We start from the raw sequence: 59,794 nt of genomic DNA on the forward strand, positions 1-59,794 counted from the left end.
CTCTCAGGGAGGAGTGATAGGGAATGGCAAAGGACACACTGACAAAGGAGATTAATCAGAACTGGCTTTGACAAGCACTGTGGCAATGGGACAATTAAAACAGACTTTCAAGGGGGGAAAAAAGAACGAACTGGGGGGGAGGGTAGAGAATAGTGCAACAATGAATGAATGAAAACCCAAAATCTCTGTAAATGTTCAGTAAAATTAATAAAATTTAATTAAAAAAGTAAGGCCTCAGGAATTGATGAAATATCAATTTATTTGTTTGAATTAACAGACGCAGCCTTGGATGTGCTCACCAGTCTATCTATGTCAGGAAATTTGAGGAGAGTTGTCTGACAGTAGATAGGCAACTGCCAAAAGTTCAAGCAGAATTTAGAAGAGCTGTGGCACCAGGGATATAATTGCTGATGTCAGATGGATCCTGACTGAGAGTTAAGAATACCAGAAGAATGTCTATTTGTGCTTTATTTACTATGCAGAGGAATTTGATTGTGTAAATAATAACAAATTATGGCTAACACTGAGAAGAATGTGAATCCCAGAACATTTAATTATACTCATGCGAAACCTATAGCTAGACCAGGAGGTGGTTGTGTGAACAGAGCAAGGGAACACTACATGGTTCAAAATTAAGAAGGGAGTTCTTCAGGATTGTATTCTCTCTCCATACCTATTCAATCTGTATGCTGAGCAAATTATTCGAGAGGTGGACTCTGTGGAGGAATGTGGTATCTGGATTGGAGGGAAAGTCATCAATAAGTTGCATTATGCAGATGACACAACCTTGCTTGCTAAAAGTGAGGAGGACTTGAAGCACCTATTGCACAAGATTAAGGAATACAGTCTTCAATATGGATTGCATCTCAATGTCAAGAAAACAAAGATTCTTACCACTGGACTGATAGGCAACATCATGATGGATGGAGAAAAGACTGAAACTGTCAACAACTTCACCAACTTGGATCATCAGTTAACACCTTTGGTTCCAGCAGTCAGGAAATCAGGAGATGTATTGCACTGGGAAAGTCTGCAGTTAGGGACATCTCTAAGTAATTGAGGAGTAACGATGTCACTTTGAGGATTAAGGTATGTATATCTCACTCAGGCCATGGTCTTTCTGATCACTTGTTATGTATCTGAGAGCTGGACAAAGAATAAGGATGACAGAAGAAGAATTGATGCCTTGAGCTGTGGTGTTGGAGATGAGTGTGAACATCCTATGGACTGCCATAAGAACAAAGAAATTTGTCAAATAAAGCTTTTTCATTTATATATTTTAGACTTTAATGAAAGTTTATAAAGAACTTGGATTTCCATTCATTCATTGTTGCACATTTTCCTTCCTGTCCCCCTTACCCCCCAGTTCACTTTTTTCTTTGGAAAAAATCTTTCATTGTTAATACAGTCTCCCCTCACCCCCCACCAACAACTTTACTATGCAACTCTTATTCTGGACTCTTGTAATGCCAATAATACCTAATCATATATTCCTTTTATTAACTTCTCTCCCTCATCTCTTTCAATGCTGTGCATATTATTTGTCCCCTCTTTTCTGTTTATCCCAAGCTCCTTATCAGTCCTGTTCTACAACAGTGGCATTATGCAGTATTTGTCTTTTTGTGACTGAGATATTTCACTCAGCATAATATCCTCCATGGTCACCCATTTTGTATAATATTTCATTAGTTCTTTGATTTTCAGTGCTGTATAATATTCCATCATGTGAATACACTAGAGCTTCTCTATCCATTCGTTTGCTGATGGGCATTTAGGTTGTTTCCAACTCTTTGCTATTGTGCACAAAGCGGCAATAAACATGGGTGTGCATATATCTGCTTGGGTGACTGTTATGGTTTATTTAGGGTATATTCCCAGTAGAGGAATTGCTGGGTTAAATGGTATTTCTATTTCCAACTTTTTGAGAAAGTGCCATATTGCTTTCCATAGTGGTTGCACCATTTTACACTCCTACCAACAGTGAATAAAGGTTCCATTTTCTCCACAACCTCACCAACATTTGTTGTTTGCTGTTCTGTTAAATTTTGGTATTCTTTCTGGGGTGAGATGGTATCTCATAGCTGTTTTCTTTGCATCTCTCTTAGAGTTAGGGATTTTTAACATTTCTTCCTGGGTCTGGTCGCCATCTGAATGTCTTTGGTGAAGTGTCTGTTCATATCCTGTGCTCATTTTGCAATTGGGTTGTTTACCTTCATCTTGTTGTGGAGCTCAAGTATTCTATAAATTCTAGATATAAGTCCCTTGTAGATTGTGTTTCTAGTGATTTGTCTATTTGATCAGTTATCCATTCTGTTGGAGACCAGTTGTTGCTATTATCATTATGGTCCTCTTTACTTCAACTAAGTCAGTTGTATTGTTTCTCTTTTCATCTCTTATTTTTGTTATTTGATTTTGTCAGATATTTTCAGTCTAGCAAGCATGTTACTAATCTTTTCAAAGAACAAACTTTTGTATTTTTAATTTTTTACATTCTGCTTCACTTCTCTGTGCACTGCTCTTTATATTTCTTCTAGTAGCTTTAGATTTAGTTTTCTCTTCTTCTAGTTCCTCAAGTTGTAGTTATTTATTTGAAAATTATTTTTTAAAATGTAAACCTCTATTGTTATAGAATTTCCTCAGGCCTGCCTTAACTCTATCCCATCAGTTTTGGTTTGATGTACTTTTATTTCACTCTAGGTATTTTTTTAAAATCACTCTTGATTTCTTCTTTGACCTTTTTGCTTCGGTTGGAACATGCATGTGAGTCGTTAATGGCATGTTCCACAATCAGTACATAGTCTAGCTTTTACAGCTGATACTGAGCTTTTCCAATGATTCTTCTCACAAATGTAGTCAATCTGATTCCTGTGAAGGCCAGCCGATGAGGTCTATGTGTTTTTAACAAAAGGTATTTGTAATGAATAATTCATTGATTGTACAAAATTCGATCATTCTATCTCCAGCCTCATTTCTGTCACCAATCCCATATTTTCTGACTGCTGATCTGATCCTTCTTTGTTCCCAACTTTGTTTCCCAGTCACCAGTTATTATTAATGAATCTTAGTTGCACGTTTGATTGATTTCAGACTGCAAAAGCTAGTAGAAATCTTCTACTTCCTCCTCTTTGGCTCTGGTTGTTGGTGCATATATTTGAATGATTAAAATCTTTCTTGTATGTGTATGGATATCTGTCACTCACTACATTTTATTTCAGGATGGATCTAGAAATGGTCTTTTTGACTATGAATGTGACTCTATTTTTCCTCACCTTTTCATTTCTAGTGCAGTAGATTATATGATTGTCTGATTCAGACAAGCGTATACATAATATAAACTATAAAGTAAGCAGCTCAATGCAAGTCCCTTCCCCAATACAGCAACCTAGTAGATAAATGTACTCTCGATTGTTGTTGTTGTTGTGTACCGTCAAGTCAGCAACCAATCTATAACTGACCCTCCAGCAAATATTTAGAGGCAGTTAATCACATGAGAGGAAACTGTGCATCCTTCTCCTGTGGAGTAGCTGGTGGATTCAAACCCTGTGCCTTCAGGATTGCAGCACAGCTTCTTACCACTGGGCACCAGAGCTGCCTTGTACCCCTAATGTTTGCTGTTGTTATGTGCCATCAAGTCGCTTGCAACTCATAGCAACCCTGTGTACAACAGCTCTGAACCCTGCTCTATCCTGAGCCATCTGTTTGTCTCTGACACACCTACCTCCCCTTATCCCAGTCATCCAAGGTCTTCCCTGTCTTTTTCTGTCCCTTTACCCTCCCAAACATGATGTTCAAAGACCGGTCCCTCCTTGCAAGATGACCAAAATATGTTAGACAAAGCTTCAAAATCCTTGCTTCCAGGGAGCTCTGGTGCAAAGAAGCTGCACTGCAATCCCGAAGGCTCACAGTTTAAATCCACCAGATACTCTGCTGGAGAAGGAGGGGCAGTCTTTTCCTGTGTCAGTCAGATCCAATTCTACAGTATGTGAAAATTAAATAAATTAATTAATTTTTTAAAAAAGTCCTTGCTTCCAAAGAGCAGCCTGGTTTCTCCCTTCCCAGGACAAACTTGTTTGTTCTAGCAGTCAATGGTATATGCAATGCTTTTTTCCAGCACCACAACTCAAAGGCATTCATTCTTTGTCTATCATCCTTAGTCATTGTCTAATTCTCTGACATAGTTACATAGCAAGTAATTGTGAAGACCATGGCCTGGATCAGGTGCACCTTCGTTTCTAGACTGACATCATTGTTCTTCAGTACGCTGGAGAGGTTCTTTTTTCCCCCCCTCAGATACAGTACAAATTTTACTCATCAAATATAACTTTCACTCATCAGAAATAGTACAAATTTTACTCATTAATACAACTTCTACTCATCAGATACAGCACAAATTTTACTCATTAAATATAAATTCTACTCATCAGATACAGCACAAATTTTACTCATTAAATACAACTTCAGGCGAGCTCTGGTGGCCTAGTGGCAAGAAGCTGCACTGCAATCCCAGAGGTGAGTGGTTAAAATCCACCAGATGCTCTGCTGGAGAAGGAGGGACAATCTCCTCCTGTACCAGTCAGATCTGATTTGACAGTATACACACACAAAATAATAAAATAAAAAAATACAACTTCTACTCATCAGATACATCTGGAGAGGTTCTTGACAGCAAATTTTCCAATACAATTAATCTTTTGATTTCCTGGCTGCTGGTACCAAGAGTGATGTCTGTAAAGCCAAGCAAGCTGAAGCTCTTAACAATCTCAATCTCTTCACCATTAACATGATGCTGTCAGTTGGCCCAGTAATGAGAATACCCTTAATAGCAAACCATAAAAACCATCAAACAAGCAGATATTAAGCAGGCTCTGGCCATGCCTAGTGGCTTTTCCCAGAAAGGATGGTTCAGACCTTGGTCAAACCTACTGCCTATTGGGCTGCTCCCAGTAAAGAGGGCACACAGGTGGCCTCAGCTGCCCTTGATGCAGCCCATCTGAACTGAAAAACAAATTCAAGCTTCAAAGTGCAATACTCAAGGATACCATAGGCAAACCCCTGAATGATCCAGGAAACGTCATAAGAAGATGAAATGAATACACGGAGTCATTGTAGCTAAGAGGAATTGGATAATATGGAATCATTTCCGGAACTAGCTTATGATCACAAACCAGTGGTGATGAAGGAAGAAGCCCAAGCTGCACTGAAGGAGTTGGTAAAAAATATGGCCCCAGGATTTGATGGAATAACAATTGACATGTTTCCACAAATGAATGCAGCCCTACATATGCTCAACCAGGCTTTGCCAAGAGATTTGTAAGACAGCTACTTGGCCAACAGCCTGGAAGAAGTCTGTGTTTGTTCCCATCCCCTCCCCCAAAAAAGATATCTAACAAAATGTGGAAATCACAAAAAAATGTCATTAATACCACATGCAAACAAAATCTTACTGAAGATTAAGTGGCTACAACAGTATATTAACAGAGAATTTCCAGAGATTCAGGCTGGATTTAGAAGCACCAAGGATGTTGGGCCATAACATCAGGGATATCATGGCTGATGCCAGATGGCGCTTAGCTGAAAACAGAGAGTACTCATAGATGTCTACTTGTGTTTTATCAGCCGTGCAAAGTAATTTAACTGTGGATCAAAACCACTTGTGACTACTTGTTGAGAATAATGAGAATCCCAGAACACTTGATTGTGTTCATGTGAAACCTATACTTGGACTAAGAAGCTGTTTAGTGGACAGAACAAGGGAGCATGGTATAGTTTAAAACCAACAAACGTGTGCATCAGGGCTGTATCCTTTCTCCATACCTCTTCAATCTCTATGACAAGAAAATAATTTGAGAAGTTGGACTTCATAAAGAAGAATATGGCATCAGGATTAGAGGAAGACTCATCAACAGCCTACATTATGTGGATGGCACAACCTTGCTTGTTGAAAGTGAGGAGGAATTGAAACACTTGCTGCAGAATATCAAGGACTACAGTCTTCAGTATGGATTACATCTCAACATCATGAAAACAAACAAAAAAATCCTCATCATTGGATCAATGGGGAACATCATGATAGATGGGGAAAAGATAGAAATTGTCAGTGATTTCATCTTACTTGGGTCCAGGATCAACAACCCAGCTGTCAGGAAATCAAAAAGCATGTTGCACTGAGAAAGTCTGCCGTCAGGGACCTCTCCAAAGTGCTGAAGAGCAGACATACTGGTTTTAAACTAAGCTGCACCTGATCCAAGCCATGGTTTTCAATTACTTCCTATATCTGAGAGTTGGACAGTGAATAAAGAGGACAGAAGAATCCAAGCCTTTGAGTTGTGGGCTGTTGCAGAGTACTAAATATTTCTTGGACTGCCAAGAGAACTACTATGCCTTAGAGACAGTGCAGCCAGGATGCTTTTTAGAGGGAAGAAGAGCTAACTTTTGTCGTGCATACTTTGGGCACATCACTAAGGTGGTTTCAGTCTTTAAGTGGACATCACACTAGAAAATGTAGAGGGTTGGCGAAGAGCCTCAACGAGATGGCTTGACACAGGGACCTTTGACAGTGAGGTCAAGTGTGGTAGAGAAGATGAGGATGGGACAGTACAGGACAAGGCTCGGCTATGTTGTTCATAGGGTCTCCATGAGTGGTAGTCTGCTCGATGGCACCTCACAACAAGATCAAGCGGGGGACGTCTTGCTCTAGGTACAAGGTGTTATACCTCCGGGTCCTCCCGCCCCGTAGTGCCTGCGCATGCGCCCGCTGCTTGGCCGGCACGTCACGTGCCCGCCGGGCGAGGCGGGGGGCGGGGCGTCACGGTAGTGGGGGCGGGGCATGGCGTGCGCGGCGCTGGGCAGCTGGCATAAACGGAGGAGCCGCGGCCGGAGGAAAAAGCCTGGTGAGGGGCCAGGGGTCGGGGCGGGTACTGGAAGGGGAGGGGCTGGAGCTCTGGAGCTGTTGGGAGGCGGCAGGGGTACGGGGGCGCGCCGTGGCGGACCTCCGGGACCTCGGGGAGGGGAGTGCGAGGGTGGGGCCTACGCTGGGTGCTGGCGGTTGAGGGAGCGGGGAGCCGAGAGACCGCAGCAGCGGAGGGCGAGCAGGGTCCGAGTGCCTCCCCAGCCCTGTCCCCGCTGTCCGCTGCCCCTTCTGGGCCTCCAGACCCCCGGGCAGCAGAGTTGGGAGCAGGGTGCCGGTTACCCCCTCTCCTGGCCCAGGGTGCGTGAATTCCCCCCGCCCCTCCCTCCGTCGCTATGCATCCTTCTCCCGAGGCCCCCTTCCGTTGGTCCGTCTGTCTCCGGACCTCCCTTCCGTCAGAGTCTCTGTCTGCCCGTACGGGCTTCCTCCTATTGGACTCGGGTCGACCCCTCCACCCCGTTCCGTCTGGCAAACTAAGCCCAGCCCCCAAGCTTCCCACTGGTCTGTTTTTCTGTCCCTCGGCCCCTGATGCCCTTTGTTTGAGTCGCGACACCCCTACTTCTCTCCCTCTCTGGACTTCCATACCCTCTGTTCCTCTCTGGGGACCCCCCCCCCCAGTCCTACCTGTGTCTAGATGGAACCGTCAGGTGGATCCTTCCTGTTTCCAGCCCGCCCACTCCTCACCCGCCCACCATTTCTCAGATCCCCTCCCTCTTCTGGGTCCCAGGATACTGCGCCAGGTCCCTGTACTGGGCCTCAGACTTGGGGTCACCTACTCAAACTCTCATCCAGCAGCCTTCCCAGACCTCCTCTTGTCTTGATTGTCAGCTATTCCCCTGTCCCCAAATTCTCAGAGCCCGGGACTCCTCATTTTTCACTCTCCCTACTGCTCCTTCCTCAGTAGGACTGCCTGTCTGTAGTCTCTAATGAACTTCCTTTTTCCCCCCCTCTTCCACCAGCCACTCTGATTGGTCCCCTCCCAAGCTTCTAGGGACAGCTGAGGATTGGGGACCAGCAAGCACCTGGAGGGCACCAGAAGAAGCCCTGTCACCTGCCTTGCCTCATCCTGACCCAGCCCAGCTGCCCTGGGCCTCCAGCTGCATCCGTGGAGGAGGAGGAGGTGGTGGAGGAGAGTGGCACCATGGGCCTGGGCCGTGTCTGCCATACCCGGGGGATGAAGACGCAGCTGCCATGGACAGGCCGTGCCCGTCGCAGCCCCTGAGTCAGGCTCGCTCTCAGTTGCCAGCATCTGCCTCAGAGTCCTCTGAGCTGGGCCGGGTTAGGATGGGGGTGGAGAGTTGCGTGCCCAGTCCTCTGCTGCCCTCGTGTCACTGTCCAGGAGCACCTGAGGAGGCGTCTGCAGGCAGTGGGAGTCCCAGTGCCACAGCCACCTTTACCACCACCAGCCCTGTGAAGGAGGGCTCGACTCGGCAGGGTGGTGGGGAGCTGCGTCCACTTCAGAGTGAGGGTGCGGCGGCACTGGTCACCAAGGGCTGTGAGCGACTGGAAGCGCAGGGTGCCCGGCCCGAAGTCCCCAAGCGGAAGTTGGCAGAGGACGGCGAGGATGCTGAGGATGCCCTGGAACCCAGCAAACGGCCCTGGGACAGGCAGGTGCACCAAGAGGCCCAGGAAGAGGGGGATGGGGCCAGCGGCAGTGACAGTGGCAGTGGCGAGGCGAGTGCTGGACTGAGAGAGGAGGAAGGGCCCATCCCGCCTGAGCGCCTGGCCCTGGACTACATCGTGCCCTGCTTGCGGTACTATGGCATCTGTGTCAAGGACCACTTCCTAGGGGATGCGATGTGTGGGCGCGTGCTGGCCGAGGTGGAAGCTCTGAACCGAGGTGGGCACCTGTGCGACGGACAGCTTGTGAGCCAGCGGGCCATTTCGCCAAAAAGCATCCGTGGGGACCAGATTACCTGGGTGGAAGGCCATGAGCCAGGCTGCGAGAACATTGGTGCCCTCATGGCACAAGTGGATGAGGTGATCCGGCACTGCGCCGGGCGGCTGGGTAGCTACTTCATCAATGGGCGCACCAAGGTGAGCCTCTGGAGGGGCTGCGGAGAGCCACGTGGGTGTGCTAGACACCGCTGTGCATGAGAGGTTTGGGATGGAGACTTCCGGGGTCACACAGGTTTGAGAAGCCCTTGGAAGGGACAGTAGGGGTAACTTGTGGGCTCTCTCCCCTGTGGGGATTCTCAGAGTCTATGTGTCTTCCTCCCAGCGGGCTTCAGTTTCCCCATCTTTAAACTGGGGCTTTGATCCAGAGCCCAAGTGGTTCTGGACATTGATGAGATCCCCTTGAAGAACCTGGTGAGAGTTATGGACGTTCAGAGTCCACCTGTGCACAGGCTTTCGTAGGATTCGTGGGCCCTAGAGTCAGAAGTCAGTAGTCAGCCATATGCTTCTGTCCCTGTCCTTTTGTCCCCTTCCCTTCCTCCCTTTGTGTGTCCCCCTGTCTGGCTCTACGTTGCCCATTCCTCTTCCACTTGGGCCTGAGCCCCAAAAGGGGGTAAGTGGTAGGGCTGTAGCTGCCTGAGTTAAGTGCTGGGCTGAGGGAGGAGCTGCTGCCCACCTGCCTGGCCCTGGGCTGCCTGAAGCCCTGCTTGGGACACTGTGGCCTCTGTCAAGGACACGTTTCTGTTTGTGGCCCTGGCAGCCATGTGCTTGCTGACGTGGAGGTCCTGTCCCCAACTCTTCTGCCTTTCCTTCCCAAATCTGCCTACCTTTTCCGCCCTGTTTATCATTTGGTTCTTAACCTTTCTGGTCTCAGATGCCCATGTCCTCATCCTTCCTGCCTTTTGTGTCTGTTCCTTTGACCCTCTGCCCCTGTGTAGCTCTTCTTGGCTCTTCTTTCTTTTCGTTTAGACCAGTGAATCTTAATCTCTGTTTTTGAACCCGGGTCCTTTGAGAATCTGCCAAAAGCCACAGACTTTTTCTTAAGAAAAAAAAAAAATTCTTGTTCGATTGAAGTTTGCAGGCAATAGCCAAGCCCTCACGGGCTCCAGCTGGGATCAGGAGACCCGTATAAGACACAGTGGTCTGTGGGCCTTCCGTCTTGCTGATGTGACCATTCTCTTTATGTGGAGGGGTGTGAGGGACCTGGCCTGTGTCCAGAGCTTGGTGGTGCTGGGAAGGCCCTGCAGGCAGGCCCACTGCACTTCCAGCGATGCCCGGCCTATATACCACGTTCCTCCTGCTTGGACCCCATCTTGGGTTCTGCCTCTACTCAGCTTCACTCTTGGGCTGGAGCTGGCTCTGGGACCAGGGCTCCCCTGGGGCCAAGGCCTGCTTCCTCCCCACCCCAGCTGGAACTTGTCCTACTTCCCTCTCCCTCCCGTTATATGATAGCTGCAGAACCTGCCCCTCCCTGGGCTTAGTTCCTGGGCAGGAGAGATCAGAGGGAGTGTCTCTGGCCAGCCAGTGCTCAGCATCTTCACCTTGGGGTCGCAGGCCCTTGGTTTGCTCATCTACAGAGTGACAGCAGGGGTAAGCCCCCAGCGAGTCCATAGAGTGTGAGGAAGGAGGCTCAGGAGGGCAGATGAAGTATGTCTCCTCTCCTTTGATGTTCTCACCTGCGATGTTAGGATGGAGGGTGCTGCAACATCTTAGCCTTTGGTGACACTGTCCTGGGGAGCCAAGAACTGATCACTGCAGTACTAAGGAATTGAGGGGAGGAGCCAGCCCAGGTCACTGAAACTCTTGACTGTCCTATGAGACAGTAAGGTGACTCCTACTGCTTTAGAGAGGTAAGAACAGGCCAGGCAGCACCAAGGTATTGAGGGGAGAAGCCCCTGCAGTCACTAGAGTTCTCTGACGGTCCCCTGTCCTATGAGACAACAGCTCCAGGCTGCCCTGCCTTCAAAAGGCAACATCTGGATTCACACCTCAGCCTCTCGGTGGTGGGAGCATGGGTCACTGGTTTGTGACAAGGACCAGCAGCAGCCTGCCTTGTGGTGGTCCTGAGTCCTGCTTTTCCCCAGAGCCCCTGTACATAAGAGAGAGGTGATTAGCATCAAGTAGCATAAAGGACTACCAGAGGGGACCCCAGGAATGGCCAGGCTAACCTAGTTTGCCTTTCCAAGAGCACCTTGGATGGAGGAGGGGCCTGCTCAGTCCTGGCTTTTGACTGGGGAGTTGTGTATATGTGTATGTTTGGGTGGAACTGTGATCAGACCTCCCCTTTTACACTTTTTTTGTGTGATTTGGGTGACATTTCATAGCCTTTTAACTCTTTCATCTCCTGGTTATGATGCTGCCACTCCCCTTGCCTTAGGCTAGGAACCATGCCAACACTACCTTTCAGCCCTCAGTTGTCCTTGTCCTGATGCCCCAGAGGGCTGAGACTTTCCCTTGTCTGGAGCAGGAAGTAGGTGTTTTCTTGGGGCCTGAGGTTGTTCTCCCTCCCCCCAGTATGTGAGGGAGTCGGGCAGGTTCTTGTTTCTGAGCCCAGCCTTCATGGCTGTGTCCATGTCCCTTGTGGGTGTTCCAGCCTGTATGGTGGTGTGAGGGTAACAGGGGTGGGCCTTGGCCCCCGGAATCCAGCAGAGAGCTGTCAGCCCACAGTCCTTCCAGGCCCTGGGGAGACATTCTCAGGTACTCCCCCAGGTCTGCCTGTCTGAGCAGGGCTTGGTAAACAAGTCCTCGCTGATTGCACAGTGGGGAGAACGCATTGAGAAATCAGGGTTCCTTCAGTGGGAACACTCCAAGAAGGCAAAGGGTGACCTTTGATCCAAGACCTGAAAAACAAGGAGGACTGGGGAAAACTGTTCCAGACAAAAGGACCAGCAGGTGCAAAGGCCTACTCCAGGGACAGTGGCGAGGCTGGTGCAGCTGGAACAGAGTAAGATGGGATTGCTGGTGCCAGTCTCTGGACCTGGATTGCCTATAGTCAGAATTTGCATTTTTCTGTGTTTGCATTTGGGGAGCTAGCGGTGGGACTCTGGCTGGCATGTAGGGTGCAGTGTGGCAGGGCTAAGTTGGCAACAGGGAAGGCAGTGTGACCATCCCATCCACATGCAGAGCCAAGTATGATTGCAGCTTGGAATCCCGCCGGGAAGACATGGCATCCCAGTGAGTGACTCACTGATTCCAGGTCTCCTCCCCCTCCCAGTCTATGCTCCCATCTGTGAAAAGTGAGCAGTGCAAAGAAGGCCCCCTGAGGGAGGGGTATGGGGCAGGGGGACCCTGCGTACTGGCAGATCTGAGATCCAGGAGCCTCACTGCCCTAGGATTGGGCCTCAGAGCAGGTGCCAGACAGGAGTAGGTGACAGGTAGAAGGCAGAGCAGTGCGGCTGGAACCCTGGTAATAGTGGCCTGCAAGGAGGTCTGGGGCAAGCTGGGTGGGGGTTGAGTCAACCTTGGCAAGCCTCCTGCTTTGGCAGCAAACACATCGGTTTGATTGTGGTTGTTCTTGGGCTGTTTTACTGGGCCAGGTCTTAAAGCTCAGATGTAGTTGGTATTGGGTGGGTAGGCAGCAGCCAGCAGAGTCCATCCTGAGCCTTTATACTGTCCCTCTTGCTTGCAGGCACCACTCACCCCCACCCCAGCCCCTCAGTGGCTTTATGTGGTGGGCAGAGTGGGGCTTGTCTTTAAAACACAAATGTCATCTCAGTCTTTTCGGCCCTCCCAGACATCTTATCCCAGACATTTGGCCTTCTCAGACACTGAACAGGCTTGTTCAGTTTACACAGCATGAGAAGTAGCTAGCTGCCAGATCTTTGTGTGGATAAGCAACTTTGAGACTGGAAAGTAAAGTCACCTTGCTGAAGCCACACAGCTCAGGCAGCTGGGAGTTTGTGGGAATGACCAGTGCCCTGTTGCCCACCACAGCCACCTCTCTGTCAGTGTCAAGGAAATGGACCTGCAGGGGCCGGGGTGTGGCACCTGTCAGGAGGGGAAACGAACCAAGGACCAGCATGAGTCAAACAGAGCTGCCCCCTGCTAGGGGCCCCCAACCCCACTTAGGGGTTAATGCCACTGCTGTAAACAGAGGAGGTGTTTGTTAGCCTCATTTTACAACACAGCAGAGGCCTACCCTGCGGATGAGCCTGCACAGGGTCACTGGATGTCAGCCTGTCCAGGGATTTCCCATTCACTTGCTGCTTGGAGGGAGAAAGACAAATCTCCTGTGTGACTTAACAGCTTCTGAAATCCTCTTGGACCATCAGCTTTAAGTTTGTCCATGGCACAAAATTAACACAGACACGTATGTATGAGGCAAATCAATCATTGATTTACCACAGATTCCTTGTGGTCAAAGGCAGCAGTTTTAATTCTGACATAGTCGGATGTTGGAATTATTGGTTGGTGGTAGGGCCTTAACATCAAAACCCCTTTTTTCCCCTTGAGGTGGATTTTTAAGAACTCTAGGTGGTTCCACTCTGTAGCCAAGAGCAAGACTCCTGGCCTTAGGGCTTTGTAGCCCTCCTGCTGAACATGTGAGACATTTGTTTTTACTCCACTGAAATGCTTAGCTCCAGTAACCCCCACCTCCCTCCCATCTCTGCCAGGCCATGGTGGCGTGTTACCCAGGCAATGGGCTGGGGTACGTGAGGCACGTTGACAATCCCCACGGCGACGGGCGTTGCATCACCTGTATCTATTACCTGAATCAGAACTGGGACGTCAAGGTAGGGCACAGAGCTGCGTATCGCATCTCCACCCCTTTCACCACTCGCAAGGGGAGTCTGGGTTCTCTCGCTCTCCTCTCAACGCACAGAGGGTGGTGCCATCTGCTGGCCCTTCCTGTGTTATGGCACCTCCTTCCCCGTGACTAGAGTTCACTCCCCCACCTTCAGGAAATGGTGCCGTCCACCCGGCTCCACCGGCCCTTGTCATGAACACTTCCCCCATTTCCTGTCTTCTTTAGTAGCTTCCTGCTTATCTCCATGGTGATGCAGACTCTGGGTTGTCATTCATTTTAAGAGCCACAGCCTGGGTGTTGGGAGGGAGTGATGCCTGCCCCCTGGTGGGCTCCTCCGGGCAGTGCAAGGCCAGGGCCTTCTGCAAGATCGGCGACCTGCCTCATCGTCTGGCCTGCCCCCAGGTGCATGGCGGCCTGCTGCAGATCTTCCCCGAGGGCCGGCCAGTGGTAGCCAACATTGAGCCACTCTTTGACCGGCTCCTGGTTTTCTGGTCTGACCGGCGGAATCCCCACCAGGTGAAGCCAGCCTATGCCACCAGGTAGGACTTTAATGTCAGGGTTTATGTTCCCCTGAGCCAGCACTGTTTTGTCAGCACCGTTCCTCACACCTCTACAAAAATAGGGAGTGAAGAGGGGCTGAGAGGGAACCTGGGTGGGAATGTGGGCTGTCTTGGCATTGTGGATATGGAGGCAGTAATGGTAGAAAAGTGACTTTAGCTGCCCCCACCCCCGGGGTTTTCTTTGGCCCCCAGGTACGCTATCACCGTCTGGTATTTTGATGCCAAGGAGCGGGCCGCAGCCAAAGACAAATATCAGCTAGGTATCTACTCCCAAACACCACCCTTTCCCCCTTGGCCTTTCTGCTCCACTCATTCCCCACCAGACCTCACTGTCTTCTCTGTCTTAATAAGTAAGTCTTCCTCTCATTTTCCTTCTCCTCTGACTCTATTTGTTAGTCTACTCTCCTGGTACCCCATTTCATCTGGTCCTCTGGTACCTTTCCCAGATTTTCCTTGGCCTTTAGCCTCTCCCCTGACCTCTATATCTCTTGCCCTTTTTCCCACCATCAGAACAGAGGGGTGTCCAAGTGCCACGTCACAGCCGGCCACTCCCGTGTAATGACTACCCTCGGAGCCGCATGGAGGGACAGCGTACCCCGACTTCAGGACAGCCTGGGGACCCCTGCTAGGCTGGCAGCTCACCAGTCTCCAGTGCCTGCTCCTGCCTGGCCACCATTGCTGCTTCCACCTTTGCCTCTATCCTGCCTGGTGTGGTGGGCTCTGCCCATCACTGAGGACCAAGGAGGGATCTCTGCGGCCCGTACTGGTGGTCGGATTTGAGGCTGGGACCTGGGTAGGGGCCATTTTTAGGGCTCAGGGGTAGGCCTGTGTCCTGCCCTTTCTACTTGAGCCCCTGCCTGCTGTGGAGAGCCGGAAGTGGGCACTCCTACCAGAATGCTGGACTCGAGGGTTGGGTGAGTCATGGCCTCTTGCTGGCAAAGGTTTGTGTGGGGTGTTTGCCCAAGCCCCTCACTCCTCCAGCCTGGAATGTGAAGTGACTCCCCAGCCCCCTTGGTCACAGCACCTTTTTGGCTGGGCGACACTGCCTGGCAGGGGAAGAGGTGCCTGCAGGAGCATGAGTATGGAAATTCAGCAAAGAAATAAAGTTTACCTCAGAGCTGCACACACCTTGTTTAGTGTTTCCCCTCACCCTCTTTGTAAGGAGTGCCTCAAATCTGCAGTTCAGGACCTTTATTGACCATGGGGACCGAGGAAGCCTGGGGGTTGATGAGCTGAGGTGGCTGGGGTTTTCTTTTACCGGGCCACAACGCGGAGCTGGAAGGCAGGGGGCACGTTGCCCAGCCCAGTGCACTGAGGGGTTAGGTCGATGTCTGCGGGGCTCCCTGTAGGGAGGAGACAGAACCGCTGGAGTATGGCGGTAAAGAAGAGGAAGATCTCGCTTCGGGCCAGGCTGGCACCCAGGCACATCCGCTTTCCTGAGAACATAGGGATGCACTGTGAGCACCTCACACACTTAAAGGCTGGACCAGACCGGCCCTCTTCCTCCCCAGTATGGACCTGGGGCAAAAGGCATGAAGGCATCGTTGCTTTTGAATTCGCCCTTGTCGTCCAGGAAGTTGCTGGGGTTGAAACTGTCCGGGTCCTTGAATTGAGTGGGATCGCGGTGCGCTGACGCAAGCAGAGGGATCACGAAGGTGCCCTAGTGGGAGGTTGATACTGAGTCAGCAAGTAGCCCAGCACGTGTGCCCCCCCCCCCTTCACTTTAGTGCCTGCGGCGTGTGAACAAGGTTGTGGTTTGCTCTGGCGTGGGTCTGTGGACCCAGCTTCCTTTTTCCTCCAGCCCCCCAGGGCCAAGGGCATCAATCAACGTAGTTCAAGTGGTTGCCCCTGGCTGCCTTTCTGATTGATGAGGGTTCGCATCCCCGCCCTCGCGCTGCCTCCCGGGGCTCTGTGGGCACCTTGGGCAGGAAGTGGCCGCGCAGGTGGGTGTCGCGGGTGAGGGCGCGCGGCAGCCCCAGTGGCAGCACGCTGATGAAACGCTGGATCTCGTGAAGCACCGCGTTGGTGTAGGGCAGGTGTGCGCGGTCGGCCTGAACCGGGGGGCGGGCTCGACCCACCACCTCATCCAGCTCCGCCTGCAACTTCGCTGGAGCCGGTGGAGGCCATGAGCCCCGCGCCTCAGGCTTCCCACCACCCTCGAGCCCCAGCCCTTCATCCCGCGCCACCCAAGCTCTCAGACCTGCCACCTCCGGGTACTTGAGCAGAATGAGAATCCCATAGCGCAGAGTGGTGCTTGTAGTCTCCGTTCCTCCGAAGAAAAGGTTGTGTGTGGTCATCACCAGGGTCTCCTCCTGAAAATGACCCTCTGCGTCCTGCGGTTCCTGCGGTGAAAGGAGACGGGTGCTGCGAGAGGCCCACACACCTATGGAAGGGCGGAGAGGAGAGTGCTTGGGGTACGCAGGGGCCCACACCTTATCAATCTGGTCAAGGAAGCAGTCGATAAAATCTCGGGGCTCCCCGGGCTGGCGTGTCTGTCTGTGCCGCTGGATCTGCTCAGAGATGAAGACCCGCAGCTCTGCAAAGTTTCGGAAGATTCGATGGTGCGGGCCCGGGAGCCAGTCCAGGAAAGAAGGGAAAATATTGTACATCTGGGGAGAAAGGATTTCAGTAGGACCTTTGAGAAGGTCGCTCAGCCTCTGTTTTCCTCTAAAGACTTGACTATTTCAGGTTCTAGAAATATCCATTCTGAGATTGCTGCCTCAATGATGCAAAGGTCTGTACTCTGGCACAAAACACGGGAGCTCTGTCACAGACGAGATCCTTCTCACCTCGCCCCATCTGGAACTCATGATGCGGAAGTTGTCATTGAAGAGATCCAGGAGCCTCAGGAACTCCGGGTCCCCGTAGCCGTAGCGACTCCCAAAGACCACCGAACAGATAACATTGGACACAGCATTGTCCAGTAGCCGCCTCGGGTCGAAAGGGACTCCTGAGGATGAGGACAGGATGGGGTTACAAAGCTGTAGCTCTGTCCTCAGCTCTGGATGTGGTGACTTTTCTTCCACTATCCACTGGCCATTCCCCCACCAGCCCCCTCCTCTTTCCCAGTTGGGACGCACCAACGGTGGCTTGAAATTCACCAAGTAGACAAGCTGCTTCCTCCAGGACACGCTCTTCGATGGTCCGCTTTCCTAGCCCGAACTCCTTCAGGGCTCCAAGTGCAAAATTGCGCAGGGTCAGCCAGCGCGCACCATTAGAAAAGACGATGCCTGCGTTGTAGAGAAGAGGGCTGGGCTTGCCAGTTGGCCACGCCCGTCCGTAGCCACACCCTTTCCCAGGACTCCAATTTGTGGATCCTCTTGGCAACTTTTCCCTCTCCTCCTTAACTGACCTCTTGGTTGTCTCTTTTTCCTCCTTGGCCCCTCCTTCTGCCCTCTCCATACCTCCCTATCCTCATTTTGTACGCACCTGCTTAAGCCTCCTCCTCTTTTTTGCCAGAGTTGGCTACAGTTCCCCAACAAGCTTCAGCCTGTCCAACCCTGCCCACAGTCCATGAGCTCTCGCTTCTCAGGCCTCACCGTTTCCGCGTGTGAAGCGTTCGAAGACAGCCATGGCCCCGCGGCCCGAGAAGGTGTCCGCCTGCAGCACTAATGCGTCCCGCAGCGCCGTGTAGCCGCACAGCACCACCGCAGGGCGTGGGCCTAACCGCACGGTGAACACCGGGCCCCAGCGGCCAGAGAGCTGCAGGAAGCTGGAGTTCAGCCGGTCGGGTTCTGGGCTCCTGCCCTCCCTCCACGAACCCAGAGGTGCACCCAAGCCCTTCAAACCTAGGAGGCCTGGGCCTGTTCCCCATTCCTCAGTCCAGGAGTTTAGGCCCCCAAGTCCAGGTCCAAGCCTCCTCCATCCTCAGAACTAGGCATCTAGGTTTCCAAACTTTCAGCCTGCTTTTCTCTAGACCAGGAATTCGACCTCGTTGTGCTGTCTTTATGATTCCTGGTGGCATCGTGTGTAACGTGTGAGGATGCTAAGGTGGCTGTTCAAATCCACCAGCAGCTCCGTGGGAAAAAGATGGGCATTCGCATCCGTAAAGATTTACAGCCCCAGAAACGTGATGGAGGGTTGCTATGAGTGGAATCAACTTGGTTACTGTGGGAGGTGGGTAAGTGTTCTCTTCAGGAGCCCTGATGGTGCAGGGGTTAAAGGACTCTGCTGCTAACCAAAGGGTTGGTGGTTCAAATCCAACAGCTGCTTCTGTAAAGATTTACAGCCTTGCAAACCCTATGGGGTGTTTTACTCTGTCCTACAAAGTAGCCATGATTTTTACTTTACTGGAAGGCAGTGAGTTTGGGTTTTTGATTTGACCTCTTTCCCCAAAAACCTGCCTTGGGTTCCTCTTTCAGGTTCCAAGAGTTCCAGCACCCCTACTTGATCCGGGAGCCCAGCCTGGGAGATTTTACTTTGTGGACTCAGTCTCCTTTTCTCTCAGGACCTCCCTCCCCGGCCCCTGCACTCAGGAGTTAGAGCCCCTCACCCTTCCTCAGGACCCACGGAGTCGGGGCCCTTAGCCCAGAAACTTGGACTTCCAGTCCTCTGCCCTACAAACTCAGAAGTCTGTTTTTGCCCGCGCTGTGGGTTACCTCCATCAGTGCACAGTCCAGGCGCTGAGAGCGCAGCTGCAGCAAGTTCCCCAGCAGCGGGAGCGGCGCGGGCCCGGGAGGCAGGGCACCTCGCCTCTTAGCGCCCCGCGCGCCCTGCCTGCGCCTCACCAGCGCCATCACCAGGAGCAACAGCAGCAGCAGGGCTACCAGGCCTGCGTTCATCCTGCCCACGGTCCTCGATGAGGACTATGTGCCTTCATCTTTATTTTTATTCACAGGGGTCTTGGGTGGAGCAGGGGCGGGAGTAAATGTGGGAGGGGTGGGCGTCTGTAGGAGCTTATTCCACGGATTCCCCAACTTCAGGTCTCCACCTCCACCCGCTAGTCCTTGGATTTGACTCCCCAAGGCTTCCCCCCCCCCAACCTTTTTGTACCTGCCTCAGCCTGCACTGTTGAAACTTCCACACACCAGCAATTTTCGTGTTAATACACCTGGCCAACAGGTGCACCTTCCTGAGTCATCTTGGAGACCTTTCTGTCACACCTGAGTCGTGCTATGACCTCTGAATATTATGCCCTGTTCCTTTGAAAATTAATTAATCTCTTGTGTAATTAAGTATTGCTCTAAATAGACCCCTAAAAGGACTCTCAGGCTTTTCCGTGCTCTGTGCCCATGATTATGAGAAACACACATCTGAGCCCCTGTTACCCCCATGATCGTGGTTCCTGGCACCCTGTGGGCTATCTGTCTGTGGACACTCAAGTTCTCTTAGCTACCTGGCCTGGCACTTCAGTGCCTATCCTATGGTTCTTCCCTTGTATTAATCACCTCTATGTCCCCTTTCTTATTTATGCCCTCACCTGAGTTGCTGGCATCTTTATTTCCAAGTCTCTGTTACAGTCAACACCAGCACAATTAAGTGTTCTGAAATCCCCATTCTTTTCAATGCTAGTCTTAACTCATTAGGATCCACACAATCAAATGCCTTTGCATAGTCAATAAAGCACAAATAGACATTCCTCTGATATCTTTTGCTTTTTAGCCAGAGTCTGTCTGATATTAGCAATGATAGCCCTTATGCCATGGGCTCTCCTAAATCTAACTTGAATGTCTGGCAATTCTCTATGTACTATTTTAACCATTTTTGGATGATCTTCATCAATGTTTTGATTGCATGAGATATTAATGATACTGTTTGATAATTTCCACATTCTCTTAGATCATTTGTCTTGGAAATGGGATTTCTTCCAGTCAGCTGGCCCAGCAACTGTTCTCCAAATTTATTGGCATAGAGGGGTGAGCATGTTCAGGGCTGCATCTATCATCTGAAACATTTAAATTAGTATCCCATCAATTCCTGGGGCCTTATTATTTGCCAATGCCTTCATGATAGATGGAGAAAAGATTGAAATTGTCAACTACTTTATCTTACTTGGATACACAATCAATACACTTGGCTTCAGTAGCCAGAAGATCAGGAGATGTATTGCACTGGAAAAGTCTATAGTCAAGGATCTCTCCAAATTGAGGATGTCAGAATCATCTGGTTCAGGCCATGGTCTGTTCAAAACTTGTGTGCACCTGAAAGCTGGACCATGACTAAGGTTGGCAGATGAGGAATTGATACCTTTGAATTGTGGTGCTGGAGAATAGTGCTGAAGATCCCATGGACTGCCAAAAGAAACAGATATGTCTTGGAGAAGGTGCAGCCAGAGTGTTCCTTGGAGACAAAAATAAAGCTTCATCTCATATACTTTGGGTATGTTGCTAGTAGAGTCTATTCCTTGGAAAGAGACATTATGCATGGGAAGGTGGAGAGACAGTTAAGGAGAGGAAGAATCTTAACTCAGTGGATTGATACAGTGACTGCAGCAATGGGCTCAAGTGTGTCAGAGACTGTGAGTGTGGCACAGGTAGGACAGGGCTTATACCTGTTGTTCATAGGATTGCTATGACTCAATGGCACTTAACAACATCACAATCAACACCCTTGGTATCAGTAGTCAAGAAACCCAAAGACATGTTGAATTGGAAACATCTGCTGTCAAGGACCTTCCAAAGTGCTCAAGAGTAATGACATCAGTTTAAAGACTAAAGTGCATCTGATCTAAGCCATGACATTTTCAGTTCATATACAACTTCATCTGAAAGTTGGAGTATAATTACAGTCTAGAACAAGGTATACATTACAGGCAAAGGGAGGGGGAAGAGGGAAGAAAATGTGCAACAGTGAAAAAAAGAAAACTGCAATACCAAAAAAGGAAAGTTGAACAATGAATAAGGATGGCAGAAGGAGAATCAATGCCTTTGAGTTGTGGTGTTGGAGAAGAGTACTGAATGTCCCGTTGTCTGCAAAAAAATCAAACAGGTAAGTCTTGGAGGAAGAGCAACCAGAGTGCTCCTTAAAGGCAGGGACAGTGAAGCTGCCTTGTAGGCTTTGGCACAGTGCAGGAGGGGCCAAGTCTTAGAAAAAGACATTATGCTAAGGAAGGTGGAGCGTCAGAGAAAGGGAGGAAGACCCTCAAGAGGACTGACACAGTGAGTAACAATGGGTGAGAGCCCAACCGAGATGAGGATGGTGTAGGGTAGGGCAGAATTCAGATCTGTTATTCATAGGTCGTTATGTGTTGTAGTCGACTCAATGGCACCTGATAACCACAACAAACCACACCAAACAAAAAACCCCAGCTCACTGCCCTCTCCTAGCTACCCTCCACCAGATTCCCAAGGCTGTAAATCTCTATGGAATGAAGCTACTCACCTTTCTCTGGTGTAGTCACATTACTGGCCTTCTGGTTGGCAGCCTGATACGTCACACAATATGCCCTTCAGAGTCCTTCTTTACTGGCCAGGTGACCCAAATGCCCTGTGCCCATGCGACTGCTCCTTCAGGCCTCCAAGCCTCCCTAGAGAGCACTCCATTTTTACCAGTCCATGACAAAGTTACCCCTTATTTCCCGGGCCCCTTAGGCATGGCTAGAGGAGACACTCCCAGCTGTAAAGGACCAGGATGAGGGAGAGAGGCTGAGTTGAGTAGTAAGTACGGATTGCTCAGTACTGTGGCCCAAATTGGGTTTTCCAAGGCTGTAAATCCCACGGGAGGATATTGCCCATCTTTCTCTCCCAGAGCTGCTGGTGGATTAAAATAGAGAAGTGCCACCTTGAGTTAGTAGTGCAACTCCCAATAAACGATGCCAACTGAGTTCCCTTTATATTTCTTAGGCCCATATCACTCAAATATCACTGCCCAACTGGTAGCATTATGATAGATGGTGAAGATATTGAGACTGTTAACAGATTTAGTTTGCTTGGCTCCACAATCAACACTCTTGGTACCAGCAGCCAGGAAATCAAGAGATTAATTGCACTGGGAAAATTGGCTGTTAGGGATCTCTCCAGAGTAGTGAAGAGCAACGACATCAGTCTGGAGATTAAGGTGCACCTAATCTAGGCCATAGTCTTCACAATTGCTTGCTATTCATCAGAGAACTGGACAATGACCATAGGGGATAGAAAGAGAATTGATGCCTTTGAGCTGGAGCAGAGTGTCGAATATACCATGGACTTCTAGGAGTACAAGCAGATTCATCCTAGAGAGGGTGAAGCCAGGATGCTCCTTGGAGGCAAGGATTCTTACGTTTTGTCTGACATATATGGTTATGTTGCAAGGAGGGACCAGTTCTTGCTTTGGAAGGGTGGAGGAAGGGAGAAAGAGAGGGAGACCATCGATTAAATAGATTGATTCAGTGACTGGAGTAATGAGGGTAGGTGTGTCAGAGACAGTGAGATTGGCACAGTATAGAGCAGGTTTCAGGGCTGTTGTACATTGGGTCACTATGAGTTGCAAGCAACTCAATGGTACATAACAACAACATATAAAAATTATTTCAATAGACTATAAATACAGTACTTAGTTAAAGTAAGTGATTATGTCTATCATTAAGTATACTTGATTATTGCTTTTATATAGCAAATCAGCAACATATTTCCTCTGCCTATCCTGCCTTGTCTGATCCTGCCTGGCAGGACGGGGGCCTGAGGAAGAGACACGGTTGACCTTGCCCCAGGAATGCTTCTTACTTTCTAGTCTATATTTGTTTCCTCTTCCAATGTCTTCCTTCTTCTCAGTTTCTGGGTCTGCCTGTCCATTTCCATCATCTCTCTGTTTTACTCTCCCTCTGTTTGAGTCCTTCTCTGCTTTTTTGTTCTCCTCTCGATCCCTTTGCTGTTTCTTTCTGTGTATCCTGCCCTTAGCCTATTTCTTTTTCAGCACTCCTGCCTCTCTTTCAACATCTGCATCTCTCCCTTCCTCTCTCCTCATCTCTGTCCTGCTTTCCAAGTCTGTCTCACTTAGTCTGATAGCCTCTCTATGCCTCTCCCATGGCTCTCCTTAACTGCAAGACCAGGAACTTAGTGAAGAGATTTTTTTTTGAACCCTGCTCTGAGGTGTTGGCCCCACAGATAGTGAGGGCATGGCAGGACAGCCTAGACGTTCCCTCTGCAACACAATAGTCAGCTCTCTGATGGGTCCTCTTTGATAGGGTCTCCAATTTTCTCTTCAACTCTGAGTTCTTTCCACTTCATTTTGCTCTGTGGGGTACTCTCTTGGTCCCTCTTCCATGGCAGGGGAATTGTCTACCTTGTTCACTTCTGTTTCCCCAATGCCTACAGCCGTTTTACATATGGTACATAAAACAGTTTGATGGAGTTGATTCTAACTCATGGCAACCCTATGTATGCCAGAGTAGAGCTGTGTGTTCCGGGGTTTCCAATGGGCATTTTTCAGAAGTAGATGACCTTTAGGGTGTCTCTAGGTGGTCTGGAACTACCAATTTTTCAATTGTCTTAACAGTTTATACTACCTGGGGATTCTTTAGCACACAGTTGTTGTTGTCAGGTGCTGTTGAGTCAACTACAACCTATTGCAATTCTATGAACAACATATCTGAACCTTTCCTTATCCTGTACAGTCCTCAACAACAGCACATAGTGGGTGCTCAAGAAATAGTTGTTGAGTTTATCAACAAACAAATGGATAGAAAACTATGGCACATTCATATAATGGAATATTATGCAGCACTGAAAAACAATGAAGTTGTAAAATGTTACACAACACAGGGGAGCCTGGAGGACATTATCCTGAATAAAATATCAATCACTAAAGGACAAACACTGCATAACACCTCTGTTATAAAATAGGACAGACATGGGGTGCATGTTGGGGAGAGAATGGGGATAAAATGGATAGATAATGAACACTGCATTAGAACAGAAGATGGGAAGAGCCGTCCAAAAGGAATATATGATTAGGCATTATATGCAGAACAACAGTCTGGAACGAGGGGTGCATTGCAGAGTGTGTGTGTGGGGCAGAAGAAAATGGCACAGTGAAAAAAATTATTATTAAAAAAGGGAAATATTTGTTGAATGCACAGCACTCTTTGTCCCTTTCTACCTCTGTGGCCCTGTCTCTTTAATTCATTTTATTTCCCTCTCAAATCTCTTTCTCTAAATGCCTGTGACTGTCTGTCTTCTCTTCTCATCTAGTGGGACCTCTGTCTCTCTAAGTTCCTTCTTCTTTGTTTCTCTAATTCCCCCTCATTTTTCTCTTGGCTCTGTCTCTCTCTGTGCATCTCAGTACATCTTTCAATTTCTGTCTCAGAATCTTTGCTTCCATTTTCCCAGGCATTTCTCTCTGTGTCTTCTCTCCAACCCTCCAGCATCTATTTCTCCTCCTTTCTCTCTTGGCCTGGCACCCAGTCCTGGCTTGTCAGGATTTCTCTCTGCTGTCTCTATCCATGTCTCTTTCCCCAGCATCTCTGTACATCCTCCTTGCCCTTACCACCTTCTGTTTTTCTTTCCCAGGACCTCTGTGTCCTCCCATCTCTCACTTTTCCCCTTCATCTCTGTGGCTGGGCCCTGGGGCAGACTCTGTGATCGGCCTGTGGTAGGAACAGCGTGGGGATTAAGGAGCCTACGCCTCAAGTGGAGACCGCCTAGAAGCCTCACCCCAGCTGGTTCCAGGCTGAGCAGAGCATGTCTCAGCTTCTGGCTGGCCTGGAGACCCTGTTTCAGGATAGGGTTTCCCAGACAGCCCCTGCCCAAGGCTGGGAGCATGCAACTCCATTCTGCCTAAACCCAGCAGGTTGCAGCTTGGGATGCTTGCACGCCCACAGAGAAAAGCTACCAGTAGGATGTCAAGGTGTCATGTCTGGTCTCAGACTGGGAGGCCCTCAACCCTAAAGGAGGAATTAGAGGGCAAAGAAACAATCCAGAGAGAGGATGAGGCGTGGAGGAGTCTTTCTCTGTTTCCTTCCCCTCGTTTCTTTCTGCTGCTTTTCTTCATTCCTCCCTTTGGTCATTTCTTGATATTTCCTTCTCATCTCTCTCATTCTCTGGCCTTTCATGGCTTAGTCTCTGTAGCTCTCTGCCTTTCTCTGGCCCCTAGGGTGTCTTAGCCCTTTCTCTGGGGCTCTGATTTGTGAGGACAGTGCTCACATTCACATCCCAGCTTTGCCCTTTTCTGATTGCTGCTCTCCTGTGAGTCACTTTGCCTCTCAGAGCCACAACTGACTCCTCTGCAGAAATGTGAGAGTATTTTTGCCTCACATCGTAGTTCTGGTGGGTTAGTGGTAAGGTGTGCTGCCAACTCAAAAGCAAGTGGCTCTGTGGGAGAAAGATGGGCGATCTCCTCCCTTGCGATTAACTGCTGGAGAGTCAGCTCTGAGCCATTTCTGACTCAACGGTGCATGACAATGACAACAACAATGTACCAGGTGGGGCTGACTCCTGGTGACTTCATCTATGTCATTGTAGAACTGTGTTCCATAGAGTTTTCAGCAGCTAATTTTTTGTTTGTTTGTTTGTGAGACTTTTTTCTGAGATCCTCCTGGGTGGAGTAGAACCTTCAGACTTCCAGTTAGCAGTGTGTATTTTGGTAGTCAGCATTTGCTTCCCCCAGGGACTACATTTACCTGGCAGGGAGAATAAAATGAAGCAGTGAGGAAAGCGATTAGAGTTGCCCGTGGCATAGTAAGCACTCCCACTGCCCAAGAGTAAGGTCCCTTCTGACTCTCTGGGACCTGCTATTGGGTTTTGGAGTCTGTCAATCTTTATGGTGGCAGACAGTCTCGTCTTTTTTGCCTGGCAGTCCTGTTGCATTTAAACCACTGACCTTTGTGTTAGCCGACCAACACGGAGGGTACTCTGTCCCACCAGTGCCCCTTTGTGTAATATATTACTTGACTGTATCTGAGTTCTGGATTCTCTTGCTTTCTGTCAGCGTGCCGCTTTGCCTTTGTACATGGCCCCGCATCTCCCCCAGTTTTGCTCTGTTCGCTATCTAGGTGTTGTCTTGGTTTCTCAATCTTCACACCCCTCACCTTCCAGCCTATCTCCAAAAAGCCCTTTCTCTTACCGCAACAGCCCGGATTGAGAGAGTGAACTCCTCAGACACTCCCCTCCTCCTATTCCTCAGTCCTTCTCCTCTTAATTGAGCTACGACAGGTTTAAGTCTATATAAAGGTAGTTTATTAGGAAACAATACCAAAAAGTCCGAGAAAGGGCATATCACTGGGAACGGTCTTTGAGAAAATAGGGGTCTGCTTCTCTGCCTGGGGCGGGGTGGGAGGCAGTTGCAGGTCCAGTGAAGATGGAAGGCAGCGGGTGCTGGGAAGACAGTATGACAAGAGGGATGAGGCCGACAGTGACCCAAGAAGAGGGGCGAGCTCCATAGTCTGCGTTGGGCACATCTGAAGGGGAGGAGGTCCTGGGCATCAGCGCGCGCGCAGGCACATCTCGAAGGGCCGTGGCAAATTGCCGAGGCCCGAGCTGAGCGGGGTCAGGTCGATGTCCTCGGGCGCCCCCAGCGGCTGCAGCGTAAAGCTCTGCAGGATGGCCGTGAGGTAGAGGAAGAGCTCCATGCGTGCCAGCGACTCGCCCAGGCACAGGCGGCGCCCTACGTGGGGAGGAAGAGTGCAGGGGAAGAGAGAGCGGTGTCGGAGACCTCCCACTGCCAATCTCCAAGGGCTGTCACTCCTCCGTGTAAAGGTCTGGGGAAAGGCCTCATGTAAATGCTGTAGTCAAATGACCTGACGATGCAAGTGTGACTGTCGCTTAGGGTTTGAACTCTTGACTCTACCACTACCAATTTTGTGCTCTTGGGCAAGCGATTTAACTCTTCTAGCCACAGTTCACGAAGCTCTGCTGCTAAGAATTTGTGCTTCTCACTTGAAGCCACGAGGTTGGACTCTATCAGCTGCTTTGATGGGAGAAAGATTTGTGTAATTTCCTCCAGTGTGATTTACTGTCTTTGAAAACTCGTTGGAGGGTCAGCTACGCAGGGTCAGTTCCCACTCGAAGACGCATAACAACAGTACAGTATTCTAGGCACTATTATCATTATTATTTCACGCACTCCTAGAACTGGCACAGAAAGGTGAAGTAATATTTCCGAGGTCACACAGCTAGGAAGTGGCACAGCTGGGATGCAAATTCCCAGGGTCTGCCTACAACCCAGCTTTTATGCACTAATCCTTATTACAGGTGTCCTAAGGGAAACAACATTTGTCCCACAATAGGCAGTTATGGTGGTGGTTGTGTGGTATCAAGTCAGCCCTGCCTCATAGCCACCCCTCAGCAAAGCAGAACTGCCCTTCAGAGTTATAAGCTTTATGGGAGCACATTGCCACATCATTTGTCCTGCGAAAGGACTGCTGGTTTAAACCAATAACCTTGGTAAGCAACCAAACGCTTAACCATTGAGTCACCAGGGCTTCTGCCATAAGGTTAACCCACTGCTTTTGAGTGGATTCTGACTCTTGGGGACCCTCTATTGAGGTTCTGCGTCTGTAAATCTTACCGAACCAGATAGCCTCACCTTTCTGAGGTAATTTTCAGTTACTATCCTAAACACACCCTACCATGCCACCGGGGTGAACTGCTCCTATTATTATGTCCTCCTTCCTCTCTCCCCCTCCCTCGCCTCTGCCCTTCCCCCCTGCCTCTGCGCCTGCCCGCTCCCTCCTCCGCACAACTACTGAGAAATGATGGAACTTTTGTTTTTTGCCAATGGACACATGAAGAAATGCTCAAAACCACTGGTGATAAGAGAGATGCAAATCAAAACCGCAATGAGATACCATCTCAGCCCAGGTAAGTGGCAAAGTTTAGCAGGGCAGCAAGCAATAGATAAATGTTGAAGAGGGTGTGGAGAGATAAGAATTCTCATACAGTATTAGTGGGATTGTGAAATGGTACATACAACTCCTCTGGAAGGCAGTTTGGCGTTTCTTCAGAAGGCTGAACCTAGAAACCGTTATGACCCAGCTATTCCACTACTAGGAATATAACCCAATGAAATGAGAATTGAGACGCTATGTTCGTGGTGGAAGTTTTTGAAAAAGCACAATCAAGTTCAAAGCCAAGAACTAAAACCGGCTCAGCTGCGCCACCTAGTGGAGAGATTGACAGTGACGGATTCCGAAGTTCACGGCTGTCCTATTTCTCCGCTGCCCTTCACAGAATTTAACCCACAATTTGCTAAAAAAAAACCAACCAAACAAAAAAACCCCAACACAACCAAAACACCCCCCCTTCGAGGAGTTAAACTGAGAGGGGTAGATGGGGTGGGATTATTTTTTTTCTCTTAGGGATTATTAAGTGCAGTTTGAGGAGTGAATGAAAATGGTGAAGGCAGGTAGAAATTAGACATTGACTCCCACTTCCACTGCCCTTACCTGCTGAGAAGGGCATGAAGGCAGGGCTCTTCTTGAAGGACCGATTTGCATCCAGAAAATGTTCGGGGTTGAACTTTTGGGGCGTCAGGAACTGGCTAGGGTCGTAGTGCACGGTGTTAAGGAGAGTGATTACATCTGTGCCCTGAGAGTGGGAAAGAGAGGGGTTATTTTATTTTAGGCTTGAGGGGCGGGGTGGTTTAGAACTAGGGTTCCCTTCCGCCAGGCTGGGGAATTTGGTGGGAGACATGAACAGGGAGCCAGAAAATGTGCGCAGAGGTCCAGGTTTCTGACTGTAGGGTGCTAGAAGTTGTGTTGCTTCATCTGATAACAGTTTTTGGGGACACACTCTTTTATGGGGGAAGATTTGGGGTTTTTTGGGAGGAATGGAGCAAAGTCTCTACAAACAATAACTGGACATGAGGAATAAAGTCTTAGGCTCGGAAATTTCGCTATCATGGGGAAGGAGTGTGAGATTTAGAATGGGGTCCGGCCCACTACAAAACGCGAAGGGGTCATGAGAAGGGGCTGAGGCTCAGAGTTTGAGGGCCTCAAATGCTGTGATTAGGGCTGAAAGTGACAGCTGCCAAAGTCCAGGCGCCCGGAATCCTCGCGTTTGTAAGTGACTAAGTCCTGGGATGGCTCTTCCTAAGGTGCCAGATGTCTCTCGCCAGGTGCCTCGCGCACCTTAGGTAGCAGAAAGCCGCGGAAGGCCGTGTCCCGGATGACGCGGTGCGGCAGGTTCATGGGGATGACGTCTGCGAAGCGCTGTACCTCGTGGATCACGGCGTCCGTGTAGGGCATGGCCGCACGGTCATCCAGCGACGGCAGCCTCGCGCGCCCCACCACGCGGTCAATCTCCTCCTGCACGCTGACTGAGGGTGAGGAAAAGCAGGGCTAGAAGCGGAGTGCAGCACCCACAGTGGGGCGCAGCTCGGCTGGGAAGAGGGAAAGGGGTGTGTGTGTGTGTGTGTGTGTGTGCGCGCGCGCGCATGTGTGTCTCTGGCGCTACCTGGAGGGGTACCAAAAAAAAAAAAATTCCTCATTGCTGTTGAGGGTTTTCAGAGGTGGTAAATAACATGGGAGGAGATTGCCCATTTTTCTTCCCCAGAGTAGCCGATGGATTCGAATTGCTTGTCTTGAGGTTGACAGAACAACTCCTTAACTACTAGGCCACTTATAGCCGCCTGGAGAGAGGGAGTGGGCGGTGTTTTCAAAAGAACAAGGTCAGAGCTGCGAGGCAGGAGGTTTGGGTTCAGTCGAACACGGGACGCTGTCCTAGAGGTCTGGGTTCAAATTAGCACTGGAGAGGTGGGACGTAGACAGCTCGGTGTGAGTCGGTCATATTGCATAAATGAGGTCGGGATTGGACTCCCTTGGCAGGGGCTTCCAGTGTAAGGAGGGTCAGAGGTGGGCCGGGTCAGATGTAGCCCGGGTCAGAGGTAATTCAGGCCAGATGTAACTCGGATCAAAGGCGGCCTGCGAAAGCAGACTGACTATGAGGCAGGAGAGATCTGGGTCCAGGCAGCAGGGTGGACCATGAAGGCCATGAGTGAGGATCAGCTTCTTCCGAGTGTCAAAGTAGATTGCCTGCAAAGCGGGGGACTGGAGGGGGCGGGCCAGGCGGTGACCTTGGCCCTGGTGTGTGGGCGGGGCTGGGAGGCGGGAGGCTAGGGCCTGTGGGCGGGGCCAGCCTGGGAGGCGGAGCTGAGTGGTGTTGAGGGGCGCCCCGGGCCTGCGCACCTTGCACTTCCGGGTACTTCATTAGCACAAGGAAGGCATGGCGCAGCGTGGTTCCGACCGTCTCTGTGCCTCCGAAGAGCAGGTTGTGTGTGGTCATTAGCAGAGTATCCATGTAGAAGTGGCTCAGCGGGTCCTGCTTCTCCTGCAGGGGTAGAGGGATGGGGCTGTGGGCCGGGGAACCCGCCACGGGAGGTTCCCTCGGGACATGCAGGTTCAATCTCGTCTGTTTAACTTCCTGCCCTTGGGGGAAGCTGGAGAGCGCGGAAGCACAGATTGGGGGAAAAAATCTCAGCCACAGGGCTCACAATTAGCATCTTGGACAGAATCTTAACGATTTCTGATTAAGCTGTTAATTGACGGTCCCTCCCTCCCTCCCAGGTTCTGGGCTTCAGCCCAGCGGGGCCGGGTGTTCTGTTTCACCTGGTTGTGGGAAAACCATCCCAGAGCCTGCCTAACCCGGCATTCCTGCTGCGTGGAGGCCACAGCAGCAGAAAGGCTTCAAGTCAGAGCGAGGTGGGACTTCTCGGCCTGGCGTACTTGTGCCATCTTGGTCAGGAAGCAATCGATGAAGTCCCGGGGAGAATTGGGGTCAAGAGTGGCCTGGTGTTCACGGACGCTGCAGGCAATGAGATCTTTCATACGACCATAATTCTGGAAGAGACGTCGATGGGGCCCGGGCACCCAGTCCAGGAGGCTTGGGAAGATATTGTACATCTACGAGACCAGACAATGTCGGGTGGTGGTTAGGAGGGGCAGGCAGGACACTGTAGTGGCAGTTGGGGGTCAGGGTAGGTCAGGTAAGTGGGTGAAGAGTCACGTAAGGAGGGGCAGCCACATGTTGGACAGACTAAGCAAGGTGGAAAGTGGGTTGTGTAGGAAAGGGCGTGGCTAGGAGATCGGTCAAGCAGGGCTAATTTCAGACCCTTCTCTGCCAGCTTTTCTTGACCCCTGCATCCCACCCCAGGACTTCCGCCCACGTCCCTCCCAGGTGATTTTGGCTCCAGACCTCTCCCCAGGGGCTGCTCATGATTTGAAAGTTGTCATTGATGAGTTTAATAATGGTGAGCAGACGCTCGTCCTCATAATCGAAGCGGCTCCCAAAGATCACCGAGCAGATGATGTTGGACACAGACCGGCTCAGCACGTACTTGGGGTCGAAAGGCTCACCTGAGGGTGAGGGTTGCCATGGGTCACTTGACAGAGCCCTGAGGGCAACAATCGGGCTTTGCACAACCTCCCCTTGGCCTGTGCCAATGTGATTACAATGTAGAACATACACAGCATTACAGCACCTCAAAATATTTACCAGCCAAGAGCCACGTTGTCCTCAAGCACATTGACAACAGTCCCCAGCAAGGGGACACTCTAGTCTTGTTGACAGTTTCCCATTCTGTGAAATGGGGTTGATAACATGCTCTATATCAAGGATATACACAATTATATTCCAAGGGTATACACAGTGATATTCCAAGGACATTGTTGTGTACCATCAACACAGAACTGACCTATAGCTGACCCTCCAGAGGGTTTTCATGGGCAGTTAACTGAATGAGAGATTAACTTTCTCCGTGGAGCAGTGGTGGATTTGAACCATGTACCTTGAGGAGTGCAGCACAGATTTTTACTACTAGGCCACTAGGGCTTCCTTTCTAAGGACATATACAGAGAAATTTAAGTGATATTCAAGGCTCTTATGATAGGATTAAGTTTTGGTTGTTCTCCCCACCCCTTCCTGATAGTGTGACTTTTAGGTCACCTGGCTTAATCCTTCTGGGCCTCAATTTCCTCACCTGTAACAGTAGCCACTTTCTATGGACTGGGATGGTGGATGTTTGTCCATCTTTCTTCCATTGAGCAGCTTGTGGATTTGAACTGCATGTCTTTGGGTGGTTGGCAGTGTGGTTCCTTATCACTAGTCCACAAAAGCTACCCATTTCTTACAGTAGCTGAGAGGGTGAAAGGAGTTAACAAAGGTGAAGAATTTAGCATTAAGCGCTCTCATTGCTTGAGAGTAGATTCTAACTGGTAGCGATTCTCCATGGGATTTCAAACGCTGTAAATATTCCTAAAGAAAATTGAGCATCTCCTAGTGAATTTGAACTACTTGTCTTTTGGTTACCAGCTCAGTATGTAAGGCACTGTGCCACAAGGACTTCTTTGACATAATACCCCTCCTTTAAAAAAAGCCAACCAAAACCAAGCCTGCTGTCGGGAAGTGAGGGAGTCAGTTTTGACAGCACTCTATTGGATTTCCAAGGGTTTAAATCTGTCCCATGGAGCAGCGGGTGGATCTGAATTGCCAGCCTTTGGTTATTGTTGGTTGTTATATGTTGTCAAGGCAGAACCAACTCATAGCTAACTCTCCAGCAGCTATTCAGAGGCTGTAAATCACATGGGAGGAGATAGCCTTTCTACTGTGAAACAGGTGGTGGATTCAAAACCTACTGCCTTTGAATTGGCAGCACAACTTCTTAGCATGTTAGTGTGCTGAGTGCAGACTTTGGTGTCAGTGGATCTGAATTTATGTTCTCCTCTGCTGTCCATCGGGTTTTCCAGGGCCTGCTGTTTGAGAAGTGGTGGCCAGGCTGGCCTCCTAGTTTATTTTAGCCTGGAAGCTTTGCTGAAACCCGTCCACAGTGAAGTACCTGAAGTACAGGAGGCCATGGCTCCTAGAGTCACAGCCACACTCAGGCCACCACAGTCTGCCATACTGACAGAGGGCAGTCAGACTGCTGATTAGAAACAAGGATGGTGAGACTTCACCTCACATAATTCAGACATGTTATTAGAAGGAGCCAAACTCTGGAGAAAGAGATCATGCTTGGGAAAGTAGGGGGTTGGTGAGGTGGAAGGCCCTCAGCAAAGTGGATCGACACAGTAGCAGCAACAATGGGCTTAATGAAGCAGCATCAGAGATATGAGGATGGAACAGAATCAAGCAGAGTTTTGTTCAGTTGTATATAGAGTCACTGAGTTAGCACTGACTCAATGAACCCAATAGTAACTATTTCCTAATGATGTGGGAGCTCTGGTGGCCTAGTGATAAGAAGCTGTGCTGCAATGCCGAAGGCACACGGTTCGAATCCACTAGCTGCTCCACAGGAAACAGAGAATCTCCTCCCATGTGATTAACTGCCTCTGAAAACCTGCTGGAGGGTCAGCTATGGGTTGCTTCCAACTCTACAGAACACAGCAACAATAACAATAACAACAGCTAGTGGTGTTATTTCAGGTCTGTTCTTTCACCTCTGTGCACCTCCATTTCCTAATCTGCAAAATGGGTTGGTCTGAGATTTAAAAGTCACATTGTGCGTGAGTGATTTCTCAAGAGCATCGCTATCATTAGCACATCACCATGCAATTTTACAAACTATTCTCAAACTGGGGAGCTCTGGTGGTAAAGAGTTGTGCTGCCAACTGGTTCGAATCCATCAGCTGCTCTGAGGGAGAAAGACTGTGCGAGTTACAGCTTCTGAAAACCTGCTTGTGGGTCATTCTCAGACTATCACACAGTCATCGGGATGGGGAGCCCACAGAGCCACACCACTTAATTTATCTCCTGCCACCAAGGAAACAACAGCGCGAGCCTATCTACCTCCAGAGGGCGCTGTTCCCCTCGTGAGCTCAGCGAAGGACCTTCTAAGGCTTGTGAGTGTACATCCAGCTATGAGCAGCCTTGATCCTTAAGTATGGTAGGCATGAGCTGGCCATAAGGTTGCACTGGACTCTGACCTTCAGTCTTCCGCAGCTCTGCCAGCAGAAAGCGGCCTTCCTCTATGATCCGCTCTTCAATGCTCCTCTTTCCCATCCCAAAGTTCCGCAGGATCTGAACAGAGAACCTCCTCAAGGCCTTCCACCGTTCTCCATTGGAGAAGGCGATGCCTGGGGAGGAGAAAAAAAGAAGAAGATCAATTGACAACCTATCCCTAACCATTATCCTCTGGGTCTTTTTTCTTGATTTCTTGCTGCGGGAGACACTGAAAGGAGGTAGAGAACTCTCCTCCCCTCCTTGACTTTCCAGGCTGGGTCAGGTGCCTCCTCTGGGTATTTCCCCATCACAGTCCTTGTCACTGAGGGCTGTCATTATATGTTAAAGGAGCCGCCTGCCTCAGGAGATTGGAGGCCCTGTGAGGGCAATGTCACTATCTCATTACCCAGTGCAAGGCTGGACATGCAAGACGTTGGCAATTGCTTATTGATTAAATAAATGATGTTGCGTAACTCTGAGTTGGAATCAATTCATAGCTGACCCTCCAGTGGACTTTCAGAGGCAGTACATGGGAGGAGAGTTCCTATTTTTCTTCCTCAGTGTAGCTGATAGATTCAAACTGCCTGCCTTTTGGTTGGCAGCACAGTTCCTTACTATTAGGCCACCAGAGCTCCCTAGAGAAATACATAATAAACAAAAAGACTGGGAACTCATCTAGGGACAGACCCTATTTTCTCTCCTTCGACTCAGGGTCTTTGCACACGTTGATCTTTCTGCCTGAAACACTCTCAACCAATACTCTGTGCTGTCTTCCTTCTAGTGATCTCATCTTTCAGATCCCCAGCTTCCCTCAGTCTTGGCCACAGCCCTTCTACCTCTGTCAACCTCCCGTGTCTTGGGCCTGACCATTCTGGGCTGGGTGAGGGAGCTGTGTTTTCCACTGGACTTGGAGCTATTGCTAGGATAACGCCTCAGAGGTATTTATATCTGATTCCTCTGGGCCTAGAAGAACACTAGATGTAGCCGAGGCTGTATGTCTATGGGAACACAGTGGCTGACCTCAGCTGTTACCCTCTCTGCTATATGAGAATAACTGGATAGAGGCTCTTTTTGGTAACAAATGATGCGTATGTCCAAATGTTTTGGAAAGATAGGACTCTTTAGAGAGGAGAGGAGAGGAGTGTAGGATGTAAGTCCTTCCTGGTTGAGCAGCTGTCTGTGTCTCTGTTTTGGTCATTTATTTGGCTTTCCAATATGACTTTGCTTTGACTCTTATCTGTGTATTGGGATTGAAGTTTGTGTTGGGGATGGAGTTGGGTAGAATGAGAGAGGCTGGTATATTGGAGTTAATAGTGAGGTTGGGGTTGAGTAGAGATGTTGGGTTTGGTCATGGTAGTAGGATTGAAGTTGAAAATGGGAACTGGCAACTTGACTAGGTGGTGGGGTGAAGATGAATTTAAGGGTGTGGAGAAAAATGGCAGTTCACTTTGACTAAGGGATTGAGATATGACTGATAATAACTTAAAATTTAAGTAGGACGACCCTACAAGAAAAAAAAGATAACCCAATCACAAAATGGGCACAAGATATGAAGACACTTCACCAAAGAACGTTCAGATGGCAAACAAACATATGAATAAATGTTCAAAATCCCTAGCTATCAGGGAGATGCAAATAAAAACACCTATGAGATATCATCCCTCTGGGAAATGGATTGATTCAGTGACTGGGGCAATCGGGATGAGTGTGTCGGAAGCAATGAGATTGGCACAGGACAGAGCAGAGTTTAGAGCTGTTGTACATAGGGTCGCTATGAGTCGCAAGCAACTCGACGGCACATAACAACAACAACAACGACATGAGATATCATCTCCAGCAATGATAGCAAAGTTCAACAAGGCAGCAAACAACAAATAGTGAGGCTGTGGAGAGATTAGAACTCTTATACACAGCTGGTGGGACTGTAAAATGGTACAGCCACTACAGAAAGTTGGAAATAGAAATATCATTTGACCCAGGAATTCCACTGCTGGGAATATACCCTAAAGAAACTAGAACCATGACTCAAACAGATGTATGCACACTCATGTTTATTGCTGCGTTATTCACAATAGCAAAGAGATGGAAGCAACGCAAATGCCCATCAACAAACAAATGGATAGAAAATGGGTATATTTACACGATGGAATATTCCACAGCAATGAAAAACAACTTGTAAAACATTACATAAATTGGAGAAGCCTTGAGGACATTATACTGAGAGAAACATGTCGGTCATAAAAGGACAAACACTGCATAACACTGCTATGATAAAATAGGACAGACATGGCGGGGGGGTTGGGGATAGAATGGGACAAGAGTAGAAAGATAATGAACAGTGCATTAGAATGGATGAGGGGAAGAACTGACTGAAAGGAATATATGATTAGGAATTACATGCATGACAACAGTCTGGAACAAGGGATGCATTGTGGGATGGCCTGGTGGTGGTGGTGGTGGGGAAATGTGCAACAGTACGGAAAAATGGAAGTGGGAGAGGGTTCATAATGGGAATGGAGGTTATGGTGAAATGTCGTTATGGCTGTGGAAAAGAAAAGAGTGAGGCTGAAATAAGCAATGTGGGGATTAGGTTGGTGGCAGATAGGGCTGATGTGAACAATGGGACCTGGAGCCAGATAAATTGACTGCTTGATTGAGCTGGAAAACTGGTGAGGAGATTGGGATGAAAATAGGATTGGAATGAGAATAAGAGTTGGAGTTGAATAGAGATGGGGACTGGCGTGGGTGTGTAATTGAAGGTGGTGTTGAGAAAGGTGGGATGGAGTAGGCTGTCAGAGGCCTCTCTGAAGAGCAATGATGTCAGCTTGAAGATTAAGGTGAATCTGATTAGGACATGGTCTTTCCAATCACTTGCTATGCATCTGAATGGTAGACAATGAATAAGGAAGACAGAAGAAGAACTGATGCCTTTGAGTTGTGGTGTTGGAGAAGAGTACTGAATGTCTCATGGACTGCCAAAAGAACAAACAGGTATGTATGTCTTGGAAAAGCTGCAGCCAGAGTGCTTCTTCGAGGCAAGGATAGCATAACTTTGTCTCACTTACTTTGGACATGTTGCTACAAGAGGCTATTCCTAGGTAAGAGGCTTCGTGCTTGGAAAGATGGAGGGTCAGCAGAGGAGAAGAAGACTCCCAAGGAGATGATTGACATCGTGACTGTAGCAGTGAACTCAAGTATATCAGAGGTGGTGAGGATGGCACAGGATAGACAGAATTTAGATCTGCTTATATTTAGGGTCGCTGTGAGCCATACTCTGCTTTATGGCACTTAACAATAATAACAAGAAGGATTTCCTGGCTCCATTCCATTTCATATCTTCAGTGAGAATTGTGACCTTAAGTGGCCCCATGGTGGGAAAGAGTTTCTCACCCCCAGCTCTCCCTCACTGTGGAGAAGGCTGTGGGTGGGGAGATAGGGAGTGGGCTTACCATTGCCTTTTGTGAAGTTGAAAAAGACGGGATAGTCGCCACGGCCACTAAACTCATCCCCCTGGTCCACCAGTGCCTCCTTCACGGCTTGGTATCCACTCAGGACCACCACCTGCTTGGGTCCCAGGTGCACTGTGTACACCGCGCCATACTCCTTGCTCAGCTAGGGGCGATAAAACAGGTCACGGGGAGGCTGGGACCTTGGCACCTCACCTTGCCCCTCACTTTATCACCCAAGCCCGGGCCCCTGCACCTTGGTGAGGGAGGTCAGCATGTCTTGGGAGCGAAGCTGTAGCAGGTTTCCCAGGAGCGGGAGGGGTTTGGGTCCTGGGGGCAGCCGGCCCTTGCGCCTTGAACTGAAGGTCAGGAGCAGGCAGACAAGAGCTAGGAATAGGAACAAGATGGCTGTCGTTGCAGTGTCCATGGCGAAGGCAGTTGCTGGCGTCTGAAAGGCAAAGTGGAAGAGAGCTGGGCTGGGGTGCAGCAGGGATTCCCCACTCCTCATCACCACAGGCACCTGGATTCTCCAGGTGAATGGGGAGAAGGAAAGACTGACTCATAGTTGAATCTCCAGTGGGTATTCAGAGGCTGTAAATTGCATGGAAGATTGCTCGCCCCTTTCTCCTGCCGAGCAGCTGGCAGATTCGAACCGCATGTCTTTGGGCTGGCAGTGTAGCTCCTTACCACTAATCCACCAGAGCTCCCTGAGACAGAGTCAGCTCAGGGAATTAGGGAGGAGGGAGGCAAAGAAGGAAAAAAAGAAAAGAGAGAAGAATGAACACAAGTCAGGAATCTGAGAGCCAAAATACAAAAATGCATGCAAAAATGGAGGGAGGGACAGATTAGAGAGACAGAAAAAAAGGGAGAGGGAAATTGATAGATTGGAGAGAAAGAAATAGAACTGGAGAGAAAGAGATTAAGAGGAACACACCTAGAGAGATAATACAGGAAAAGACTGAGGTATCTGTAGATGTCTTTAACTGTCTATCTAGTAAGGGAGCTGTGGTGGCTTAGCCCATAGAGAGTAGTGCTGCTAATCCAAAGGCTGTGCTGCTCTGATGGTTTGAATCCACCAGTGGCAATCTTCTTTTAAAGGGTCCACAGCCTTCAACAGCCAAAGGAGAGTCAGCTAGGAGTTAGTTCCAACTGGACCACGGTGAGTTGTTGAATTTGTCTGTCTGTCTTTCTATTGGTCTATCTTTCGTTCTACCATGGGTCTATCAAGAGATTCATAAAGGACAGTAGTAAAGAGATAGAGACACACAGGGACAGAGACAGACTGATCAAGACACAGAGCCTAAGTCACAGAAAGGGAGGCAAAGACAGGCGTTAGAGAAAAAGATGGAACTAGAGACACAGAGTTAGAGACACACTGAGAAAGGTAGAGAAGGAGACAGGGACAGAAAGATGTGTAGACGGAGAAAGAGACGAGCGTTAGAGACCTGCAGGGCCCAAGAAAGACCTAGCCAGTGGTGAGGCACAAGCAGAGACAGTGACAGGAAAGAATAATATTCCAATCTGTGGGAGCCCTCAGTGTCCTGGAGATACTTGTCAAATGAATGAGCAGAGCCTCAGAGAGACTTCTAGAAGAGGGACGCAAATCAAACATCAAAGGTGGGAAGGGATTCCAAGCTAGATTTAGAAACACAGAGAAAGAGCTAGTGATCCCCTCCTGAGACCACCTCCCTCCCATCTGGGTGGCCCTCCTGCTAGCCCTTTACCTGATGGACTGCGGGGGCAGCAGAGGTGTGTTCTGGACAGCCAAGTCCCCTCCAGATGTACCCTGCAGCACTAAGTGTGCCCGGGGGGCGGGGGCTGCTCTTAAAAGTCTCTCTCCACCCCTCACCCCCCCTCATTTGTTCTCTCAATGAACCTTAATCCCCTCCCACCTCCCTGCAGTTCCTTGGGTGCAGCCCCAGGGCCCATGGCCAGCTGGAGTAGAGCCCTGGGTAGGGGCCACACCTGGAGTGGCTGGACTTCAGCTTGGCTTGCCACAGTCAGAAGTGAGTTCAGGGATGGGCTGTCATTCACTTATTCCATTCAGGGCCCTGGGCCTGGTTTTGAGGGGGTGGGAGTAATGAGGCCCAGACATAGGGATGGGGTAGGGGTGGGGGATGGGCACCTTTGGGCATGAGCTATGTTGGGTTCAAGTTCAGTTCTTCCAATGGGTTGGCCATGTGGCTGGGTTATTTTGTCCTCCGGGAGTGCATTTTTCACAGTTTCTCTCTGTATCTTGTATCTGTTATGAAATTCTGTATTCTGTCATGATCTATGTCTCCATCCATCCATCATCTATTTATCTAACATGTATAAATCTCTCTGCCTCTAAATAATTTTCTCTCTCTCTGGCCCCTTTCTCTGTCCCTTTGGCCCTCTCTGTCTCTTGCTCATCTCTCATTCTCTCTGTTCTCTGTTGGTTTCTCTCTCTGCTTTTTCTCATTCTCTCTCATGCTATCTCCCCATGTATATCTCTGACATTTTCTCCTGATTCTCTGACTCTCTGCTTCTCATGCTTTCTTCAGTCAGACTGCAACCAGCAGGAGTGAGCCAGGAATGAGGCTGAATGCGGATTTAGTCAGCAGCTGATGGCTACAAGAAGAGAGGACTTTAGACTTGGATGAAGCCTCTCCTTTGCCTCCCCACTACAGTCCCCCTGCCCTTTCCTCCTCAGGTCCCCCTGTTCAGTCTACTCTTGGCTTCTGTCCCAGAAACTAGCCCTCATTTTTCAACTCTGGAAAAATTCACGATCGGGCCAGAGCTTCATGGCTGGAGTAGGGAGAAAGCCCTTGAGATGAGGGGTCTTGGGAGGCAGGGTGCAGGTGTGGATGTCCTCACAGGCCCGTGGGTGTGTGCCATGTTTGTGGTTCCCATGGAGGTGGGGGAGGAAGTATTTGGAGGTGTAAGAGAATTTGATACCCCAGGTCCCAGGCATATGGAGGAGTGTGAGGTATGTGTGTGTTGCAGAGGGGGAGTAAGTGAAGGAGGCGAGTCTGACAGCTGTTGTTCAAGTCCTGGAAAGGCCAGTTAGGGCAGGTTCCCTGGAAGAGGAGTGAAGGTTTGATTATGGGATTACAAAACTCGAGTTTTCCTTGGCATCTGCTCCTACTTCTGAGTGAGGGCAGTATTGGATCCAGCACAGCCATGTAATTTCTCCCTGACCCTAGAACTGTGGGATCTGTCTGATCTGGGAACCTGGATTCATGAGATCTTTTAAGAAGACCTTAGTAGTTCCGTAGCTTCTACCAGAGGGAATTTGCCCCACAGACAGTTGTGTTGCAAGGTTTCTTAACCTAGGCATCATTGGCATTTTGTTGTTGTTAGGTGCCTTTGAGTTGACTCTGACTCTTAGCGACCCTATGAACAACAGATCTCTAATCCCTGCTCTATGCTGTTCTGTTCTCATGATCTCTGTCCTGCTGAGTCTCACTGTGGTACTTATGATAGCAATCCATCGCACAGGGGTCTTCCTTTCCTTCACTGACCCTTTACTTTCCCCCAGCGTGATGTCTTTTTCCAGGGGCTGGCTCAAAATATGCCCAAAATAAGTGAGATAAAATGTTCCTATCCTTATCCCTAGGGAGCATTCTGGTTACAAGACAAAACTGTTTGTTCTTTTTGTCCTTGGGATATTCAGTACTCTTCTTCAACACTGTAATTCAAAGATAAGTCTTCTTCTGTCATCTTATTCATTATCTAACTTTCAGATGCATGAAGCAATTGGAAACACCATGGTGGCTTGGTTTATGTACACCTTTATCTTTAACTGACCTCCTTGCTCTTTAGAACTTTGGAGGGATACTTGACCCCAGATTTTTCCAATGTAGCACACCTTTTGATTTCTTTCTTTTTTTTTTTTCTTTTACCTTTTGAATTCTTGACTGCTGCTTCCATGGGTGTGGCTTGGAGATCCAGGTAAAAATGAAATTGATGACCACTTCAGTCTTTTTTCTATATATCATAGCATTGCATATTGGCCCAGAGGTGAGGATTTTTGTTTTCTTAATGTTAACGGTTGTAGTTTTTGATCTTCTGCAGGAAGTACCTCAAGTCTTCTTCACTTTCTGCAAGCAATACTGTGTCACCTGCATAATGCAGATTGTTGATGAGTTGTCATTTTGGAGTAGGTCATTCTTGGTCTTCAGTGTTGCCGAAGATTTTCCGTTATGAAAACCTAAAATGTATTCAAATATTGTCAAATGCATCTTAGAGTGGAACTGTCCCTGGTTGAGAACTGCTGATGGAATGGAAGAAATTTAGACACACTCAGTAATGTCATGGTCAACTGAATCCTTCTCAACTCTTATCAGACTCCAATTCTTAGGCTTTTCCTTCCTCTTCATTCTTTGCTGATGTTAGCATTCCTTATCTTGTAGGGGAACTGGAATCAATCAGAAGAAAACCAAACAGCATCTGGAGCAGCACTGTAAATGGTGTGTTGCTGGTGTAGAAGCAGCCAGTCCACACGGGGGACAGTCTCCACTGACAACATTGCCAACACAGAACTGATGCCCATGAGGTCAGACAATCTCCACCCTCCCAGCACCCACTTCCACCGATTCCAACACATCCCAGTCCTGTCACCAATTGAAGGCTATTCTTACACTCTTTACAGCATCATTCTTTGTGCGTAAATAGATTTTTCTGCTTACACTTTTTCAGGAAAAATTTATATAGGATTTATATAGTTTCTTTAAAAATCTTAAGTTTTGGTGAAATTGCATACAACAAACAAGATACCCCATTGCAGTGATTTTTAACAGGGATATTTCAGTAATATTCACTGCATTTTTGAAGTTGTACACCCCTTCTCACAGTCCTCTTTCAAATTATTCTACCATCCCGAATATAAACCTAATGTTTCCTAAGGAGACTGTGGTGACCTGATGGTAAGGAGTTGTGCTGCCAATCAAGAGACACATGGTTAGAATCCGCAAGCTGCTCTGAGAGAGAGTGATGAGTGGTCTTCTCGTGTGTGATCTGCAGCCTCTGATAACCTGCTGGAAGGCCATTTGATTCTCACTTGACAGCACACTGCAACAAGAACAACGATGCTCCCTGGGCATCTAACCTTTCAAGCTGCTGTTGTTGATTTGATCTCACATAGCCAATCCTTTAAAAGAGTACAATACTTAGGGGAGCTCTGGTGGCCTAGTGGCAAGGAGCTGCAACTACAATCCCAAAGGCTCACGGTTCTAATCCATCAGATGCTTTGCTGGGAAAGGAGGGACAATCTCCTCCTGTACCAGTCAAATCTGATTTGACGGTACACACACACACACACACACACACACACAAGAGTATGATACTTAAGGAAGACATGCTTTACCTTAATAGCTAAACTAATAAGATGACTTCAGGGACAGTATTGGTTTGAAATTTAAGGATTAAAGATTATCTCAAGGCAATAATTTGAGAGCTTGTCTAATCTCACTGATTTCAGAAAGTCTGTATTCCACTGAAAATTTGAATTTCTCTTCCACATTCTTTTTTTTTAATTTTAATGAAAGTTTATAGAGACTTTGGATTTCCATTCATTCATTGTTGCACATTTTTTTCCTTGCCCACCTTTCCTCCCTATTGATTTTTCTCTTTGAAAAGTAAAAAAAACCCAACACTTTCGTTGTTATACAGTCCTTCCCCCCCCTCCCCCCAGCCTACTCCCCCACGAAACTCTCATTCTGGACCCTTGTCATGAAAATAATACCTAATCACATATTCCTTTCAAACAGTTCTCTCCCTCATCTGTTTCAATACAGTATACATTGTTTATCCACTCTTTTCTGAGATTCCCCCCTACCCCGATATCAGTCCTGTTTTTAACAGTGGCACTATGCCGTATTTGTCCCTTTGTGACTGAGATATTTCACTCAGCATAATGTCCTTCAGGATCACTCTTTTTTGTATAATATTTCATGAGTTCCTTGTTTTTCATTTCAGCATAGTATTCCATGTGTGAATATACAACAGCTTCTCTATCCATTCATTTGTTGAAGGGCACTTGGATTGTTTCCAACTCTTTGCTATAGTGAACAAAGCCGCAGTGAACATGGGTGTGCATATATCTACTTGGGTGGCAGTTATGGTTTCTTTAGAGTATATCCCCAGTAGTGGAAATGCTGGGTCAAATGGTATTTCTATTTGCAACTTTTTGAGAAAGTGTCATACTGCCTTCCATAGTGGCTACACCATTTTACACTCCCACCCACAGTGAGTAAGGGTTCCAATTTCTCCACAACCTCACCAGCATTTGTTATAGGCTGTTCTGTCAAATTTTGCTAATCTTACTGGAGATGATATATCATAGTTGTTTTGACCCATATCCATTTTAAATTTTTATTAATGAATTTTTTATTTTAATTGTGATTTTTAACAAAAGTTTACAGAAAATTTAGATTTTCATTCATTCCTTTTCCACATTCTTTTTCCCCCTTCAAGCCTATTCTTTTTTTAATACTGGTTTATTTTTTAATTGAGATTTTAATGAAAGTTTATAGAGAACTTGGATCCATTCATTCATTGTTACACATTTTTCTCCCTGCCTCCCATCCCCCAGGTTCATTGTTGTACATACATTATTTTTTTTTTTTGTACATACATTCTTATCTGGTTCCTACTATAGAATCTTTGGCCAAAATGTTAAGTAATAGCAGTTGGGCACCACCTAATTATTTTGGTCTCACAGCATAGGAGACAGTTATTCATGAAGGCAACCAGACATGGAAATCACAAATCTTTAAGGGAATATTTTCTGAGTTTTGAGTGCACACACCTGTATAACTCAGTTCCCGATAACAATATAGAAACTTTATCACCCTAGAAAATTCTCTCCTGTGGGTGACCATGGAGGACATTATGCTGACTGAAATATCTCAGTCACAAAATGACAAATACTCCATAATGCCACTCTTTTTTCTTTCTTTTTTAAAAAATTTTATTATTTTTGTGTGAGTGTACCATCACATTAGATCTGACTGGTACAGGAGGAGATTGTCCCTCCTTCCCCGGCAGAGCATCTGGTGGATTTGAACCGTGCGCCTCTAGGATTGTAGTTGCAGCTCCTTGCCACTAGGCCACCAGAGCTCCCCTCATAATGCCACTCTTATAACACAGGACTAACGTGGGGGTTGGGGAGAAGCTAAGAAAAGAGGGGATAAATAATGTACATGGCATTGAAATGGACAAGGGAGAGAACTGTATAAAAGGAATATATGATTAGGTATTATTGACATGACATGAGTCCAGAGTAAGAGCTGGATAGTAAAATGGACTGAGGGAGGGTGTTGTATAATATTGAAAGAATTTTTTTCCAAAGAGAAAAGTGAATTGGGGGCCATAAGGGAGGAAAATGTGCAACAATGAATGAATGGAAATCCAAGTTCTCTAAAAATTTTCATTAAAATCTCAATTAAAAAAAAAGTTCTTGGCCATTCCTTCTTGATTAACTGTGCTTCTACCTCCATGAAGTAACCATTGAGATTGTAACATTATTATGGTCCCTCTCGCCACATACATGATACTTTTGTCATGAATTGAGGTTCAGTTGGGTAGATGTTTTGGTAGATTACTCCTTCCCCCCCTTTTTTAAAAATTATACTAGTTTATTTACAAAATTTGAATATATTGTTTTCCAGAATAGATTCTTCTGATTGAAAGATTATTCCTTTTAGTTAATTAAATAGTTTTGGGCTTTGGTGGTTCCATGGTAGTACTCTCACCTTTCGGTGTCGGAAACCAAAACTCAATTTCTGGCTAATACACCTTTTTACAACCATCAGCCCTTGGTCAGTAGAAGTTATTGTGTTGCTGTGTTACTGAGGAAGTTTTAGCAGAGCTTCTAGATTAAGATGTAGGAAGAAAGGCCTGGTGACCTAATAATAAAAACCTACCAATGGAAAACCCATGGATCACAATGGTTCAATCTGCAACCGATCATGAGGGTGGTACAGGGCTGGGTGGCATTTGGTCCCATTGTGTCTGGAGTCCCTGTGAGTTGGAGCTGAATTCGTGGCAGCTAACAGCAGTAGCAATGCCACCAACCATATTCTGTTGTATGTGAATGCACCACAACTTATGCATTATCGCTGGGTTTGAATTCTTGGGAGAAAGATAAAAAATTCTCCTCCTATTTGATTTACAGGCTCTGAAAACAAGCTAGAGAGGTTCAGGTATGAGTCAGTTCTGACTACATGACAATGAGTTTGACCTTGTGTCTGTCTTTGCTTCTTCCCTGGGCACACCTGTATCTCCACCATTGTAACGTGGGAAAGACACATGTTACTTCTGTAAAGTGACATTTTTCAGATACTTGGTGACTACCCTTGGTGGCCTGGACAATTTCACATGTGCACTTAAGATGCTTCTTTTTTTAAAATTATTTTATATTTTTGTGTGCGTGTACCATCAAATCGGATCTGACTGGTACAGGAGGAGATTGTCCCTCCTTTTCCAGCAGAGCATCTGGTGGATTTGAACTGTGTGCCTCTGGGATTGCAGTGCAGCTTTCTTGCCACTAGGCCACCAGAGCTCCCTACATGTGCACTTAAAAGGGATGGGGGGGAGGGAGGAGGGGTTTGTGCGGGGAGAAGGGTGCAACAATGAATGAATGGAATTCCAAAAAAAAAGGGATCAGGAGAGAAAGACAATTCACAATAAGGGATTAATTAGACATTGTAGTGAATGAATTGCATTAATCAGTTGTAATTAATGTTATACAACAAAATGTCTATGAATGGATGAAAAATGAGTATTTATAAACCTTTACTCAAATGTAAAAACAAAAGTTAAATATTTTTTTAAATGAGATTCTTGACAGGAAAACCAAAACCATAGAAAACAAAACAAGAAATGGATCTGGAGATTTGAACCCCATGATTTACATGATTTTATGGGGTTTTCTGGGTCAAGTGAGTAGTGAACCACTTTTTTCAGTACTTCCAAGCCATATGGCAAGAGCAGATTGAAACTTTTCAAGAAAATGCCCAGTTTTACCAAAGTGCTTGTATCATTTTATATTTACACCAGTGACGTGTGAAAGTTTCAGTTCCTGCACATCCTTGCTGACACTTAGGGTGGCTCGCGACATTTTCAAAAGCTTGAAAAACTAATTGAAGTGAAGGGTTACAGAGCAGATTGGGATTCCATCCAGCCATTCACGCTTTGTTTCATGGCCTTGATTACAGTTCTTCCAACAGCTTTCTTCTTGTGATCTCACGATCTCACGGTGGTTCTTGTTTCCATTCAGCCTTTTATTCTCTCCCTCCTGCCCTTAGAGTTCAATCCCGGGGCCAGTGCTGTCCTTTTTTGCCTGATTATTCTAAGTGCAGAGCACTTCCCTGTGTTACTGTTGACTTTATACAAAGATCTCCTGTTTGGATGAAAGTGCCAGGCTCAAAGACTGGCTAACGGCTTTCACTTCAGGGTTTCTGCCAACCTCTATCAGACCAGTAACCCTGGTTCATATATATGCTTTGGAGTTTTGTTCTGCCTACTTGCTGAATGCTAACTTTAGAGAACTTGTTCCTTATGTCCTTGTTGAATAAATAACAAATGGATTGACGCTGTCATGTTCTCTTTAAGCACCCAGGCGCTTCCCTAGGCTTAGGAGATGGAGCAGGGGAAATTTGGGGATACCTGTCCCATTGGTGACCTCAGCATCCCTACAGTCTCCATATGATTAAAGAGATCTTCCCTCCCCTACCCGAGCCTGGTACTGGTTAGCACTCTCCAGGGCTGGAAGAACAGCTAGGCTGTGTGCAGGGACCAAAATGGGTAGTGAGGCTGGAAGAGGGTCGGAGCGCACCAGAGGAAGGTTGTCTTCAGGTTGCCCCTCTGCCCCTCCTAGTCACCAGCACCTGTGCTGTAGACACGTGTGTGAGAGACTTGATGATTCTCAGAACATTAGATTCTTGGAACCACAGATTTGTGGAATTGCAAGCCCTGAGAATCAAGGAACTGTAGTTTCAGAATGTGCAGGTTTTAGAATTGTAGAACCTTTCATTAAAATTAATAAAATTTAATAAAAAAAAAGAATTGTAGAACCTCAGAAACACACACTCTACAAACCTCTAGAATGTGAACTCCATTGTTGTTAGGTACCATCGAATCACCTACAACTCAACGCAAACTTGTGAGCAAATCTGCCCAACATAGAGACCCTATGAACAACAGATATGAACAACATGGTGAGCCTTTGAGCAACAGATCTCTAGCTCTGTGCCTCAATATATATACCTATATCTCCATATCTCTTATCTATCTGTCTATCTATCTATCTATCTATCTATCTATCTATCTATCTACTCTCTCCTTGCTGATTGCTAACTTTGTTGTTATGTGCCGTTGAGTCACCTGTGACCCATAGCGACTCTGAAGCTTGCCCTGTCCTGAGCCAGTCTCACTGATTCAGACATACCAACTCTCATTGCCCCAAGTTATAGTATCAGTCCATCTCCTCCGGGGTCTTCCTCTCTTGTGCTGTCCCTCCACCCTTCTGAGCTTGATGTCCTTCTTCAAAGACTGGTCCCTCCTGGCCATGTGCACAAAGTATGTGAGACAGAGCTTCAAAATCCTAAACTCCAAGGAGAAACTTGATTTCACACTCTCTAAGACAGACCTATTTGTTTTCATGGTGGTCCATGTTATGTTCAAGACTCTTCTCCAGCACTATAGCTCAAAGACAACAATTCTCCTTCTGTGATCCCTAATTATCATCCAGCTTTCTGATGCATAGCAAGTACTTGCTTAAATTATGGCCTGGATCAGGTGCACCTTAGTCTCCAGACTGACATCATTGCTCTTCAGTACTCTAGAGATGTCTCTGACAGAAGAAGACTTTCCCAGTGAAATGAATTTTTTTATTTCCTGGCTGCTGGTACCAAGAGTGTTGCAGAGCCAAGCAAACTAAAGCTGTTAACAATCTCAATCTCTTCACTGTCTATCATTGCTGAATAAATAACAAATGAGCTAATTTGCTGATTTGCAACCAACTTGTACCTCAGCCAGCATTGGAATTCTGAAGCTGTAAATTTTAAGGGAGGAGAAGGCCCATCTTTTTCCTGTGGTGTGACTGGTGGATTTGAACCTCCTGAGAAGTGTGATCTTTGGTTAGCCATGCAGTTCATGTCTGACAGACTATCTATCTATGAATCTCAAGAAAATGGCTCAGTGCTTGTAGATCTGAGTCTTAGGTATGTCAGATCTCAAGATAGTATCTGAGGAGGCAGAATCGAGACAGCAGGCAGACTGGGCCTCAGATTGCTAGCTTTTTGAGGACTCAGCTTCAAAGGCTGACTGGTCCAAAGGCTGCTTTTAGGAGGTAGGGCCATAACTGGCTTTGGCTGCAGTTCTTGACCTTCTGCAGCAATTGCTTCAGGTCTTCCTCAGTTTCATCAAGCAAAGTTGTGTCATATGCATAACATAGGTTGTTGATGAGTCTTTCTTCAATCCTGATGCCACATTGCTTCTTATAGAGCCCAGCCTCCCGGATGATCTGTTCTGCATATAGATTGGAAAGGTATGGAGATCTATCTATGGTGTTAACCCTTCCTGATTTTAAACTATGTAACATTTCCTTGCTCTGTTCTGATACAGCCTCCTGGTCTAGCTCTTAAAAATTAAGAGCAAAGATATTACTTTGAGGACTAAAGTGTATCTGACCCATGGCATAGTCTTTTCACTTGCATTAAAGTTGGACAAGAGCTCCCCAGTGGTCCTGTGCATCTGTAATGTTTGGACTGAACAGACCCAGCAACTCCCCACTTTCAGCCTCTGACTCTCCAGCCTCATCTCTAGGCATCACCTCAGGACCATCTTCTTAGTTATGTCCAGCTTTTGGGACCAGCTAACACTGTCTTTTGTTGTTAGCTCCAAATCCTCAACCAACCTTGAGCACTCAGATCTGTTAGAATTATTACTCCAAAGTGGAGGCTGGACTTCACTGTCTGGCCAGTCTGCACCTGTGTTCCTCGTACTCCTACCCTTCTGAGTTTTTATTCCAACTTTGACAACATGGCCTTGGTAGCTGTGGGACCCTTCTTCCATGAGTTGGTGAAGGAGAAGTGCGAAGATGCTGAGCATCTCTAGAAGGTGCAAAACTAGGGCAGTGGTTGTGTCCACAGAAGCCATCCAGGATGACTGGAGTAAAACCCTGGATGCCATGGAAGCTGCCCTGGCCTTGGGAGATTGTCTGAGCCAGGTCCTTCTGGGTCTGCATGTGGGGTCTACCCACACAGACCCCCATCTCTGACTTCCTGGAGAACCACTTCCTGGATGAGGAAATGAAGCTGCTGCAAATGATGGGTGGCTTCCAGGCTGGGTCCCTCAAGCATGACTGGGGGCCTGCAGGGGCTTCTCTGCATCCCCCAGACATCAGCACCAAGCTTCTCTTTCCCACTCTGGGGTGGAATCTTATCCACCCAAAAGCCCCTAGCCCAAACCTTGGGGCAAAAGGAAACAATAAAGCTTTTTGAAAAAGAAAGAAAAAGGGGAAGGAAGGACAATCTCCTCCTGTACCAGTCAGATCCGATTTGATGGTACACTCACACAAAAATAATAATAAAAAAAAAGTAATTTTAAAAAAAAGAAAGAAAAGAAAAAGACAGAAAGTTGGGCAATAAATGAAGAATTCTGAAGAAGTGGTACCTTTGAATGACGTTGGTGAAGGTCATTGAATACACCTTGGACTGCCAAAGAGCAAACACATCTTAGAAGTGAAGATGATGAGATTTTTACTCAAACTTTGGGTATATTATTAGTGGGGTCAATTCTTGGAGTAGGGTATCATGCTTGATAAAGGAGAGCATCAATGAAAAAAAGGAAGCCCCTCAATGAGATGGATTGATACAATGACTGCAACAAAAGGGCTTGAAGAGCAGAGATTGTGAAGATGGGCAGAGCTTTGTTTTGTTGTTCATAGGGGTGGTTATCAGTCAGAGCTGCCTGGAAGGAACCCAACAACAGTTGTCTATTTCTGTCTGTAATATCTTTTGCTAATTGGAAGCATGTTCTGTTTACTCTGTTTTATCTTTAAGTTTTAATGGGGCTAAATTGAACATCTCTTTACTATTTATGGTTTTTGTCTTGCTTAAGAAATTCTTCCCTGTGCTCACTTCAGCAGCACAAATACCAAAATTAGAACGAGACAGAGATTAGCATGGCCCCTTCCCAAGGATGACACACAAATTCGTGAAGAGTTCCATATTTTTTTGTCATGACAGGAGTCCAGAGTGGAGGCTGCACAGTGCAGGGAGTAGGGACTGCATAACAAGCAAAGAATTTTTCTTTTACTTTTCAAAGAGAAGAGCTAATTGGGGGAAAGGGGTGGGCAGGGAGAAAAGTGAAACAATAAATGAATGGAAATCCAAAGTCGTTGTAAACTTTAAAATTAATTTATAAAAAGAAAAAAAGAAATTCTTCCCTAGCCTGTTTTCATAAACACATTCTGTCTTTTGTTAGTGTATTTGACTGCTTTACACTAAAGTTACAATAAAGTCCTTTGTTGTGTCTGGAAATCAGTTTTTGTGTGGAGTGTGGATCAGTTTTGATTCTTTTTTCCTGTGTGAGCCATCCAGTGTGTTTTCAGAGACCGCAGTAAGTGGTTGTCCATCTTTCAGCCTTGGAGCAGATTTTTTATTTGAATCACCTGCCTTTGAGTTGACGGTGCAGCTCTTCATCCACCAGGCCACCAGAGCGCCTTCAATTATCTTAATCCTTTTTATAGACTTATTTCCCCCTTTCCACAGAGATTTATTTCCTTCCTTCCTTCCTCCCTCCCTCCCTCCTTCCTCTCTTTCTCTCTCTCTCTCTCCCTCCCTCCCGTCCTTCCTTTCCTTTTCTTTTTTTTGTGTGAACATTTTATTGTGGTTTGAGTGAAAGTTAAAGTTTCCCATTGAACAATTTATGAGTATTTCATTTTGTGGACATCAGTTGCAACCCCCTCAATGTAACAACTCTTCTCACCTCCTGGTTGGGTCCCTGGTTTGCGCTTCCCATCTTCCCTGCCCTCCTGCTCTCTGAACTTGGTGGCTCAAGGCTGCTCCTTTGCTTATCTGTGGTGGATTGTCTGAAGAGCGTGTTTCTCACCTTGGTGGTGTTCTCTTCATAGGTCTTCTCTTGTTTGGCTGGAAGGTGATCTCTGGGGATTGTGGAGGGAGTTGTGACCTCCGAAAGTTTGTATCAACTTGGCTGAACAGGTTTAGCAGTTGCATAACAATGCACTGTGGCAGTACGTTAAAATGTAATTTTCCCCCATGATGTGATTGGATATGATCTGTCAATCAATTGGAAGGGGGTTAGAATGAGACATGACACTTTTTTTAAAATAAATTTTTCTTTTTCTTTTTTGCCGTTTTTACCCCATTCACAATACAAACCAAGCACAAGGCCTAGGTTGAGGTGTGTATGGGGTCTTTCACTCTGCCTCCTCTTTCTGAAAATTTTTATTTTATACTGGTTTACTTAAAAAGTTCGTTTACATTGTTTTTCACACCAGATCTCTCCATTTCCTTTACCCATCCCTCCCTCCACCTATCAAATTGTGCAGCCCTATAATTTAGGCTCCCACCCTGCCAGTCCTCACCCGTGTGCTCCCTCCTCCCTCTCCTTGGATCCTCATACATGTTCTACAATAATGGTCTTATACAGTATTTGTCCTTATGGACAAATAACTTAGCATAATGCTCTCTAGTCCCTGCCAAATTAGATAGTGATTTTTCAAAATTTTTGCTCCTGAGTGCTGTATAGTATTCCATCATTTGAAAATACCGTAATTTCTCAACTCATTCAATTGTGATTGGACATTTGGGCTGTTTCCATATCTTTACAATCGTGAATAACACTGTTATGAACATTGGTGTACAAATCTGTTTGTGCCTCAGTTCTCATTTTCTTGGGGTACATTTCAAGCAGTGGAATAGCTGGGTCATATGGAATTTCTATGTTCTGCTTTTTTAGGAAATGCCAAACTTCCTTCCAGCGTGGTGAGATATAACACTCTTAATCAGGTCACAGCTTGGATCTGATGTGATCTTCTTATAAGACATGAAAGGAGAGACAGGTTTGCAGGGATCTAGGGACCTTCCACCACTGAGAAAGGAGAGTCAAAAGTGGAGTGAATCTTTTGAACCCAGTCTTCCTGGACTGAGGACTTCCTAGACCCAAGGGAAGGTTGAGGTTAAGGCACATGTAGGAATACTAGATCCATAGTTGCTCAAACACTGATGACAAGGACCTTCACCCTGAGCCAGCACAGAGAGAAAACCTGTAGTTGGAGCCCTGACACACAGGCTTCCAGCTTCCTAACCTGTAAGAAAAGAAATTCCATCCCTTTGTGATATCTTTGTTATCACTCACTCATTTATTACTCTTGAGTTGTAATAATTACAAAATAATATTACTGTTGACTGACTCACAGTCCTTCAGGCCCCCCAGCAGGTTTTCAGAGGCAGTAAATTTGTACAGGAGGAGATTGCCCATCTTTCTTCCAGTGAGCAGCTGGTGAATTCGAACTTGTGGGTTTGCAGTGCCGCCAGGGCACCTCCTTGTCTTCGTTATAGCAACACTAAGTAACTGAGATACCAGGAGTGGGTTCAGATCCAGGTTTGAAGAGTGTTTCAAGGTCATATTCTCAGGGGTTCAATAGTTTCTCTAAGACCAGTTATGTGTGGTTTTCTTATAATTTGTAATTTTGTTTTAGACTTTTCTCCCACTCTGTCTATAACCTTTTATTGGGATCCTGATCAGAAACGTTGGTAGTGGTGGCCAGTGGTGGTTAGGATTAGGGTTAGGTAAACATCAACTTGTTCTTCTGATCTCAGACTAGTGGAGGCTGTGGCCCATCAGTGTGTCTTTTAATACCTTGGTCATAAGTCTGATTATTTTCAATCAGTGATTTCCTTGAGTACTTGACTGTTACCACTTTTATTTGCTGCAAGCAGGAAGAGACCAAATAGATAAAGCTTAGATGACCTCTATGCTCATATACTTTGGGCTTGTTGCTGGGAGAGGCTGTTCATTGGAGAGGGATGTCGTGTTTGGGAAGGTAGAGGGGCAGTGAAAGAGAGCAAGACCCTTGACCAGGTGGGTTGACTTGATGACTATGGCAAAAGGCTTGAGTGTGTGATTGTGAGGATGGCATGGAAGAGGACAGTGTATAGATTGGTTGTTCATAGGGTTGCTATGAGTCATACTCAACTTAATGGCACTTCACAGCAACAACAAAGATAGCCTCTTGCAAGATTTTAAGATTCTAGGGAGCTCTGGTGGGTAGGTGGTTTCACTGCTAACTTGAAGGGGGCGCTGAAGGGGGCCAAATAGACCAGTAGCTACAAGGAAGAATGGACAATCTTCTCCGGTGGGATTTACAGCCTCTGAAAACTAATGGAGGGTCAGCTATGAGTCAGTTCCAACTCAGAGTCTTGAAAACACACACACACACACACACGCGCGCGCACACACACACACACAATGAGAGAGAGAGAGTCACTGCCCCTTAAAGTGCTTATCTAATATCTTTAGTTGTTGTTATCAATTTGACAATTTGATCCTATTATATGTACACAGTTCTTAAAAGAGCATATGCAAAAGGAAGCTCTGATGGCCTAGTGGTAAGAAGCTGCGCTGCAATCCCAAAGGCACGAGGTTCAAATCCACCAGCTGCTCTGTGGAAGAATGATGGGTAGTCTCCTGTCGTACCATTTACTGCCTCTGAAAACCCACTGGAGGGTCAGCAATGGGTTAGTTGTAACTCGATGGACACAATAAAGAAAGACCATAATGCTCAAGATAGACACTCTTAACTAATTATGTACAAATACTGTTTGGTTTTAAGAAGACATCAAGGATACTTTTGTCACACAGCCTACTCAGTCAGCAGTTTTTGGTGCTAATTGGAAGAGGGAACAGAGAGACTGAAATTGATCCCTAGGGAGGTCTGTGGGTTTCAGAGGCCTCTGCTATGGGTTGCATAAGGAAATAGGCAGAAATCAGACTATGAGAGCCGATTCCACAACCAGTACCTTGTAAAAGTTTACAACAGCCTGGCACCCGCCAGGTACCAGGTGGAGGGGAGGTATCATGCCTTGGCCAGGTTCCCACAGAGACCAGTCTCCTGGCAGATTTCTGGCTTTTGATGTAGTTTTTGTTGAGGGCTCCCACCTCCTAGTACACAGCAACCTCAGCCAGCAGACCTCAGTGCCAGCTGGAAGGAGGGAAAGACTAACCCTAATTGACCCCAGGAAGTTTATCCTGTTGTCGGCTACACAGGGAGACAGCGTGCTGACTACTATGGCAGGCCTTTTCAGGCTACTGAGGAGTCTTTACAGTTGCTTCCTGTGCATGTGAAAGTTGGGCAGTGGATAAGGACGACCAAAGAAGAATCAATGCCTTTGAAATGTGGTGTTGATGATGAGAACAGAATATCCTATGACTTCCAAGAGAACAAGCAAGTCTGTCTTGGGTGAAGGAGAATGTTCCTTAGAGGCAAGGATGGTAAAGTTCCATCTCACATGCTTTAGGCATATTGTCAAGAGGGACTAATCCTTGGAAAAATACATCCCGCTGGGAAAGGTCGAGGCCAGAGAAAGAAAGGAAGACCTCAGTAAGATGGATTCACAGTGTCTGTAACAATGGACTTAAGCACATTGGAGATGTGGCAAGACAGGACCAGGTTCAGATCTGTTGTTCATGGGGTTGCTATGAGCTGTAGTTGACTTCCACCACCATTGAGAGGCCTTCCACATCTACTTACAGTTTGCTGGTAACCCACATTGTCCTGGCTGGGCAGGCGTGGACATACTCCCAGTGGATATGTACGGAGATCTGTCTGGCTGATTTTAGAGTAGAAACCTGAGGTCTTATTTCTTTGTAAAGACAGGTGCTGTGGCACTTAGGGCAGGCTCCTCTGTGACCTCTTCTCCAGCTAATAGCAGCTAGCGGCTTGCGTATCTGGGAAGAGGGGTGGGGAATTGGGAGAAGTCCTTTTCCTGTGATCTGCAACTAAACTGATTTGTTGATTCCTGCTTGTCTGCAGTTCTCTACTGCTTTTCTCTGTCCCCCGTGTCAATCAGAGCCCCTCAAAGTCAAGCATTGTTTCCTTATTGTATTTCTTGTTGCATGCCTTCGTACCTAGTTATACCACCATCTTTCCAGCCAAGATGTTCTTAACAAGGACAGCCATGAGATGTTGATTGTTGCCACCAGATGCTACCAAGTTCAGGTTCGGGGAGGTCCTCTGGGCAAAAGGATGAAATGCACTTGGGCCTGTGCCATCTGCATTGTCATTATTATTATGCTTGGGTCCATTGGTGAAGATGTCACTGGATAGAGAAATCAGCAGAACCTCCATGTTTGAAACCCAAGTTTTCATAACTGAGCCATTTTAGACCTGTTGTTGTTAAGTGCCTTCAAGTTGCCATCATGCTTGGAAAGGTGGGTGGTCAATGAATGAAAAGAAGACCCTCAACAAGATGGATTAACAAAGTGCCTGCAGCAGTGGGCTCAAGGTTGTCAGAGATGGTAAGGATGTCACAGGATAGGACAGGGTTCAGATCTGTGTTCACAGGATGGCTGTGAATCGTACTCAACTTGACGACACTGAACAACAACAACAGCAACAACACGTGTGCAGACGGGAACTGGCCCGTCCTGCACCGTCCTCACAATCCCCACTGTGCTTAAGCTCATTGCTGTAGTCACTGTCCACCCATCTTCTTAAGAATCTTTCCCTCCTTCCCCGACCCTTCACTATTCCGAGCATGATGTCACCTTCCAAGGACTTCCTGACAACGTACCCAAACTTTGTAAGACAAAAATCTCACAAGTTTTTCTTTCAGAAGCACTATGGCTTCACTGATTACAACACAGATTTGCTTGTTCTTTTGGCAGACCGCTCTGTGCTCAGTATTGTTTACCAGTGCCACAATTCAAAGTCATCAATTCTGCTTCAGTCTTCCGTCCTTTCTTCTTGTTGTGTACCATTTAATAGTCAGAACTGACCCATAGCTGAACCTCCAGCAGTTTCCAGAAGCAGTAAATCTCTAGGGAGGAGATTTTCCATCTTTCTCTCATGAAGCAACTATGGGATTTTAACTTTGTGTCTTCAGGATCACAGCACAATTTCTCTTACACTAGGCCACCAGAGCACCTTAATTGCTGGAGAGGCCAGTTCTCTCTCTGGAAGAACTCTGTAATACTGCCATAAAAATATACTGCAAATCTTTATTTTAAGCCTTCTTCAAAATTCTCGAAACTTCTGGAAGACTTTATACCAAGGGAAAAAAAATGTGCAGACTGTTTGGGATCATGTTTGCAAGAAACTGGAGAACCAAAACAGTTTATTTACTTACTGGGTTTATTTATTTGCTTACTTACTGGGTTCTATAGTAAATGAAGCTCTGACCCAAGTTCCAATCACAGTGGAACCAGTAAATCTGAAGATCCATCTTGTTTATTTCTTCCATCTTTTCTGGAATGTACATTGTAGTAGATGTCACCCACTTTGGTCCTCTGGCCTCTACTGTAAGAAAGGTCTTGGAAGGGGAGCTCTGGTAGCCTAGTGGTAAGGAGCTGCAACTACAATCCCAGAGGTGCACGGTTCGAATCCACCAGATGCTCTGCCGGGGAAGGAGGACAATCTCCTCCTGTGCCAGTCAGATCTGATTTGACGGTACACTCACACAAAAATAATAAAATAAAAATAAAAAAAAAGAAAGGTCTTGGAGGAAGTTCAATCAGGGTATCCCTTAGAGGCAAGGATGGTGAAACTTTATTTCACATACTTAGGGCATGTTGTCAACAGGGGCCAGTTCCTGGAAATGGATAGCATTCTGAAAAAGGTGGAGGGTCAGAGAAAGACAGAAGGACCCCCAACGAGAGAGACTGATCCTGTGACTGTCAAAACAGGCACAAGCCTGTCAGAAATTGTGAGGATGATGCCCTCAGTTGTTTATAGTTTTGCTGTGAGTTGTGGTTCTCGTGAGGGCACCCAAAACAGCAACAAAAAGTAGGAAAGGCAAATGGAAGCCTCCTAACCACTCTCTTCTTTCCTAGAATAACAGAGTAAAAGAAATCTCTTGACGTCAGGGAAATGGAATACATCAGTGCCACCAGCAGAGACATGAAAGACTGCATCTCCATGTAGCCCATGCTAAAGATGAGTAAGTCTTGTCAGAGGCTGTGGATTATTGTCAGTTTAATGAAATAGTAACGTCATTACACATATGTTTCAGATGTGGTATGTTAGCAGATATTCTTTCCTTTTCTACCAATTTCCAGTGCTCTGTCAGTTTTTTCTGTATCGTAATGAGAATTTGAACATCTTTTTTTAAAAAATTTTATTATTTTTGTGTGCGTGTACCGTCAAATCAGATCTGACTGGTACAGGAGGAGATTGCCCCTCCTTCCCCGGCAGAACATCTGGTGGATTCGAACCGTGCACCTCTGGGATTGTAGTTGCAGCTTCTTGCCACTAGGCCACCAGAGCTCCCCTGAGAATTTGAACATCTTGACATTCCACAGACTGTCACACTGGTCTTCCATGTAGATGGCATATGTGGACTAGACTTCATAGCAGTACATTCTGTTGTTGCAGTTTACCATTGAAATCTGTTTTGATTCCTAGTTACCCTACAGAATAGAGTAGAATTTACCCCACTGGGTTTCTTAAGCTGTCCTCTTTATGGGAGGGGAGATCTGGTGGCCTAGTGGGTAAGGAGTTGTGCTGCCAACCTAAAGGCAGGTAGTTCTAACCCACTAGCTCCTCTGAGAGAGAGAGATGCACAGTCTTCTTTCCTTTGATTTACAGCCTCTGAAAACCTACTTGAGAATCAGCTATGAGTTTCTGACTTGATGGCATACAACAACAATAACTTTTTTGATAATTTTTTTCATTTTAATAATTTTAATGAACATTTACAGAGACTTTGGATTTCCATTCATTCATTGCTGCACTTCTCTCCCACCCAAGCCCTCTCCCCCCCCCCCCCCCCCCCCCCAGTTCGCTCCTCTCTTTGAAAAGTAAAAGAAAAACTCCCTCCCTGGTACACAATCCCCCCGCACCCCTCCCACCACCCCAAGTACATTCACTATGCAACCTTAATTGTGGACTCCTGTGATAACCATAACACCCTATCATACATCGCTTTTAAATTATTCTCTCCCTCATCTGTTTCAGTGCAGTATACACAATTTATCCAGTTTTTCTCAGTCTTATCCCAACCCTGATATCAGTCCCATTTTACAACAGTGGCATCATGCAATATTTGTCCTTTTGCAACTGAGATATTTCACTCAGCATAATGTCCTCCAGGATCACCCATTTTGAATAATATTGCATGAGTTCCTTGTTTTTCAATGTAGCGTAGTATTCCATTGTGTGAATATACCACAGCTTCTCTATCCATTTGTTGATGGGCACCTGGGTTGTTTCCAACTCTTCGTTATTGTGAACAAAGCTGTGATAAACATGGGTGTGCATATATCTGCTTGGATGTCAGCTATGGTCTCTTCAGGGCATATTCCCAGTAGTGGAATTGCTGGGTCAAATGGTATCTCTATTTGCAACTTTTTGAGAAAGCGCCACACCGCCTTCCACAGTGGTTGCACCATTTTCCACTCCCACCAACAGTGAATAAGGGTTCCAGTTTCTCCACAACCTCACCAGCATTTGTTTCTTGCTGTTTAACAATAACAATTTTTATGGGAGCAAATCATCACGTCTTCTCCTACATAGCTGATAGGTTTGAACCACTGACTTTTTAGTTAGCAGCTAAGCCAAGTCTATGAAGAAAGGAAGAAAGAGTGAAGAATTAATGCCTTTGAATTATGGTGTTAGTGAACAATATTGACTGTGTTCCTGTCTACCAAAAGAACAAGCAATTACAAATTCAGTAAGAAGTGTCTCCAGAAGAAGCATTGTATAAGAGAAAGGTTAGCATGCCTCTTGTTAAATATTGTCATTATTATATGTGTTAGTATAGACTATCATGTTTTAAATTGATATTTTAATCAAAATTTATAGAGAACTTGCATTTCCATTCATTCATTGTTGCACATTTTCCTCCCTGCCCACCCCTGCCCCCAGTTCACTTTTTTCTTTGAAAAGAAAAAAAAAACTATCTCATTGTTGTACAGTCCTTCCCGCAGTCAGTTTTACTATGCAGCCCTTATTCTGGACTCTTGTCATGCAAATAATACCTAATCATATATTTCTTTTATACTATCATTGTTATATGTATGTGGTACAATAAAGAAATACACAGAGCCACTGTACCAAAAAGAATTGGCTGATACAGAACTATTTCAGAAAATGGAGTATGATCAAGAACCAATGATAATGAAGGAGGAAGTTCAAGCTGCACTGCAAATTGTTCTTCTTATGTGCCGTCAAATCACTTACTACTCATAGCGACCCTGTGTACAACAGCCCTAAACTCTGCTCTGCCCTGTGCCAATCGCAC

At 47.0% G+C, this 59,794-nt stretch overlaps 3 protein-coding genes across 3 annotated transcripts; 1 reads left to right on the forward strand and 2 right to left on the reverse strand.

Annotated features, from left to right (window-relative positions):
• The first annotated feature begins 8,098 nt into the window (after nucleotides 1-8,098).
• On the forward strand, nucleotides 8,099-14,739 carry EGLN2 (egl-9 family hypoxia-inducible factor 2). The gene is made up of 5 exons (XM_006900950.1): nucleotides 8,099-8,944; nucleotides 13,417-13,536; nucleotides 13,953-14,089; nucleotides 14,303-14,370; nucleotides 14,615-14,739. The coding sequence occupies exons 1-5, from the start codon at nucleotides 8,099-8,101 to the stop codon at nucleotides 14,737-14,739; spliced, it is 1,296 nt and encodes a 431-aa protein (XP_006901012.1).
• Nucleotides 14,740-15,364: 625 nt separating this feature from the next.
• Nucleotides 15,365-18,891, reverse strand: LOC102848646 (cytochrome P450 2F2-like). Its single transcript, XM_006900951.1, has 9 exons — nucleotides 18,709-18,891; nucleotides 17,650-17,812; nucleotides 17,191-17,340; nucleotides 16,900-17,060; nucleotides 16,543-16,719; nucleotides 16,311-16,452; nucleotides 16,030-16,217; nucleotides 15,629-15,770; nucleotides 15,365-15,546 (listed from the first exon to the last, which is right to left on the reverse strand). Exons 1-9 carry the CDS (start codon nucleotides 18,889-18,891, stop codon nucleotides 15,365-15,367), a joined length of 1,488 nt encoding a protein of 495 aa, XP_006901013.1.
• A 7,553-nt stretch (nucleotides 18,892-26,444) lies between these two features.
• LOC102861712 (cytochrome P450 2F3-like) lies at nucleotides 26,445-37,767 on the reverse strand. Its single transcript, XM_006900907.1, has 9 exons — nucleotides 37,597-37,767; nucleotides 37,344-37,506; nucleotides 33,879-34,028; nucleotides 31,153-31,313; nucleotides 30,684-30,860; nucleotides 30,147-30,288; nucleotides 29,091-29,278; nucleotides 28,407-28,548; nucleotides 26,445-26,626 (listed from the first exon to the last, which is right to left on the reverse strand). Exons 1-9 carry the CDS (start codon nucleotides 37,765-37,767, stop codon nucleotides 26,445-26,447), a joined length of 1,476 nt encoding a protein of 491 aa, XP_006900969.1.
• Nucleotides 37,768-59,794: the final 22,027 nt, after the last annotated feature.

This window comes from Elephantulus edwardii, unplaced genomic scaffold (assembly GCF_000299155.1).
Source record: "Elephantulus edwardii isolate Elephantulus edwardi_28Jun2011 unplaced genomic scaffold, EleEdw1.0 scaffold00302, whole genome shotgun sequence".
Taxonomy (NCBI): Eukaryota; Metazoa; Chordata; class Mammalia; order Macroscelidea; family Macroscelididae; genus Elephantulus; species Elephantulus edwardii.

Coding starts and splice junctions, on each gene's coding strand:
- EGLN2 (XM_006900950.1), top strand. CDS start 8,099: ATGGACAGGCCGTGCCCGTCGCAGCCCCTGAGTCAGGCTCGCTCTCAG. Junction 8,945..13,416: donor TCATCAATGGGCGCACCAAG/GTGAGCCTCTGG, acceptor CATCTCTGCCAG/GCCATGGTGGCGTGTTACCC. Junction 13,537..13,952: donor ATCAGAACTGGGACGTCAAG/GTAGGGCACAGA, acceptor GCCTGCCCCCAG/GTGCATGGCGGCCTGCTGCA.
- LOC102848646 (XM_006900951.1), bottom strand. CDS start 18,891: ATGAACGCAGGCCTGGTAGCCCTGCTGCTGCTGTTGCTCCTGGTGATG. Junction 17,061..17,190: donor TGAATTTCAAGCCACCGTTG/GTGCGTCCCAAC, acceptor CCTCATCCTCAG/GAGTCCCTTTCGACCCGAGG. Junction 16,720..16,899: donor TGAGTTCCAGATGGGGCGAG/GTGAGAAGGATC, acceptor CTTTCTCCCCAG/ATGTACAATATTTTCCCTTC.
- LOC102861712 (XM_006900907.1), bottom strand. CDS start 37,767: ATGGACACTGCAACGACAGCCATCTTGTTCCTATTCCTAGCTCTTGTC. Junction 30,861..31,152: donor TGAGCAGCCCCTGGGGAGAG/GTCTGGAGCCAA, acceptor CTGGTCTCGTAG/ATGTACAATATCTTCCCAAG. Junction 30,289..30,683: donor TCCTGACCAAGATGGCACAA/GTACGCCAGGCC, acceptor CTACCCCTGCAG/GAGAAGCAGGACCCGCTGAG.